This window comes from Cryptomeria japonica, chromosome 3, assembly GCF_030272615.1.
Source record: "Cryptomeria japonica chromosome 3, Sugi_1.0, whole genome shotgun sequence".
Lineage (NCBI taxonomy): Eukaryota > Viridiplantae > Streptophyta > Pinopsida > Cupressales > Cupressaceae > Cryptomeria > Cryptomeria japonica.
In genome coordinates, this window is record NC_081407.1 from 683,480,796 (window position 1) to 683,552,884 (window position 72,089).

The following is a 72,089-nucleotide window of genomic DNA, read 5'->3' on the forward strand; positions in this document are numbered from 1 at the left end:
TTTTGGTATAGAATCCCCTTGAGGAGTTATGAAGAGGATGCCAGCTCCTACCCCATGCTGTGTGTATGAGTTGTCAAAGTATAGTTGCCAAGGCTTTGCATGTGACACTGTTAAAATGGATTCATCTTGAAATTAGAGAAACATCATCTATCATGGGGGCATCTGCTAACTGATCTGTGATAGCTTGTCCTTTTATTGCTTTTCTATCCACATACTCGATGTTGAATTCACTCAGGATCATTACCCATTTGGCTAGTCACCCAGTAAGTATTTCTGTATTGAGAAGGTATTTCAATGGATCGATCCTTGCAACCAACTTAGTCTTATGAGTTAGCATGTAATGTCATAATTTCTATGAAGCAAAGACCACACCGAGACATGCACGTTCAATTGGTGTGTAGTTTAGCTCATATCCCACCAATGTGCGACTGATATAGTATACTGCCTTTTCTTTGCCCTCAGCAACTTGTTGTGCTAAGAGTGCCCCCAGTGTTGTTGAAGTAGCTAATATGTATAGTAATAAAGGCTGATCTGGAACTGGTGGCATCAAAACTGGCGGATTCAGAAGATAATCTTTGAGTATCTGGAAAGCCTGTTGACAATTATCATGTTTTTATGTAGCAAGTGCTGAAAGGGATTACATTTATCTACAAGTTGTGCTATGAATCTTCGTATGGATTGAAGTCTCCCTTGCAAACATCAAAGCTGACTGATGTTTCGTGGTGGTTGCATCTCTAGGATGGCCTTGACTTCTGCTGGATCGGCTTCAATTCCTCTTTTTGATACAATGAATCCCAGGAGCTTCCCACAGGTTACTCTAAAGACACATTTCTTAGGATTTAATCTTACTTTATATTTTTCCAACCGATCAAAGATGACTGAAAGTATGTCCAAATGTATATCTCTGTCTATTGATTTTCCCAAGAGGTCATCAACATAATCTTCCATAGTAACGTGCATGAGATCATGAAAGATAGTAGTCATGGCTCTTTGATATGTAGCGCCTGCATTTTTTAGCCCAAAGGGCATGACATTCTAGCAGAAGGTTCCCCAAGGACAAGTAAATGTTGTTTTGTGCTGGTCTTCGGATGCAATTTTTATTTGATTGTAACCAGAGAATCCATCCATCAAGGATAACATCGCATGACCTGCTATGAGATCGACAATCAAGTCAATATTTGGTAACGGAAAATCATCCTTAGGACAAGCTTTGTTGATGTCTCTGAAATCTATACATATAACGATGCTACGATCTAGTTTATTGACATGCACTAAGTTGAAGATCCATTTAGGATAATCAATTGGGCGTATGAATCCAACATCCAATAATTTCTCAAGTTCTGCTTTGACTAATAATGCCACTTGTGGATGCATCTTTCTTAATTTCTGTTTCACTGGTTTTGCCCCTGGGTTAACTGTCAAATGATGCATTACCAAATCCGGATCCAATCCAGGCATATTGGCGTATGACCATGCAAAGTTGATTTGTTGTTCTGTGAAGAAACTTATGAATTTTGACCTTTTTTACTCTGTTAAAGATTGAGCTAGGAATATGTTGTGTGGAACTTCTTTGGTGCCAATATTTGTTTTGATAGTCTCTTCTACCAACATGGATGATTTTTCTTCATATGATGCCAGGAGAATGTCGAGCCTTCCATCTTCGAGTGCCTCAGAGAGGTTTTCGCCTTCAGATGCGTTCCTTTTTGAGTGTCAATTCAAGTTGTAAAGGCTCAGTGATGCCTTCTTTTCTTAATCCAAGAGGACTTTTGCCATCATACCCAAATTTTTGTAGGATCTTGAACCCTTTGCCATAATTTTCACATGGTATGCTAATATGATCTTGTGTATCATTTTCAGGGTCTTTGTAAAGCATTTTGTATAAGTCTTCTTCTTCCACTTCACCCCATTTTTGGAAGATTGTAGGATCCCATTTAAGTGTAATGATAGATACCCGCTTAGTAGGATGTGGTCATCCATATTCTTTTGGTGAATTCATGACTTGTTGTAAGTACATGGTTTGATTCAAAGTGTATTCACCCATACCCTTGTCCTAGAATTTCCATTTAAGCTCACCTTGTTTTGATGTTGAAGGTTTTAATGACTCAGGATCAATGTATGCAGAAGAAGGAACAGCTTCCCTATTACTTGGGATGATCATTTCAGTTTTTGGTCTCAAGTTATTGCAGTATATGAATGGATTAGGATCTCCATTAACTATAATTTCAACTCCGTTGTGAGGAAAATTGATGCATTGATGATATGTAGATGGGACCACCCTCATTTCATGAATCCAAGGATGTCCTAGCAATATGTTGTATGTGAGATCAAGATCTAGTACTTGACAAACCACATCCTTTGTAGCTAGCCCAACTCGAAGAGGTAAGGTGACTGTGCCTTTGGATGAACGCTCTTCATCATCATATGCTTTGATGGTAATTTTTTTTGTAGAATTCATAGCTTTGTCAGAATATCCCATTTGTTTAATAGTGCTCAATGTACAAATGTTTAGACTTGCTCCTCCATCTATTAGGACTCATTTGATTCTATGTTTGTGTATGAAGGCTTCAATGTGTAATGGTGCATTATGTGGCTGACTTACAGAGGCGTCATCAGCTTCTGTGAATGTAAGAGAGTGTGGAATGGAAAGGTATCCCACCATGGCTTGAAACCAGTCCACGTTCAGATCAGTAGGAATAGTAGTGTCTCTCAAGAATTTGTCAAGAATAGCTTTATGTGCGGGGGATATGCGTAAGAGCTCAAGGATGGAGATAAGCGCAGGTGTCTTCCCTAACTGTTCTACAAGGTTGTATTCAGGCTTGGTTGATGAAGAAGCAGTGTTTTTAGCTGGAGCACCTTGCAAAGTGAATTTACCTCGACGTGTTGTGACATTACATTCAGAGGTAGGTTCGGAAGAAGATCCAATGCCTTTTAGGACAATCTTGGGTCTCTGGGTAGAATTCTCAGGGGTTTTGTCCTTGATGATAATAGTAGAGACATAATTATCCATTGAAATGTGATTGATAGTTGAATCATAGTTATAGGATGCTCTAGTATAGTTGGTCTAGTCATCTATGGCTGCAGCTTTTCCCTTGTCATGTTTTGGGAATGGTTCCTTAAACATCTCATGTTCTTGATTAGATGAGTGTCCTTCAATCTTAATGTCACCTCTATCAATGAGATCTTGTATGATGTTCTTGTGTCGATGAAAATTTCCTATTTTATGACCCTTGCTCTTGTGAAATTCGCAATACTCATCATCATTCCACCAATTTGGTTTGACCTTTGGCTCATATGGAGGAAAATCTGGAATTATGATTACTTTGTTTGCCACTAGCTTTTTGAAAACTGACTCTAGTGGTTCTCCCAATGGGGTGTACTTCCTTCGTGATCTGGAAGTTGTTTGAGTATTCACTTGATTGTTTGTAGAGCTTGATCTAGAAAAAATGATTTTGGGTCGTACTATATTGGCATCAACAACACCATCATTAACTATGTTCTTGTTTTTATTCCAAAATCTTGGCTTGTCTTTTCCTTTAAAGTCCTCTTTGTTTTCTTTGAATATCTTAATGACTCCTTGTTCAATTAGGACCTTCTCTATTGCTAAGCTTTTTTCAATGATGTCTTTGAAGGTGGATAAGCAAGCTTTTCTCAAGTCATAACCAATGTCCTTGTTAACATTCTGGGTGAACATCTCTACCATTTGTTTTTGTGGAATTTCACAAGAGCATCTGCTGGCTAAATTCCTCCATCTTTGTAAAAATGATGAAAAATATTCTCCATCCTTTTGCTTGGTGTTGCACAAAGTAGTCACCGATATGTCTATCTCTATGTTGTATGAGAAATGTTGAATAAATGCCTCTACTAAGTCACCCCATGACTTAATTCCAAGTGGGAGTTAACCATTCCATAGCTTGATCACCTAAGCTTTTTGGGAATAATCTCATCAAATATGTCTCTTCTGCTGCTACCTCAATGCAAGTTGTGAAAAACTGTCTTATGTGTGCCTTAGGATCCCCTTTTCCTCTATACTTATCAAACTTAGGCATCACAAAGTGTGTAGGAAATGGAGGCATTGGAATGCTTTTGTCAAATGGATAAGGACATATGTCTCTCATTGTGTATGTTGGCTTCGGTGTATTTATGTCCTCCATTTTCTTTTGTAAGTCCCTGATTTGTTGCTCCAAATTGTTCTTAGGTGGAGATCAACTTCTTGGACCATACCCCATGCTTGAGGTACCAATTGAAGGAGCATGTTGCATATATGGATGATATTGATCATACACATGTTCATATGGCGAAGGTATATAATGATGTTGCATATATGGACCACTTGGTATAGATTCATGGTGAGGAATGGAATATCTGCTTTGTCCTTGTATACCATACTCTATAGGCATGTCATGAGTTTGTTCTAGTGTGTTGCCCCCAAATTTGACATGGGGTTCCCTTGTGTCCAAAATTTGAGCATGCCTTTGGATATCCAATTGCTTTGGTGGTTGATCCTTAGCATTGGTATATGATTGAGTATATTTTTCTGCATAAGACTTACATAATCATCTGCGAAGGTGAGTATCATATGCTTGACCATGTGTGTATGGGACCTCTGGTTTTTGAAACAAAGATGATGGTGATTCAAGAACAAGATGTGGTCCTTTATTGCCTCCACTATTAGGCCTCCTTTGATCCATGTTGAGGTGAGTTTGTTGCAAAGGTCGATTTTCCATTATTTGAGACATGTCAAAATCATGAGGTATCTTGGCTCCACTTTGTGCCATCATTTGTAAAAAATATTGTCTATCTCTCCTCATTATTTCCTCAACCAATTTATTAAAACGGGGATCCATAATGGATTCTTCCACATCTGTTGAATGTACAGAAAATTTGTCCATATTGTCATTGTGTTTATCATTGTTGTTTGTAGTGTCCATGTGCTCAACATTTGGAATGTTTCTATAAGCATCCATGTCAGGTAATGTAGTATGATCAGAATTCAAAAAGATATCATTGTCATACTCATAGGAGCTCATGTTTGCAGACTCTTGAGCCTCTTTAGCTTCTCTCCTAGATTTTTGGGAACGGGTTTCGACCATGAACTAGGTATTGACCAAGATGTGTGAGACTAGATGAAAATAGAAAGAGTATGGAAGACCAAGAGTTGGATGGAATGTAAATGAATCTGAGGTGTACTTCCAATGTCCAATGTGTAAGACTAAGTATGTATGTAGTAGAGTAGGTGTGGCTTCTAAAGAGAGGATAGTTTCTCTTGATGAGGTAAGTTGACCTTGACTCTAAGTAAGACCAAATGAGACCCAAAGGTGATAGACCTTGATGAGGGACCACTTAGCAAAATGTTGTTGTATGTAGTGTGTTGACAAAGTATGATGAGGACAAGCAAGTGACCTTTTGACTCAAGTTTAGACAAATGTGAATGTAATGTAAGGTGTAAAGCAATGATGGACTTTGTGAGACCCAAAGACAAGTTGAATGCTTGATGAAAACCTAAAGAGATGACCTAGGAAGCTCAATAAGTTTGAAACTAATTGTTCTTGTTTGCTGAATTATGAAAGCTCTCAATCCTGAACACAGACGCGTCTGTATACTTCACAGATGCGCTTAAATGACACAGACACTGTTCTGACAGACACAGACGCATTTCTGAGATGTTGTAAATGTGAAGTTGCTCAAAACACAGACGCGTTTCTGCCCTTCATAGACGCAGTTATACAGCACAGACGCTATTCTGTCAGACACAAACGCGTTTCTGTAAAATTTGTGCAATTTTTTTCCAATCTGTGAAGTTGTTTTTTTGTGACCAAATTTGAATGTTTGACTATTTTTCGTGACAAGAGGACACAGTGTTAATGAGGACTCAATGTTTGCAAGTTTTAGACTCAAAAATGACTCAAAGAAAAGTGTGATGTCTGATGTAAAATTGTTTTGCATACACTTGAAGACACAAAAGACACAATGTTTTGATGTTTGGTCTTGAATGTTTGAATGTTTAAAATAAGTCAAGCACAATTCTTATGGCTGGCCAAGACAATAGTTGTTGATCCCACATGGAGTTTCCCCTGAGGCTACGCTATTCAGAGCAGATACTTAGATGCTTGACCCCACTGGCTCCACCCTCGGCACTCACTTCTCAGGGCAACCAAGCATCAGTCCCCATGAAAACTCCTCATGGTGAACTTTGTATCTCTACTGAGAACCGTATGTGTGTGGGCCGCTACCAGAGGTCCGACCTCTTGCCCCAACAACTAGAAGGATTTTGGCTTCTAAAATAAAAAGGTGCTAGTAAGGGCATCCACTCGTGTGGCCATACATGCGGCACTTTCAACTCTGTAAATACAGAAGGCTCCCAGCCAGTAGGAGTTACGCCCTACAAATGATCAAATAAATTTGATCAAACAGGTTTATGGGGAGACACAGTGTCGGTATAAACTAATCAGCACACATTATCCATAGTTTTCACCATGGATACAGTTGTTTATAGTGGTTTGGAAGAGGTGGGTTTTCCTCACTACCACTTGGGTCATTCTCTCCTCACTAGTAGTCCTAATGACCACATGGGGAGATAGGCCCTCTAAAGATGAAATAAAAAGAGCCTATTGCTCAAGACACAAAGGACACTGGTTCAATTTTAGTGCACCAATTGAAGTGTTTGATAATCTATGAAAACAAGGCACATAATAAAGATCAAAAGAAAATCCTTGTCAAGGTCCTGCAACAAATATTTGTTAGTAATTTGGATTGTTTCAAATGATCACCCCTTCCTGCAAGCACACAAGTTAGGTAAATTTTAGATCCAAAAGACTTTGTGAAATAGGGGCCTTCAACAATGCATTTTGATGATCAATTCAAAGATCTGATTCATCATAAAAAAGGATCACCTGTAAAATTTCAAGAGATTTCCAGAAATGTAAGAAAATCCAAAAAATTTGCTAATTTGCTCCAAAAATTAATTTTTTATGAAAAAACATAAAAAAATTCATATAAAATGCAAAATCAATCCAAAAAATCTGAAATTTTTACTGGACAGTCTTGATGGTCTTCCAAACCTGCATAAAAAAATTTCTACAACAAATCCAAGCAGTTTGTGAGATATGAGTAAAATAATGCAAAACCCTAATTTTCAAAGATCCAATTTTTGAGGAATGATTTTGCATCAAATTTAAATTCACAAAGAATAGATCCTATGTGTAATTCTAAGAGATTTCCAAAAATGTAAGAAAATCCGAAACATTCGCTAATTTGCTCTCAAAATTTATTTTTTATGAAAACTCATAAAAACTTCATATAAAATGAAAATGTGATCCAAAAATTCTGACATTTTTTACTGAATCCTTCTAATACTTTTCCTAGCGTGCACAAAAAAATTGATGCCAAAATTCAAAGCCTTTTGTGAGATCTGATCAAAATAAGGAAAAACCCTAATTTTTAAAGATCCAATTTTTTAGGAAATATTTTGCATCAAAATTAAAATCACAAAGAACAGATTTTGTGTATAATTATGAGATATTTCCAAAAATGTAAGAAAATCTAAAAAATTCTCTCATTTGCTCTCAAAATTAATTTTTTATGAAAATTCATAAAAAAATCATGGAAAATGCAAATGTGCTCCAACAATTCTGAATTTCTGACTGAAAGATCTTAATATTGTCTTCAACCTACAAAACAAATTTGGTGCAAAAATTCTAAGCCGTTTGTGAGATATGATCAAATCTCTCCATGATCTTGATTTTGTGTCCAAAACCCTAGCTGCACAAGGTTATTCTCCAAATTGTTTTACAAAACAGCAATATAGGGTTAGAAAAATTTGCAAAAAACACATATCTAACAAAAATCCATGTCCCACGAGGTGTGCCAATATGTTTACAGTGAAAATGGATACAACAATAATAATATTGAAAGACTAAATGAATTCAACCACAAAACCCTAGCCTAACAACAACAAAGATCCACCATAACATATGAAGATTACCTAAGACAATGCAAATCAAATGAAATCACAAAGATTATACCATCACATGTCCAATAGGGTTTGGATCTCCATTCTTCCTATCTCCATTGATCTTGCTTGATATATTTGCTCTCAGATTTTATGTGCACAAGAGCTCAACAAAGAACGGAAATGTGGTTGCAAGTAGGATCGCATATGAAAAGCGTAGTGTAGTCAAGTGCATAAATTGATTAGCCAGGGTCTGATAATGAAGGAATCATCTCCTTATATAGAAGACACCATAAGAAATGGAGGGATAAGATTGAGAGGTGTAAAAAGAGGTTGGCTATGATTAGAGGGTAGGTAAAAGAAATAAGAAAATAATGAAAGGGTAGGTAGTGTAGGAACTAAGAGATGAATGACACGTGTCATAAGTAGAAAAAGCTAATGAATTAATTAAATAAATAAAAATTTATTTAATTAATAGAAGAAGTGGGATCAATTAAATAAATAAGATATTTATTTAATTTATGAAAAGGGATAATTTAAATAAATAAAGGTATTTATTTAAATGAGAAATAAGGCTAGAAGAGGATAAATGAATTCATTAAATAAATAAAGATTTATTTAATTAATAGAAGAAATAGGCTCAAATAATTAAATAAATAAAGATATTTATTTAATTAGGCATGACAATTTTAGGTGTCTACACTAACCCTAACCCAAAATAGGGTTAAGGCTTCTTGTTCTAACATGTTTTATTTTTGTTGAATGTGTGTGTGTGTAGGTGTGGCGGCCATGGGGACCGAGCAAGAATGGAATGGCAATGATATTCCATGTTACATGTTATACGACCAAAAGTGTTACATGGACCGTGCAAGGTTTGGCATAGGCGAGTGTGTCAGCACCTCTGGTTGCTACCCCATAGGACAATCAAGGTCGTGCCTGTGGTTCACGGCCCATAGTGGCGGTTGAAGCCGCCCCTAGGGGTCGCGGCCCACAATGCGGCCGGAACCACTCTATGGGTTCACACCCACAGGGAACCAAAGGCTTCGAAGCCTCTCGGTCTTCCCTTGTAAGATTCCCCTTTTTTTTGTTATATATATATTTTTTTTTAAATATATAATTATATATATATATATATTAATATATATATAATATATATATAAGTATTTATATATATATATATTAATATATATATATACATATATATATTATTATATATGACTGCTAAATTACAACATGTGCAAATATTAAACAACTCAGAAACGAAATTCATTTCTTTTTCCAGCTTTTAATATTTCATTATATATATTTATTTTAATATAAAGGCAGCATATATATTATTATTTTTCTTAGAAGAATACATCAGCTTAGTTTAGAACTAGAACAATAGATATTAACTTATATTATTTATATATAGGGGAAAGGACCCAGTAGTTGAGCATGTACCAATTGTTGTGAGGGTTGTTGGTACCTTTTGTTCCAAAATTGAACAAATAAAACCTATTGTTTGAAACAAAAAAATATCATTTTTTGTTAGGAAATGTACCAACAGTTGTTAGGAAATGTTCCAATAGTTGTTAAGAAATGTACTAATATTGTAAAAAGTAACCAATCAGGTGATGCCATATCGGCTGCACAACTATTGGGGTCTCTTTTGCATGCCTATTGGTCTCACTTTTTGGGGGGGCTATTTTGGACACCTTGGCAAAAAGCATGCTAATGTGGCATCATATTTGATGATGTGGCCCTGAAACCTTATTTATAAGCAGGGGACTTACCAAGTAAGCTACTATAAAAAAATCAGAGTGATTTGAAATTTCCAAGTAGGATTTTGAGAAGCGCGAAGTTAGGGTGCACAACTATTGGGTCCTTTCCCCTATATATATACTTAAATATGCATTTTCCATTAACTTGTAGCAGGCTATTTTCAAATAAACATAATAGAATAAATTTTGTTTGATTTAAAATAACTATATCTTGATTTACAAAATATTTTCTACTTCTACATGCATTTTCAGATTAGGAAAATATAACAGTAATGAATTTATTTACAACTGCAACTATCTTTTTCTAATTTATTTTTTTATCAATAAGTAGCAAGATGTAATGCATATTAATATTAACTCTAAAATGTCTATTTATTTATTTTTTTGTGTTTGAACTATAGACATAAGCAAATATTTCATTTCTTTACTAATAACTGCACTACAACATTTAATTTATTTCATTTCTTTTTGCATAACTACACTACTAACTTTTAACTATTTTCATTTCTTTTCCAATAGCTAAATAAGACATAAATAAATTTTATTTCTAATCTATTTCAAAAAGTAAATATCAACAAAGAATAACTCAAATATCTATAGGGAAATAACTCAAATTTTATTCGTTTCTTTGCAAGACTATACTTAAATAAAATACATCTTTATTTCTTGAAATGAAACTATTCAAGCAAATATGCTTATTACATCATGGTTCCCTTTATACAAATAAGTAGATAACAAAATCAAGACTCTCATTTCTACTAAATGAGGGCTTGCCAAATACATATATTTTCTTTGCAACTAAATACAATAAGAAATAGGATCATTCCAAAGCTTCCCTTCCAATCTTTTTCCAAGCAATCCTGCAATAAAAGCTTGTAGGTTGTGACCATGGAGGCTCACCTCCCAACCTAGGCTTACAAGAAGCCACCTCTGAGCTAGGAGAACGAAGGCTAAACGGGTTACACTCAAGCATAAACACATAAGCAAGAGGAAAACACAACACAAACACTCCCAACCCAAGGATGAACAAAGTCACTTAGTGACTATAACTTGAGAGGTGAAGGTGGACCAAATACCTAGAGGAGAAATCTACAAGTAGGAGAACATAATGCCATTGCAAGGCTACCAAGTAGAATAACCACAAGTTCCAAACTTGTCCCAACAAATTCTTATGTCCCCCAAGGCATACAAGCCAACAAACTCCCCTTATGACCCCCATTGCATAAACTAAACACTATGCAGCAAGGATCCCATAATCCCTTGTGTATCACTCTCTTCCAAAGAGAGCCTCTACACTCTTAGGCTATCAAACAGCCCTTCACCCCAAGGCCACTCTACCCTCCCAAGGTCAGTATGGCCTTGAAACATCCAAAATAATGACATAAATACATGCAATAAAAATTCACAAGGAAGAACTCAACATCTTCCTAAGCTTACTAAGAAAACAATAATGGAAAACAACAAACAATCTTTTCAAATTTACAAAACAATGTATATGAGGAAGTATTCAACCAACCTTAAAACTACAAATGGGATGAATAAAAGTTGTAGGAGAGTTGCCCAAATCCACTATCTTTTCTCTCTCAAGACTTAGCCAAAACTTCCATATCAAAAATCAAACTTTTCAAGAATCTATGTCTCCAAAAATGGAGAGTGGGTGATCAAACTTCTCCCTCCCAAACCATTCCCTAAGAAGACACTCCTCACTCTTTCCAATCCTCTTAGGAAGGGTGAGGGATGTTCATAGGTTGGTCTTCCCAACACCTTACAAGCTCTCTAGCCAAGGCACCTCAAAAAGGTAAAAGGAATAGGGAAGAGTAATATCACTTATGAGGAAGGTTGTCTAGCCTAGGTAAGATACTCAAAAGTTGAAATTCGACCATCTTGAAAAACTCAACTTTTGGGGTGACTAAACAATCCTTAGGGAGTGGACACATGGCTAAAATTGGCCTTCATCCATAGTTACATCATATGGCCCATTAAAAATGCCCCTAACTTGACCTTGGAGTTAGTTTAACCCTCTAGAAACTCACCTAAATTTTACCTACGGGTCAACTCTGAGTTGACCTTTCTAATGGCTCCCTATCCAAGACTTTCTTGGGACCATACTAGGATATTTGAAAAATGCATTGGTAAAACAAATTCCTTCCAAGGTACATGTCACTGCCAACTCACTTTACAACACATGTGTAAAGTGACACCACAAAATCACACATCACTTAAATACACATGGTAATGTCCCTTTTTTTGGAATTAATAAATTAAACAATTTTCAAATTAAACACAAATCCAAGCATAAACATTTACAAATTAAAACACATTTACAAATGAGGTGGTGTCTCTCCAAATAGACAACCCTTGGCTTCACAAATGCACATAGGTTTAGGCTTGATTCTCCTAATAGTTTCCATGGTCACATGGATCAGTTTTCCTGCACATCTCACTTTACACATTAGTAATTCCAAAAATCACATATAATATCATCATATGAAAATAATACAATTCAGACATTTGCATACAATTACAATTATAATAATCAATTTTCCAATTATCTAATAAAATCCACATGAAATAATCTACTAAATGGCATCATCATAATCATCATGAAATTTAATCATTTAGAAAGCATGCATCCATAATTTCTAGTATCAAAATAAAGCTCTACAAATCAAAATAAATGGCATAATCATATCAATGTTTTCCAATCACTAGATCATATAGAATCTATGTCCATAATGCATCAAAATATAGTATCAATAATAGGTCCAACATGAAAATAACTGAAATGCTATGATGGCTTGGGGTAGGGCCTCACATATAGCCTATCTTTCTGAGCTTGATCAAGATTCATCTCCAAGGTTACAACTATTATCAATGTTTTGTATTCAAATTCTACAAAGAGGATTGCCCTAGTTCCATAGACAAGCTCATAGGGTGTGAATCCAATTGTTTTCTTCCATGTAGTTTTGTATTTCCATACTACTTCAGATAGTGGTATCCCAATCTCTTCTATGAAATTGTGTTATTTTGGTAAGGATAGCTTCCAATTTCCTATTTGTTTCTTCTACTTGCCCATTTAATTGAGGTTGATAAGGAGTTGATTTCATATGCCCGATTTTAAATTCTCTAACCAACTATGCTATCAACTCAAAGATAAACTATGGAACTTGATCATTTACTATCTCTCAAGGGACTCCATACCTACAAAATATTTCTTCATACAAAAATTGAGCCACTTTCATATATCTAGCATGTCTCAAGGCTTTGACTTCCACCCATTTTATTAAGTAACCAGTACACACTAGAATGTAAGACTTTCCATTTGATGTTAGTTCAATGGGTCTAATAAAATCCAATCCCAATTTATCAAATGGTGCCAATGAAATTTGAGGGTAGAGTGGAATTTCATCACTCCTTTTAGGTCTACCCATTCTTTGACAATGGTCACATCTCTGTGTATGTTGAGCTACATCCTTATGTCTAGTAGGCTAGTAATAACCAGAATTGAGGATTTTAATTATAGTTATTTTGGTTGCAAAATGACCCCCACAAGGGTCATCAAGACAAGATTTAATTACATCATATGTCTCATCTTCTCTCAAATATCTCCTCGTCACATTATGGGGACTTATGTAGAATGAATGCCCAGCTATTTGATAAAAGGATAAACTGTAATGTATAAACCGCTTTTTCTCCCTAGGAGAGAAATGTGGAGGTGTCTAACTAGTAACTAAGTAATTAGCTATATCTATATATCATGGAGAATAAACAATCAAAGAAAAAACATGTTCATTGGGAAATAAATCATCCACCACTACTTTCTTAGGGTACTAATCATTATAGAGAAGATCATAAAGTAAATAAAATGAGAAACATACATGCATAAATGTATGCATTACACAAGATATACATGGGAAAAACCCTTTCAAGTAAAAAACCCCATAAAGCATCATTTAATTAAAACACTTACAAATATAGTCTATCATAAAATAGACATGAACTTGGGGATACTCCTCCAATACTTCTACATAGCCAATAATACCTCTTGTGCATAGTGATACAACTCACCATAAAGCTCCAAATTCTCACACTCTCAAATGAGAGAGAACCTCCTTAAATATAGGAGGGGGGGTAGCTTCACTAGTCACACCTTTGTCAATAACCCCCATTCATAAATAATTAATAATCTAATACTTATTAGATTACAATTATTTCAAATGGGATATGCTTATATTAATCATTTCGATACGCAAATTGGAAATGTCTTCAATGATATTCTGATGATCATGTCCCGAGACAAATTTGCACATATTAATGATTAATTTTCAGACAGCAGACAAGAAAAATATCATGTTTCTTCCTTGTTCGTCTAGTCAATGACATCCCGGAGTCACTCAGAAATCATGATAGCGAAAAGCAGTATAGAAAAGTTGAACAATCATGTTACAATCAATCATTCAAAAAGATATTATCCACTGCAAAGTGTGTGATGTGCTTAGATTGATTTCGTGATAGCTTGATAGTTGGCAGTCTGATCTTGTGTTCAATGTTGGATCTGTCTCAATTTTCGCTCGGTAAGATTTGTCTAACTGTTTGGTCTACTTGTTCGATTAAGCTCAAAATTGATCAAAAGTTTGCCCCCAGCTAGGTGTAGAATTTTGCCCCAAGCCTAGAAACAAAGTCGTGATGATATATCCAATGATCCAAACCATGGTAAGAAGCCACCTGGGATGCTTGCGTATGTATAAAGGCTTCATGATGATCAGCGTTGATGGAAGAACGAATGCAAGCGGAAAAATGCATGAACTAATAGATGGAAGAGCCAGCCAACAGATAGCGCCTGTTTGCCAGGTTTTCACCATCTATGTTTATTGCACTTTTTCTGATATTTGATTTTTTTTTTGGATTTTCTGCTTTTTCACTTTTTAGGATTTTTCTGATTTTTCCCTGTTTTTGATTTTTTTATGATTTTTCACTGTTTTTTATTTTTCTGATTTTTCACTGTTTTTTATTTTTTTCTGATTTTTCACTGTTTTTTATTTTTTTTTCTGATTTTTCACTATTTTTGGATTTTTCTGATTTTTCAGACATAGAACTTTTTCAAGTGCATGCTATTGATAGATTCTTCGAGCTGATCTCCATCCTATGTTGACAGCTGATATGCTCCTGATCCAAATACTGCTGTGACCACAAATGGACCTAACCAGTTTGGTTCAAATTTCCCTTTCTTTTCTCGATCTGCCTAGTTGCATGGATTTTCTTTTAGCACTAGTTCTCCCACTTGAAATATTCTTGGTTTAACCTTATGATTATAGCTCCGACACATTCTTTGCTGATATACCTTTAGATGATCAAAGGCATTTTGTCTGCGTTCATGGATTAGTTCTAACTCTTGCAGTCTAGATACTCTTTGTTCTTCATCTGGGATTAGTCCTTTTAGTGATACACGTAGAGAGGGTATCTCTACTTCGATAGGCAATATGGCTTCTGATCCATATACAAGAGAGAAAGGTGTGGCACCTGTCGATGTGCGGATACTGGTGCGGTAGGCCCATAGAGTAGGATTCAGTTGAATATGTCAATCTTTCCCAGCATCATTCACTGTCTTTTTGAGAATTTTCAGGATAGTTTTGTTAGATGCTTCTGCCTGCCCATTTCCCTATGGATAATATGGTGTGGAGAATCTGTGCTGGATTTTGAACTTCTCACATAGCTCTTGTACATCTTTATTCTTGAATGGTCACCCATTATCAGTGATAATGGTCATTGGTATTCCATAGCGACAGATGATATAGTTCAAGATAAATGGAGCAATTTGTTTTCCTATGATGTTGATGAAAGGTACTGCCTCAATCCATTTTGTAAAATATTCAGTAGCTACTAGGATGAATTTATGTCCATTAGATGAGGAAGGATTTATCTTTCCTACTAGATCAAGTCCCCATTGACAAAAATGCCAAGATGTTGCTAAAGCATGTAGTTCTTGTGCCGGTGCATGGATCAAATTCCCATGGATTTGACATTGTTTGCATGTTCTTGCTATTTTAAGAGAATCTCGTTCCATAGTCGGCCAATAGTAGCCCAAGCATATGAGTTTTTTCGAAAGGGTAAGACCACTTGAATGAGTGCCACAAATGTCGTTATGGACTTCATGTAAGGCCTTCTCAAATTCTTCTTGTTCGAGACATCTTAAGAGAGTACCGTCTAGACCTCGTTTATATAGGGTATCTGCGACGAGAGTATAATGAGAGGATTGGCAAATAAAATTTCTCTTTTGATTTTTTGATAAGTTAGGAGGTAAGATGTTATCTTTTAGGTATGTGTAAGTTTGGCAATAGCGGGAGGAATTGTATCCAATAAGTTGATAGATGGTTTGGGAATCAGGACAATTATAGGCGGGATGAAACAACTCTTCAACCAGGAATTCATAACGCTCTTGATTTTCCTATGTCTACAATAGAGAAGCAAGTGTAGCCATGGCGTCTACTACTTTGTTGTCATTTCTGGGGATCTGTTCAAAAGTTATTTTTACAAAGTACTTCTTGAAATCATCCACCATCTTTTTGTAAGGCATGAGTTTGTCATCTTTTGTTTGATAGTCATCATTGATTTGATTAATGACAAGCTAGGAGTCTCCAAAGACTTGAAGTTGCCTAATATTCCATTCTATAGCCATTTTGATACCTGTTACCAATGCTTCATACTCTACTATATTGTTTGTGCACGAAAAGCTTAGTTTGTATGCTTTCGGGATTGTATGCCCTTATGGTGTGATGAAAATAATTCTTGCTCCTGATCTATGTTGTGTATATGAACCATCAAAGTATAGTTGCCATGCTTTTGTTGTAACTATTAGGATACTAGCATCAGGAAATTCAATCTATAGAGGATGATTATCTTGAAGTGGTGTCTCTGCTAGTTGATCTGCGATGACTTGTCCCTTGATAGACTTTCTGTCAACATATTTGATATCAAATTCACTTAGAATCATGATCCATTTTGCTAGTCATCCCATCAATGTGGCTTTGCTGAGAAAATACTTTAGAGGGTCGATTTTAGCTATCAACTTGATGGAGTGAGATAGTAGATAGTGTCGTAGTTTTTGGGAAGTAAAAACTACTGCCAAGCATGCTTTTTCTGTTGATGAATAGTTAACCTCATATCCTATTAGTGTTTTGTTGATGTAATAGATGGCTCGTTCTTTTCCTTCATTATCCTCTTGTGTGAGCAAAACTCCCAATGATGCTTTAGTAGTTGATACATAGAGTAATAATGGTTTTCTTGGAATTGGTGACATTAGAACAGGTGGTTGCATGAGATATGCCTTGATCTTGTTGAATGCTTCTTCATAGTGATGGTCCCACTTGAAATTAACATGTTTATGCAATAGGTGAGTGAATGGTTGACATTTATCTACTAATTGAGCCACAAATCTTTTGATTGACTAGAGTCTTCCTTGTAGTGATCTTAGTTGACTGATATTCTTGGGAGATGCCATTTCCATGATTGCTTTTACCTTAGCTGGATCTACTTCGATTCCTCTTGCTGAAACAATGTATCCCAATAGCTTTCCTGAAGTAACACCAAAGGTACATTTCTTAGGGTTTAGCCTTACCTTGTATTGTTCTAACCCATCAAAGATCTTTTCTAGTATCTCTATATGTTCTTCTTTGTTGTATGATTTAGCTAATATGTCATCCACATAGTCTTCCATGAATGTATGCATCATGTCATGAAATATAGTTGTCATAGCTCTTTGATATGTAGCACCTGCGTTCTTTAATCCGAAAGTTATGACATTCCAGCAGAAAGTACCCTATGGGCATGTAAAAGCTATCTTTTCTTGATCTTCAGGTGCTATTTTGATCTGATTGTATCCAGAGAAACCATCCATTAGAGAAAACATGGAGTGTCCAGCATATAAATCCACAATGATGTCAATGTTAGGCAAAGGAAAGTCATCCTTTGGGCATGCGTTATTAAGATCTCTGAAGTCCATGCATATTCTAATGCTTTTATCTATTTTTGAAATAGGAACAATGTTAGATACCCATTGAGGATATGCTATAGGTGTGATGAATCCGACATCCAGTAATTTCTTTAGTTCTGCTTTGACTAGAAGAGCAATATGCAGATGCATTTTCCTTAACTTCTGTTTGACTGGTTTATCTCTTGGATTAACATTCAAGTGATGCATAATAGGTTCTGGATCTAACCCTGGCATGTCTACATATGACCAAGAAAAATTGATTTGTCGTCATTTGAAAAATTCTATATACTGTTGCATTTCTTTTTCTGATAAAGAAGTTGTTGGATGAAGAATCTTTGGTTGCTCTTTTGTGCCAATATTAACTGCCTTTGTTGGTTCAATCAGAATGGATGACCTTTCTTGATAGTGCTCAGGTAAAGTGTCAAATCTCCCATCTTCCGGTGCCTCAAGGAGGTTTTCACCATTGGATGCATCCTTTGTTTTTACTTCTTCTTGATCTAATGTTGCCAATAAATGGTTTTCAGCATTAGGCCTGATGTGATTTTCTTTATTTTCATTTTTGCAACTAGGAGATTTGGCACCCACTTGACTAAAAGACGCGTTGCTGAAATTCCTGATGAGAGTTGTTACGGGTTTGATTGCATTAAGATATACAGATATGGCATGGTCATTTGGAAAGGTGTCAATGGTGGTATGTCCTTCATTTTCCCAATCAATAAGCTCGGGTTGGATTAGAGGTAAGGGATCTTCAGGTTGGTATGTTTCAAGGGTTTCAAGGGTCAAGATGGAGGTATCAAAGTTTTCAATATATGTGTCAATGTCTAGAATGATACTCTTGTTAGAATGATCTCGCGTAAGCAGTTCCCGATTGTCCTCAGTTAAGTCCAAGTTAGCCAAATGTGATTCTAATTCAAGTGAACTAGTTCCTGACATTTGTCCTGCATACGTGTGAACTATATTGACTTCTATATCTCCTTCAAAGCATTTTTCTTCAGTTGATTCTTCGGAGTGATAGGAATCCCATTCCCATTCATTAGAGTTTGTATCACTTGCAGCTTGCAATCTATAGATTTGTTCATATAGCATTTCTTTTGCTGTTCTGGCTATGATTTTCCTTCTTTCATATTCAATCTCCTCAGGACTGAGATTGAGTTTTGTCAAATTTTCTATGAGCTCTCCTAAAGTAATATTAGCTTCATGTTTGTTTTGATTGAGATTTAAGGCTGCTTGAGAGATGTTTTTAGTTTGTTTCTCTTGCTGATTTGAAACTTGCTTCTTTTTCCATTTCAGGTTTGTTTGTGCTTGTTGCTTAGCCGATTTTGCTTCCTTTTCAATTGCAAGTTGTTCTTGTCTGTTTTTATATTCCTCTTGTTGTGGACTAAAAGATGTGTTTTCTGGTAGATTGACTTGTCCATACCCTAATCTTGTTTTGTTAGTTTTATGCTGAGTATGAGGCTCAATAGGTTCTGAGATACCTTCTTTTCTTTTTCCTATAGGTCCCGTTCCAGTGTATCCCATCTTTCGAAGAATGTTGAATCCTTTTCCATGTTTTTCTGTAAGAAGTCTGACATTGTTGACCTTTTGTTGAACTTCTTCATCTTTGTCTTATGTCTCCTCTGATAAGGTTCTAGCACTAACAAATACTCCATCAAATATCGGACGATGTTTCACAGTTGATTGTTGTTTAGAGCTTGATGGTTTTCCCAAGGATTTAGGAGAAAGTGGTAATTGTGCTATTGAGTATTCCCCATTCCCTCGATCTCTTAACTGCATTTTTTTTTTCATACTTGATAGAATAGAGGCAAATGATTTTTCCTTGGATTGTATGTGTGAAGATGTTGCTTCCCTGTTATGAGGAACAATTACTTCCTGAGCCATTTTTAGATTACTACAATATTGGAATGGATTTACATCTGCAGAGATTGTGATTTCTTGTCCTTTGTAGGGAAATTTTACACATTGATGATAGGTTGATGGGACAGCTTGCAAGTCATGTATCCATGGTCTCCCTAGGAGCACATTATATGATAGGTCCAAGTCTAGAACTTGGCATGCTATGTCTTTTTGTAGAGGTCCCACTCTGATTGGTAGTATCACAATTCCCTTGGAGGAACATTCTTCTTCATTGTAGGCTTTTATAGTGATCCTTTTCCGGACATCAACTGCATCTTCTGAATATCCTAAGGCACGAACAAGACTCAATGAGCAAATATTTAGGCCAGCTCCACCATCTATTAGAACACGCTTGACTCATGTTTTGTGAATAAGGAATTCAATATGTAAGGGAGCATTGTGAGGGTGTTGTAAGGACATGTCATCTTTGTCAGTGAATGATAAGCAATGAGGGGTTGTGAGGTGTCCCACCATGGTTTGGAATTGATCAATATCAAGATCTTTGGATACGGTTGTATCTGCTAATGCTCGTTCAAGAATCTCCTTGTGTGCAGGTGAAAGTTTTAAAAGTTCCAAAATTGATATTTGGGCAGGTGTTTTCTGCAATTGTTCCACTAGATTATATTGTTTTGTTGTAGTGGATGATGTGTTTGGTGTAGGACCCAGCAAAACAACTTTGGCTTTGCTTCTTGTGATAGCCTGAGCATGTTCTTGATTTTGTTTTTCTGTAACTACAATCACATTCACCACATTGTCATATGTATGTGTGTAGTTTACCTTTGCTTTATCCTTACCATTGTTTGTTGTTGATGACTCACCTTTCTCATAGTTTGGAAGTGGATTTTTAAAGGCGGTATGAGATTCATTCATTGTATGTCCATCCACAGTTATTACACCATTATCAATTAAGTCTTGTATGACATGTTTTAACTTTTGACAATTATCTGTGAGATGTCCTTTGTTTCGATGGAAATTGCAATATTGATTATCGTTCCACCATGGTGGTTTGATTTGAGGTTCGTAATTCCTTTCTTCTGGTAAAGTGATCAATTTGTTTGCGAGAAGTGTCTTTAGTGCTGATCCCAAGGGTTCACCAATGTTTGTGAATTGTCTTCAAAAGAAAGTTTTGATAGTTGCTCTTTGGTGATTGTTGTTTTGTTGTGCTGCTGCTAAGTGAGTAGATAAATTGAAAACTAGTTGCTTTGGTTTCACATTGTTTTTATCTACTATTCCATCATTGACAACATTTTGATTTCTGTTCCAAAACTTTGGTTTGTCATTGTGATTGTTGTTATTGTTGTTGTTAGGAGGATGGACTCCTTCTTTGTATATTTTCAACTCACCTTTCTTTATCATAGCTTCCTCCATTCTGATTCCATTATCAACCATTTTTCCAAAGCTTTGATTTCCTTGCATTTTTAAGTAATAACTCATTTGATCATTTAAGTTGTCAATGAATATATCCATTTTTTCATACTCTGGCAATGTGCAAGGATACCTTGATGCTAGGTGTCTCCATCGTTGTAAGAATGTCATGAAGGGTTCTCCACTTTTTTGTTTAGTGTTACAGAGGTCTAGCATGGTCATTTCATGTTGTATATTGTAGGAATATTGTGAAATGAACTTATCCACCAACTCTGAAAATGATCTTATTCCGGGTGCAAGTTTGGAAAACCACTCCATAGCTAGTCCCGTTAAGCTTTTCAAAAATTGTCTCATTAAGTAGGTATCTTCATGTGCAAACTCCATACTCATGGTACAAAATTCTCTTATATGATCTTGAGGATCAGAGCTTCCATCATATTTTTCATATCTCGGAGTTTCAAAACCTATTGGAAATGGTATCATGTTTAGATTTCTGTCAAAAGGATAAGGACATATTTCTTGAAGTGAATATCGTCTAACATTTCCTCTTTGCATCTCTTGGATTTGTGTTTGCATTGCTTGCAGTTGTTATGTAAGAGTCATGATAGGATTATTGACATGATTTGTTCTTGCATGACCATGATTTTGCATCCTAGGAGGATTGGGATCTCTTCTTGTTTCATCTCTAGCTCTTCTTGTATCCTCATTGAATTGAACATTATTCAAGATTTCTACTTCATCTCTTCTAGGTATGTTAGTTTCTTCATTGGTTCTGGTGGTATTGGGAATTGATGTTTCATTCATGCGGAGACCAAATATGTCCTCGTATTGTTCGTTATTATGAGGAGGGTCACTTTTCTTTTGTGTCAATTTATTCACATCAAAATCTTGGGGAAGTGTAGCACCAGATTTGGCTAGCATTAGAAAGTATTTTTCTTTTTCTTCCTCCAATAATCTTTGCATAAATTTTTTGAATTGGGGATCTTTCTTGATGTCTCTGATGTTTTGTTATGTTATTTCTCCTTCGACTTGTACTTCATTTTCATGTTCCATGGTTATGTTTGTTTCCAATGTTTCGATTTCCATCTCTGCGATCTTTCATCTCTAAGCTCTAGTTAGAACGGGCATACACGTGTGTTATTTTGTTTAGGATTTGATTGTCCAAAAGGTTGTTTTGGGTAAGTGAGCAATTATCAATTTCAAGGCAATAGAGTGATATGACACTAAAAGAGGATTCAAATGTTTAAAAGTTTGCAAGTTTTCCGATCTTCTGTTTAAGAGTGCAATGATGATGATTGATAAGAATCAAGTCCAGTAGGAATGATATATCCTATGATGTGGGACGAGATTATCCTGACCAAACGTTTCAGTTTCGTGATAAAGGATGATTGATCTTGATGAGAAACTATGTTTGAGTGATCAGTTTACCAAAGAGGGTGATAATGCACTTTGAGATGTTTAGATCTTGAACTTGTTGGGGGTAAGCACTTGAAAATCTTGAGGTGTATATTTTCTAAAGTCTGATTTTGACGAGTGATAACTTGACCAAGCAAACCAAGTAGACAATTTAAGCACAAATTGACAGATAACAGGTGTTTATGCTTACTGTAAATTGATCAGGCAGAAATGAAAACGCTGAAACAGGCATGCATGACACAGCTTTGAACTGACAGATGCAGAATTTTGTACGATAGATTATGCAGCATAGAACGACAAGAGATACAAGAAAGAACGACAGACTAGTGACTTCATATGAATAGCAGTTTTTTGTATGACATAGAACCTTGACTCGTACAACAGAAGATCAAGCAATACGACAGAGACTCCTGACTCATAAGACAGGTAACCTGACAGAGATAACAAGTGTTTGTTTGTTTGAGTTTTTGATCATGGAATTTTGATATTTTGCTTTGGTTTTCCACTTTTAAGTGTCTGATTTTGCAATTTAGGGATGAATACACAACAAACACACGATGTGATAAATGACTCCAATCAAGCTAAACCCTAAGGAAGTTGGCTGAGAATGAAAACCTTTGCTTGCTAACTTAGGTACACACCCAATAGCTAATCAGAATACGGCCGCTGAGTCTCACGCAATGGATTCTCAACACCGTATTGTAAAGCGGAAAATCGTGATCGAACCCTAGTTGCTCTCCCCTCTTCCAACTCCGAGGAGAGAGAAGGGAGGTTTGCTAGGATTCGATGGTTTTCACTTAGGGGAGAGACTTTACATTCAAAAGAGGGGTTGAAACTCATAAGATCCAATCCCACACAATGTAAGGTTGGATGCTAAATGAATTTCAAGGGTTAGGAAAGCAAGGCTACCCTCTTTTGTAAAGAATGTTGTTAAGGAAATTAAGCTAAGAATACATAGAAAGTCATAAAGATTCACTTATAAACTGAGTTCAGGTTATAGGATGAAGCTGCGGACCTGGAATTAGCAGTAAAATGTTGATACGGCGCTGTCCTGCAAATTTGAGCAAAAGTTGTCGGGACGATGGCGCCCGGCGCCACGGTCCTCCGAAAAATCCGCAAAACGAAGGGGGATCTGTTCGTCTCTGCACAAGGATTCCAGATCTTCAATTTCAGCCGTGTACCTGCAACCTACACACAGAAAAGCGAAGATGATTGGGGGGTTAGGGATTAGGGGTTTGCCTTTAGGTCAAACCCCAGTTTTGGAATTAACCAAGAAATGAGCAAGAGCTGTAAATGTAAATGACTGTAAAACAAGTACTAATACCTTGTTCTAAGGATGTTTGTATCCTTATGTGCGAAGGTATAGATGTTGTATGTTGTATGTTGTAGCATGTAGTATGTGATCTCCTCTTCAATGGTTGAATCCTTGACTTGAATGCAACACTTAGCCTTGAATGGAGACTTGAAATGATCAATTGCTTGAAAGAATGCTTGAATGCTTGAGTATAATTTCCACGCTTTGTACACATATCCTCTTCATGCCAAATGAGAGAGAAAAATGTAGTTTATATACTTGTCATTTAGGGATGATAGATTGATTTTCCTGACCTTAGGCCGACCAGGAAATGTAATTTCCAAATTGCAAACAAAAAGACCCGAGCCCCTTAGGAGACCGGGCCCAAAATAGGACCCAGGGACCAGGGCGCTGGGCGCCATGGTCCTGGGGACCAGGGCGCTGGGTGCCCTGGTCCTGAAGGACCAGGGCGCTGGGCGCTCTAGTCCCACCTCCTGGGACAGCAGGGTGCAAGGAGGTTCAGGCCAGGGTGCTTGAAAAATGCAGTTTTCAATGTCGCGAGCAAGTTTTGGGGTCTCCATTCAGGTTGCGTGTTGCGTCGCCATAGTGAAGACCGAAATGCAGTCGAAATTGCAAGTGTCACAATTTTAGGACGCTACACGTATTATCCAACTCCAAACGCTAATGGGGGCACGATATGGCAAGTGTCTTGGGAGAGTTACTATCTCTCTTGCACAAAGATTATCACCCTTTCGGAGGTGAATCAGGTAGCTTCTATTTTAACCGGCACTAGTAAGGGATCCGTTCGGAGTGTCGAGGTATAAACTCAATTAAGAGGTCTCCCAGCTTTGAAAACCAAGGTTTGATATACCCGAAGGTACGGAGGAGAGCTATTCCCAAGCACTGTCATTGCTTTGATTTTCATCAAAAAAACATTTATTTTATAGTGGGTTGGATTACTTGGCATTAGCTGTTCCCACTTAGGTCATTCCCCTCTTACCGGCCTTAATGGCTAAGAGTTAATAACTCCTCGAGAGGGTAGGCCTACTAAAGAGCTGCACTAATGAAAGCAAAAGAGATGAGTATAGCTTTTTGATCACCTAAGAAAGGTGAGAGCATACTTGCCTATCATCAAAGACACATAAGACATGATAGTTCATTTCTTTAAGCCCAAATTGAAATGTGCCTAAAAATCTTAAAGAATACACAAAGTTTTTGTTTTGCTGAATCCTTAGGCAAATTGCAAAATAGATCCATTAGTAGTCATGATTGTGTTTTGAATTTGTCTTTGACAAGCGTATCTTTGACAAGCGTCCTGCATAAAAGAGTTAGGCTACAAACATCTCATAAACCAGTCAGGGTTAGTGTTATAAAATCTCATATTAGAATTAGAAAACCCTAACTTGCAGTTTATCAAAAATCACAGATGCAAAGACTCGTACGACATGATATGAAGCTTAGAATGACAAATGATTAGATTTCGCACAGGGACCAAAATTGACCCATACGACATAAGATTTAACAGCCAAAAATTCGTACGACACAAAATTAGCTACAGTACGAGTATGAAAATCAACTCATATGACACAGGATCAGCCTAGTACGAGTAAAGAATTTGTAGTCTAAAATATCGTACGAGTCAGAATTATACCTCGTATGAGTTAGGATGAGGTGTTGTCCGAGACTAAAAGGAAGTTTGTACGAGCCAGAAAGACAACTCGTATGATAATCTAATTCTGATCTGGTAGAGATGAAGTTTGAGGAAGCTTGGGAGGCTGAAAATGATGATTTCGGCCCCACGGTGGGTGCCAAAATGTCGTGCTCTATGAAGTGTACCTATACCTGCAACCACAATGCACTCAATAAATCATTACAAGCAATGGTTGGAAAATTGAAACAATGGAAGACAAAACCATAGCTAATCGACTTATTGCCTCCTAGTAAATGCGAGTATGAATTTTGCTCTCAGATCTCAGTATGCAAATTCCAGTGACTTGACTACACTTAGATGGAGGATTTGAATGCTGAAAATGCATGATCTAGCAAGAATAGCATGATTAAGCTATATGAATGATTGATTATCCTAGCATGATTAAGCTAAATTGAGCATGATAACATTGCTAAGAATGATAAACTATAAGCTAGATGCCTATAATAACAATGCAAATGATGAAATCAAATTGGGACCCTTATTGCTCCAAAATGAGGTCTACTTATAGGATTTCCCAAGGCTAGGGGTGAGTTGGCATGAATCAACGGTTGAGATTGATCTGAAGATATCAATGGTTAAATTGGAGGAAGTTGGCAAAGGGAGTTGGATTAGAGGGAACACTTAGTGACAAGTGTCATAAAGGTTCTAGAAGATGTAGGATGAAAGGGGACAAGGTGGTAGGTAAAATGGGTTAAGTTTAGGAATGGTTAGGTTTAGGAGTGGTAGAAGTTAGGAGAATTTGAATTTAGAAATTCAAATATTAGGAAAATGACTAATTAATCTCAACAACTCATAAATGATTTGTTTTAATTAATTAGGAGATTTAGAAGAAATGAATTTGCATGGAGGGAATTAATTAATTCGAATTAATTAATTAAAGGGGTGAAATGAAATGAACCTATTTAATAGATCCTTAGATTTATTAATAAGTAGATGAAAAGGGAAATTTAATCAAATTGCTTAGTGAATTCAATTAAATTGGGGAGGAGAGATTAATTGAGATAATTTCTTATTCAATTAATTATCTTCAGACCATTTTTAGGTGTATACAAATCATATAATATATAAGGTTTAATAACATTATATATAAATTTTTATTAGGATGTGAGCCCTAATGACATTATATGAACTAACACAAACTCTTGTAACAAGAGTAGCAATCTAACAAGTCTTCATGTCACCATTGGTTTATTCATTAAGTAACGAGTTGTTGCATGATCAATGTAGATGAAAACAAAGGTAACCAGTGACATAATGTCTAAATTTTTGATAGCATAAACAACAACAAGCATTTCCTTCTTTGTGACAATATAGTTGGCTTATGCACCTTTAATATTTTTACTAACATCGTAAATAGAATACTCAAGATTAGCTTCTTTTTTCCCAAAAACTACTCCAACTACAAAGTCAGAGGCATCAGTGTAAATATGGAAAGGTATGTTCCAATTAGGTCCTCTTAGTACTTGTGCTTGTATAAGGGCATACTTGAGGTCTTAAAATGCTTGTTGACAGCTTGGTGTCCAATCAAATTCCAAATCCTTTGTCAATAATGTGAACATTGGCAAAGCTATCTTACTGAAATTCTTGATCAAACGTCTATAATATGCTACATGTCCAATGAAAATTTTGACATCAATTCTCTTCCGAGGTACTAGAAGAACTGAAATGATTGCAGTTTTGGGTGGATCAACCAGGATTCCATTTGGAGAGATAAAATATCCCAATACAACTCCTTCCATCATCATAAAACATTTTTCAAGGTTGAGGGGGAGATTACTATCCTGACATCTTTGCAGTACTTTCTCTAGATTTTCCAAGACCTCTTCATAATTATTATCATAGGTTGTGAAGTCAACCATGTAAATTTTCATGGTATCATGAGAAAAATTAGAAAAAAACACTCAAAATAGCCCTCTATAAGGTGGCTAGTGCATTGCATAGCCCAAATGAAAGTACCAAATATGCATATGTCCCTCAAGGACATGTAAAGGTTGTTTTATCTTGATTCTCGAGAGCAATTTTAATCTAATTTAAACCACTAAATCCATCTAGGAAAGAAAAGTACCTCTTACCAATTAATGATTCCAAAACTTGATCGATGAAAGGAAGTGGGAAGTGGTACTTGTGTGTGGCAGCATTGAATTCCCTATAGTCTACACATATTCACCACTTTCCTCCCTTCTTTTGCACAATTGGTAAAGGTGAAACCCAATCACTATCTGATATAAGATAGATGAATCTTACATCAAACCATTTGTGTAGTTCAGCCTTGACTATCTCTTTGAGTGTTGGATTCATTCATCTTTGTGATTGCCTAACTAGCCAACATCCTTCATTGATATATATCTTGTGCATACAAAGGACTAGGTCAATGCCTCTCATGCCATGGTAATTCCATGCAAATGTTGAAGTGTGAGCTTGCGGCATCTACAATAATCTATCACATTGTGTTGATGGAAACTCATTGATATTAAGTGTTTTTCTTAGAAAAACTTCTATTGGACTAGATCTTGCAAAAACAGAGGCAATGTTAGACCTATTATGTATAAGCTACAATCATTAAGAAAAATAATAGATAGCATAGATGATGTTAAGGAGTATTCATTTACTATAAAACTATGAACTAGATAGGTGAGACATGATAATAATTCTTCTTGTTGCTGGTCCAAGCCATAGGAATTTTGTAATATTTTACTAAATACATCTTCATCTTGGGATTCCATCATAGGATCTATCTATCACCATGAGAATATGTAGTGCATATTTCTCGTCCTCTCCTAAGGTGGGCCAGATAGACTATTCCAAATCTGAATTTGGTTGAGTTGGAGGGTATAATATCGATTGCTTGGTTTTATCTCCAGTGGAGATTATCACATTTCCTAACCTACAACCAATGAATGCATCAGTAGTGGCCAACCAAGGCCTCCCTAATACCATTGGGTATCCTCCTAAATGAGCTTTAGGTTGTAAGGCAGCAAAGTTGGAAGGTAATCACATGAGTCTATAGATATCAGTAAATCTTCAATTATGCCCTTTTTCTTCATAGTAGATCTATCTAATTGCAACACTAGTGTTGGAGTTGGCCTTATGATGTCAAGTTGCAACTCATCCATTGTTTTATTTTTCATGACATTAATTGCTGCCCCATGATCTATTTATGCATTATTTATAAGGGTCCCATTGGTATTGACATCCACAATGAGGCTCCTTGGATTTGAATATTTAGGGACTCTTATGGTACCTAGCATGATCTCAGCCAATTGTCCAATGACATTTATTATCTTAGGGTCCTACTTCTTCCTACCTAGTCATTTGAGACACAAGTCTCCAATAGTCCTTAAATAAATAGAAACATCCTTAATAGCTTGAAAAAGGGTTATCTTTACACACATTTTTCAATTGTCCTAGGAAGTCAAATTCAAGTTTAAGTTGATGTTTCTACATAGCTAACCTCTGAGGAAATGGTGGGTCCTTATTAGGTGATTCATCATGTGGCTATGTGTTTTCCAATGGTTGGTTAATGACATCTATGTTGGCAATGTGTTGTCATTGATGTCAACTGGTATAGGATGGCAACTAGTATGGGAGATTGATGAGCGGTGTTATCATTGATGCATACTGGAAATGGTGTCATTGATGTCAACAAGAATAGCAGGTCACTGATACACAAGTTAGTGTTAGATTGTGTTGAAGACATAAGGACTAGAGACTGGTATTGGATAACAACCGGTAAGTGATATGTTGGCAGTGCATTGCTTCCAACCAGCAAGTGAGCAAGCAAGGTGAGCTAATGAAGAAGTGGCAACCAGTATGTTGTTGGATATTTGGATGTGAAACAACAAGACTCCCACCAGATAAAGATGTAGTCATTAGATTATGAGAAGACTCATAGAGAGTGTTCCCAACTAGATTATATGTACCCCTTTGAAGATATGCCTACTCAAACAGGGAAGGCATATTGGTGCATTGCTAGATGTAGATGTCAAGGATCCACTCCCACTGGTAAGTGGAGCTTATCTCCCATTATGCATGCAATGCATCTTAGTCCTCTGAGATAAGATAGAAGAGTAGATGGAAGCTAGGTTGAAGGCTCTCACCAGATGAACCGGTGAAACACTAAGTTGCCTTAGGTGCATGAAATCAGACATGTGCACCAGATCAGCAAGGGTAGACATGATGAGTTGTCGGTATAGAGAATGAAGGATAGGTTTGTCACTTTGACAAACCAGTTGATAGGAGAACTAGTCTATTGATGAAGAAGGTAAATTTGAAGCATTAGAAGATAGAGAATGCAATCAGATTGAAGATGGAGAAAGGTGTTACCACAGATGCAAACAGATGGAGATTTTTGAAGGTTGATGACATGGTATCATCAAGGTGGTTACTGGTAAGTATGTCCACTGGTAAAGATGACAAGGTGAAGAATTGAAAGGCTCCCATTTGTTGAAGATGTGCATGAGGTGGCTTGGAAAGTGTGATGATCGATAAGGGTGTTCCATCAGCAGAGAAGCAAAGTGCAATTTTGAAGGCAGACCGGTTAGGGTAGAATCGATCGGGTAAGAACCCGGTTGTGTGGTTGGTTGCTGATCTTTTCTAGACCGACACAGAAGACTTAGCAAGGGTGGATGTCGACAAAGATGACACATAGGAGATAGCTATCATGCATGTTGAGGTTAGTGATGTGTTTTTGGTGAGGTAGGTGGTGACTAGTCGACATTAATGTCGATACTGTGAATCATGGGTCGAGAGAAGAAGGGTGCAGATCAAGACAAATCTGAGCTCAAAGATTGGATTCATTGGCATCATGATCGACGTAGTTTGTCTAGATGTTGATCGGAGTAGGTGAAGCTATCTGCATGATTTATTCATCGTGTTTGACAAGTGTAGGTTATCATGTTTGCCAAATATGGAAAATGTGTTCTGGACAGAGTGGGATTGGTAGAGTTTGTTTGATCCGTTGTAGGTGGTCGATCTCTAGAAAGATATCTAATTGGATTTAGTTTGCCTTGAGGTCAATGAAGGAACCCTAGCATGCCAAAAGTTTGAATGTCATTTTGGTGGGAAGGCTTGGTATAAATTTGTAAATCAAAGTCCAAATCTATTGCTGCTACACAAGAGACAGTGAAGCCAATGAAGGGAGTGAAACCAGAAAGTTAATCAGTCAAGTGCCCATCGACAAGCACAAAGGAGATTGACTGCATGAGAGAGAACCAGCTAGTAGATCTCAATCGACAAGGGTAAGGTAACCGGTAGATTATCATTGAGTCTGACAATGGTGTGAACTGGTGGTGGTTGAACCGACAGAGAAAAGACAAAGAAGAGCAAAGTACAATGGGAATCTGTGAAGAACTGGTAAGCTGAGAACCAATTGTGATTAGAGAGCAGGGAATCAGCAGAGTGAAGAATACCTATGGTGGCTAGTAGTAGTGTGTTAGAGAAAGAATAGAATAGGTAGAGAGCAGAGTATTGACAAAGGAAAGGTAGAGGCTGAATTGGTAGGGTTACAACAGAGAGAAGGTGAGTAGAGAACCAGTAGAGACTTGGATAGAGGTGAACTGGTGGAGAGACATGTGTGAGAGTTACAAAGTTCATTTGTAACAAGGATATTGTAGACACATAAAATTGACTAAATTAATATTTAATTAATTATGTCTTTATTGCATGGTTAATTTAATTAATCATATTATCCTACCATTACCTTTACATTAATTAAATTATATTTAATTAATATCCTCTTTCCACTTCTTCTAAATATTGATTTATTTCAATAAATCAAACTCATCTTTATGGAATATTCCATTCTTGTCCCTAATCATAATTAGCTAAATTAATCCATGATTAATTAAGCTGATTTAGTGATTCCTACAAACCTATCATCTAATCCCTTCATTATCCTAATTAATCAATTTTGTTTCTTCCTAGGTTGCTCACACATGTGTGAGAACATATCCCCATTCTCCCAAGGTGGGACCACACTTATGGGACCATATTGAATTTTCATCCCACTCCCCCTTGTGACACTTGTCACAAGGCTAAGCTTACAAATTTGGGACCACATTGATCCTCACCCTCTCCCCTTTGTGACATTTGTCACAAGGCTAAGCCTTTCAACGTAAGACCAAATTACCTTTCAATATAAGCCCTTGATCCCCCTTTTAATCTTGACCATCCATTTCTAGGCTCCCAACTCTATAATTTGAAGCCTCTATCCATCAATCAAGGTTCTACTTTTTATGCATCCTCATGTTTCCCTTTTAATTGAGATCTACTTTTTATGCATCCTCATGCTGCCCTTTTATCCATAAATCATTGCAAACTTGTGTTTTCCTCTTGACACCATAAGCATCTCCAAATCATTACCCATATATCCTTACTTTGTTATTCAAGTGTGAGCAATCCACACTTAATGCCACTCAATCTCCCAATATTCATTTGACAACCTCAAAGCAATGTGGTTCGTGGAGATGAGGAGGACAAGGAAGAGCTAATGGCATCAGGAGCGTCCTGAGGGAAGTCTTAATGTTTATTCATTTTTATCTCTCATATGCTTCTATCTTTAATATTTCTTGATATCATTTTAAAGATGGTTTTGATTTATGTTGACTACTAATATTGATTGACCATTTTGACACGATACAGATATTACTTTTGTGCAGGGGTTGGTTCTCCTTGGGTTGGTGTCCTATATCAGGGGTTGGTGCTCCTTGGGTTGGTTCCCTAAAGAAGGGGTGGTTCTCCTTGGGTTGGTACCCTAAATATTGTAACCAATATTTCATTGTGAGGCTGGATTGCAGCAGGAGACTCCAGCAGCATTTCTCATTGAGGTTTTTCCCATGTTGGTTTTTCCTCATACATCCAATGTTATGTGATGTTCCTTTTGTGTGTGGTTGCATTTGTTTCATCCTCCTGTCTAAATAGTATGTTTTATTTATGTTAGTTCTGCTAACCGGTATACACACATAGGATAGAAAATGGTAAAGTTTGGAAACCACTTATTCACCCCCCTCTTAGTGGCATCTTGTGTTCAACAATCTACCACTAGTTCCTAATCAAAAAAAATTTATGACATATGGAGATGTAGAACCCAAAAGAGTCTTTCCTAAATGCAAATGGACGTCACTTATGTCAATTGTATAAGTTGGATACTGAGTTGTCTCATTCATGTAGGCCTATTGGGTAGGCTTATTGTTAGGAGTGGGTGCAATTTGAGCAAGAAAATAAGGTGCTCTTGGTGGACAAGAGGTAGGTGTGGTTTGATAAAGCATAAGATCCAACAGTTGAGGATATGCATTGGACATAGAGGTAGGTGGTTGAGGTAAATTTTGTTGTTGTTGCAGGTAACTAGCATTAGCCTAATGTCATTGTTGATATCTACGCCATGGTTGAGACCATGGGTTTAGGGGACCTTGCCATTGGTTATAGGTTAGATATCGGTATTGAGATGGCCAAGAGCCCTATTGTGGCATCTAGTTTGATGCATTACCTTTCCATTGGCAATTTTGAATTGCATTTCAAGGCTGAAAATTCAAATTGGTAGCATTTTGATGTATTCTAGGAAATCAAGGATTATACATGAAAATGAGTGTGCTAGCACACCTTGCTTTTTTTTCCATGGCCTTTGCTATGCTATGTAGAAGATTTTTCCATCCATGTCTTCTACTACATGTAATTCTAGATGAACCAGCTTTTCTTTAGTGATGCAAGCAATCTTTTTATATCTACAATTGGACCTCTTTTGTCTGTGGTGAGGGAAATACTCTACAAGAGAAGCCTTTGCTTCTTCTTGCTTCTTCTTGAGATGTCAAGTGTCCAGCTAGGTTTCTAGATGACTTGTTATATATTCCTTTATATTTTTAATGCTCACCAAAATACCCTAGATAAAATGAATAAAGCTAACATACTAATGTAGATAAAAAAAAAATTAAAACATCTAACGCAACACATATCGTCAACTATGCAATATAGATTAATCATCCATTAACACACAATCTTAATGAACATGAAACATATCTCATACACTCATAAACCAATTATGTAAGCAGAATTAAACATAACAAATCATTAATACCATCTCCCTAAGGTATCTCAATGTCACTAATTACTACCATCATAAGCAATAATAATCCAACCATCTCCATTACGACACTTAACATCCTTAATCATTATTCATACACATATGCAAAACACTTAGTTCATATCTTTCATGGTATGCAATCTACTTATCTTTAACCCAATATGATATCATTTTCTTTTAAATGCATCATTAGCCCTTTCTTTCTTAAGATTCATTTTAATCACCAAAATCTAAATGTACCTAATCCTTATCCATTTTTACTACCAACATGATCGCAATTCACCTACAATGATTCATTTTAATCACCAAAATCTAAATGTACCTAATCCTTATCCATTACATAATGCATAGACATAATTTGCTTACTCAACTAATACTCCCATATCTACCCATTATTCCATAATTCTAGCATGATCATTTTCCTTTACATGATCCCTAAGTGCATAATGCAATAACCATAATGTCCTTCATTAAACAACTTCTTAAATGCTATACCTGGTCCCTTGTTTCTTTCTAACACAACCATAAATATAATTACCATTAACACATACATAATATCATTTATCAACTACAATTCCTATACTACAGCTATTTTACTTACATAGGTTCTTTTCCACTTTTAATCTACAAGCTCATCTAACAATCACAACAAACACGTAATGATAAATGCTTAACAATAGATCCAATTACATTATTTTCAATAACTAAGAAATGTTCAAACACTTTGAGATGCACCCATGTCTTATTCTACTACTAGAGTCATAACCTCATTCCACATTAACTAAAACAATCTAAATCATTTCCTTAAGTTTAACTATTCAGCTTATTAACTATCCATTCATTCTTCAATCTAGAAGTATCCATTTTTTCAAGAATATGAACCTTTCAATAAGAACATTCATTCAATATTTTCATATATATCCATACTCAAAGATCATCCTATTACAACATAATTATTACAATCCATTACCATATATAAAGATTTCATCTTACCATGATTCCTAATACTTATATCCACTAAATGCAAGCTACATAGCTACATTTACCTCATCATCTTAATTACCATATCTGATTTCCTACTCTTTTCTATCTTAAAAAAGAACATAAATTCCTATTACATGACCTTGATATCAAAACTCATGAATCCCTTTATGAACCATTACAAGATAGTCTATAACATATCTATTAACGTGAATTGCATTCCATTTCAAAGATAATTACATTTCAATACATCTCAATGTCCATCTTACAAATTATAGGCCCATTTCCTAAATATCATCTACTTTATAATTACATGATCATTTCAACAAGAGCATAGGTCTCCTAATACATAGTCTCATCTACAACCTCTATAATATGATTACATTACATAACCCATGATATTAATCATATTCATCCACTCAATAATCATCCATACGCTGCAATGAAGAAGAATCCACATCTATGCATAAGAATCCAATGAGAGTATCCCAATGGTAGAAAGACACCAACCACCCAACCATGTGGAACCAAGGAACCACCCCCCGTGCTAGGAAATGACACAAGGTTCCAACACACACTCTAGACCTAAGCTAACACCAACTACCAAAGAGATCACAACTCAAGGATCATAATAACACATACACAACAACCAATCACGTGGAAACCACAAATAGAAACTCCTAGAGGTGTAACAATAGACAAGGCATAAATACAACAAGCAAGGACACATGTAGGAGTGGAGTGTCATCACATGCTATCCTCCAAAATATAGAAACACAACCCTTAAAGGCATAACCCTGATTGACATATGGAGCCATCTCAACCTATGAGAGAATCAAGGGAGGTTGACTTGCCACCGCAATGGCCTTCCCAATCTTATCCTAAACCATCCTCCCTAGGATCAAGTCTTGGAGCTCAACTATTAATTATCTTGACTAGGTGAATCCTAACTACCCAACCCATCTAATTCATTATTAATGTTATCACTTGTTTATAATAAGGAAACTTCCAATGTGCCCTCACAATCTAGACGAGAGGCTTATCAACTCACTACCTATCACTCACGACCTCGGTCATCACATGGAAGCCCACTCCCCCTATCATATTCCAAACAATAATAACAACAAGGCAGCTCTAATTCAACATATAAGAATGATCCATAAACAACATCACATAATCATGAAGTATCCATAAACAATCCAATGCCAACAATATCAATAAACCAACAATGGGCCTCATATCAAAATAGTGCATCAAAAGCCTTATTGAAGTCAATGAAAATCCGCCATAATCATGAAATGAACATCAACAGTAAGGCACATCAACTTACTGGACCAAGAGCAACAAATCAATCCTCACAACATGGCTTATCAACAAGTTGGAGACGCATGTGCAATACCTCTACGGTATGGCTTATCAACATATGAAAGCTTAAAAATTATTGATAACATCAAATTAGATAGAATACAGTACTGGAAAACATCATAAAACCTTAACATAAGCCTCTAGCACAAGAACAAATCTAGAAAACTAGAATAGACTAACAAAAACCGGACAAAGCACATACTCTGAGCAGTTTAGCACATATGTGATGCAGAACAACACATACATTATGTTCTATAGCACCTTTACTAATTCATAGAGTGCCTATGATAAATTAAAAACTGCATTCATTAAGGGCTATAGCGCATATGACAATTATTGGCGCATTTATAAAAACATTTAGTGCATACGCAAAAAAACTAACAGTGCATATGATATACAAAAACTTGTAAATATAATGGAAAATCTCACATATATAGAAATTTATGGTGCATTCACTAATTTAGTGCTTTTTCTCAAATAAGTTACAGAATCAGAAAATTTTGCGACGAGGAATTAAAATCGAAGGCACAATAATAAGGTTCGAATAAGGGCTCAAAAGAGATGCCCAGACAAAACAAAGACATTGGTATAAACAGAATATAAAACTGTAATCAATAATGAAAGTAAATACAAATCATAGCTTCACCACTCTCGGCCTTAGCTCTCTTTGGAAAAGATACAGAGAGCACTGACCGACTTGAAAACACTTCCAAGACAATGAAAGCATGATAAGGTTCTCAGTACCAATGCAAATCCAAACTCAAACACAAGTTAAGAACAAAATCCATACAGATAAATTCTCAGAGTCGTGCATTCACGACAAAACAATAATCACAGAGTATAAATAAATTTGACCCATGAAATATTTAACCTTCAATTATATAAAACCATAGAAATATATTCCCCATGCTCTTGTAAAACAATCTTTTCTGCAGACATGGAGAAAACAAGATTCAAAAATAAAATGCAAAGGAAAGATCATCCAACCTAGAATTTGAAGTGATGGAAAGGAAATCCGATGAAGTGCAAATTAAATCCAAGCAAGCTCAATACAAAATTCTTCAAGCTCCAAAATGCAAAATGCAAACAAATCTCTAGAAAGGTTACCCGACACAATGCACAGGCTACCAAATATAAAGGAAAAAAAATTCAAACACTAACCTCAAAACCGGCCAATCAAGATAAACCAAGATAATATAAAACCTACCTACCCAACATTACAATATATTTTATTTCCCCAATACATATATAGACAATAATAATTAACGGTAGGTAGGAATAATAATAAAACTCATTTACCCTTGTACCAAGAGGATATTGATAAAATAATATAAAGTATTATAATGCACAAATAATAATAACCATGACCTATTAAATAATATGGGCTAATAATTAAAATAAAGCCAAATAAAACAATTGAACAATTAAATACAAATAGCCAAGGCTAATACAATAAAAGCCAAATAAATAAATATAAAATAAACAAAGGCTTAATAATAAATTAAAAGCCACCAATAAATATTAATCGATAATTAACATATAAAAGCACTATTCAACAATAAATAATAAATGAATACTGTTTAAACAATAAATCCATAATAAATAAATAAATAAATAGAAGCCATCAATAAAATATAAATCAACATTAAAATATAAAAGCACTATTAAACAATAAATAAATAAATATTAATTAAACAATAAATATAAAATAAACAACAAACCAATAAATACCAAATAAACAATAAATTGATCAAATAAAAATTAATCAAATTAAACTATAATAATAATCCACCAATTAATTTAATCATTAATAAACTATATAAATCAAGCATTAATTAATTAAATAAATAATCACATACTCACAAACCACCAAAAGACCATTACTCAGCTTACTAAGATGATGAATCACGCCAAGACAACTGACAACCAAGGTAGACAACTTAAGCTTAGAGTATATGAAGGGAACTCATGCAAACTACGACAACTTCCCATTGGGATTAAAGAGATGCTCTAACCTGTGGATCTAGGTGGAGTCGATGTCTGGTACCTACAAATCTTTCACCCACCAACCACAATATAGCATATACAATAATATATTATAAATAAACAAGCAAGTTATAGAGAATCGCAATGCCACATCCTACTTGCAATGAGTGATGTGACATCATCCCTATCACGAAGACAATCATAGAACAACCAAACACATCATAATCCCAACTCATCTCATATAATCAAGGAGTAGGGTTAGTGTAATCATAATGCCATCAAAATTATAATCCATATAATCCATCTAGCATAACAAGTGCATATAGAGACCATCAAATATAAATCCATCATATATCATGATCATCAATAACAAGTATCACCATCCATAAGTCATGAAATATCATATGTCCACATGAATATCTAGCATCATAATAAGCATCTAAAATATAAATGGAATCAACACATAGTGTGATACCATCAATCATTATCATAAAGTAAACTAGGCTATGCCAACAGGGTCTATTAATGTACAAAGAGAAGGATGAGTCAGGGTGGGGTACTACATCCTCCCCCCCTTGGATTCGACTTACTCCTGGAAGTCGCAAGGGTTAAGCTGACAACAAGAACATATTAATCAAAACTTCCTTTAAACATAGACAATTTATAATATTTCTTTCAGGACAATTACCAATAGTACACCTAATCTTCCTTATTTAAAGTTCATCAATCCATAAATCATTTTAGTTCAAACATTTCCTAGCTTCAAGGTAAGATTATGACAGCAAAATTTTCTTCCTTATGATTCAATCATTCAAAACAAATGCATTATACAAGTGATAACAAGTTACAAAACTCCTACTAATTACAATAAGTATGCTAAATCATTAAAATATTTTCAAGGAGACTTCATTTAACCACACCTTCCAAAACAAACTTATAATTTATGTCATTGAGTTAGCGTCAATAAGTCAAAGTCTCAATAATTCAAACCAATCAAGCATAGAAACTATTAGGGGTCCCATAGATACTGAGAGGGGGGCGGCGGCGGGGGGGGTGAATCAGTATCTAACCAGTAATAAGAATTTCTTAAGTTAAAACATGCAGAACATAATATAACAGTGTACCGGTATGCAAGAAATAATGCAATAAACAAAATCAAGAACATCCACATCAAAAGTACACCATAACATAAGATGTTTAACGAGGAAACCTAGTGTGGGAAAAATGTCAGTGGGATTTGTGACCCACAATATTCACTCACTGGCCAATAAGAGAATATTACTTACAATAGGGGCCTGCACATGTAGGAAGGCCAACTGCCTAGAGCTCACTGCTCAATGGGAAGTCACACTGACTTACAATAAGGATTATACTAATCCAATGACTTGTACTACTTTACAATAGCATCTCCAATGCCAGATTCAGTACCAGTTCTTGCTCTATTCTTTACATATACCTTGACCTATATTTCGCACATTAGGTCTGCCTAATATTTTCCTTTATACTTCTACCATCACTTGTATAAATGTCTACAATGATCTCCTTTATATACAAGAGTCATTTTACAATTTGCCAAGTCGGCTTACAATAATAAACAAAATATTACATAACAAAAATCTTGTCAGCCTCTATGCTAGTATACATCTTTTCTTCTGTGTCGGTGTCAGTGTCGGTGTCCTTGTTGATGCCGATGTAATGCTTTTCTGGTATAATGTCTTGCTGGTGCCATAGGATTGCAAGGTTGCCATCAATGACAAAACCTTCAATCACATACAATGTCTCATTAGAGTGTCCATATGCCAACAATCTCCCCCTTTGGCATTGATGGCAACACTCATGAGAAATTTCAAAAAGTATCCAAAATGTGTAGTCCAAAAAAGTTACCAAAAATGTTTGCCAAAAATATGAGAGCTCCCCCTGAGCATATGATTCCTGTATTTTGAACTTTCTCATCCCACTACTCCCCCTTTGGCATCAATGACAAAGGTTGTCAAGATGCCAGTAGAGTTTGTAGTTTCATCTATCCATATCCTCAACCCTGTAGTTGGGTAGTTATTATCTGAAAAAGATCTCCCAAAATTAAGTTTATACTATCCATAAAGTTTTTACTATCTTTTATTGTTGTTTCAGTCCTCTTTACTGTACCAGTGAGATGCTGCAAATGCTCTGCCAGTGTTTTGCTGCCTTGTGTTAGTGCCTCTAAAATTTCCTTCCGCAAAGATGCTAAATGGTCCAATCTTGGACTCAGTTTAGATCTCAAATGCTTTGCCTTGTTTATTATTTTCTCTTTCCAGTTTGAGCAATTCTTCCTCAAAATTTGCTATCTTCTCTTCAAAAACTGATAATGAATCCGGTGAGTTGACAAAATTGTCTGTAAGCTTATTTATCTCATCCTATGTCTTGCTTATTTTCTTGTCAATATCTACAGTCAAAAAGTTTGTTTTACATGTATCTTTATATAGATTTTTGTATTCTTTCAACAAACTACATAGTTCCGGTAGAAGTGTGTCAAAATTTATGTTACACTTCTTTATTTCCTCATCAAAGAATTTTTGTTTCTCTTTTTCTACCTTGTCCTTTACTGATTCTTCCTTTATTTTCTCAATGTTTTCAAAAATATATTTACACAATGTGTCCAATTGTCCTAAAGAATCTTTATTATCTATATTACAGTTTGGAGCTATTGCCTTCAAAATTGGTATTGAATCATCAATTGCTTTATAAGCCTGTGAACTGCAGTCAGTTATTTTCTTAATGGAGTCTAATAATACCTCAGTCACATTTGTTGACTTGAATGTTGATGATGTCCCAACACTCTGAGTACTGGTGGAAGTAACCATGCTTGTATTGACGTCTAGTAGGTCAGTTTGTGTCTGCATTTCTTTTAGCACTGGTTTTCCCACTTCACTACTTATCAGTGGTGTTGTTTCCTTATGAACCTGTTCTGGAGCCTTTAGCTCTGTTGGTTTCTCTGTATGTTGTGTTGTCTTTGTCTGTGCCTCAGACTCTACCTTTTTCTCTATATCCTCTGTTGGTTTCTCTATTTCCCCTACTACCGAAGGCTCTTTAGCCACATTTGACTTGTCAGTTGTATCTTTATCAACTGTTATGTTGATCTTTTCGGTATCAACATTTACAGTATACAAAACTTCAGTATTAGGATTGCTATCTTCTACATCCATACTTTCTGTTGCCGGTTGATCTTCAGTAGTTGTAATTTTCACAGGTTGGGGTAGGTTGTCTTTAACTTTTATGCTTGGTGGTCCACCAACTTTGCCTTTCCCCTTGTCCCTATCCTTCTGATATACTTTTATAGGCTTAGGTTTCCTGTATTCTTCTTGTTTTTCCTTGTCAACCAGGAATATGTCCCAACCATCTTCAGTTTCCTCTGTTACTTCAGTAACTCTTCCTACCATTAGTGAATTGTGTCGATGTGCAGTAGAGAATACTAACCGGTTTGCCTGAGCAATCAAATCATCAATTTCCTTGGGAGAGTTTACTAGATATACAGCAAGTAGTTTCTCTATTTTTATTTTCTTATCTAATTCTATCACTACTTGTCTTCTGGCCTCAAGTCTTTTGTACAAATCATCAGGAATTTCATTTGCTACTTCCATCAAAAATTTATTGTACATGTCCATATGCAGTATCACACCTTCCTCAACTTTCTCTTTCTCATCAGTAGATAGAGTGTCATAAATTTTCTCTATGTTTTTTAGTTTTCCTTCCTCTATGATTTCATTTAACAATATATCAAGAGGTGTCAAGTCACTATTTGTCCTTTTCTTTTTCTTGGGTGTGGCCTTTCTAACTGGATATCTCACTGGTTGTTGCTTTTGCCTTGTCCTTCTAGGTGAAGGAGTGGTTGCCTCTTTTTCTAACAACTCTTTTAAAAGTTGCTGGCATGTCACCTTCCAAAGAAGTACCTACTGGTGATAGATGAGCTTCAGGTTGTGGAGCTGCCAACTCATCTTCTGTTATGCCGGTTTTCTTTAGTACATCTTCCTTAATGGCCTTTACTTGCCTGGATCCTTTCCTAACAAATGCCTCAACCTTCTTTACTCTTTTCTTTGATTGTATTTGGCTTTCTATGGTCTAAGCACTACCAAATACTTCTTCCTTAGGTTCATTTGGGGCTTCTAGAAGTGCTTTAGCATAAGTTTCAACTATGTGATCATCTGTCTCATAGCCCATCTCGGTTACCCAAATTGTCCTTGGGATGACCGCTTCCATCTTTCTTAATAGCAAAGCATATATCATCTTTGTATTTGTCTACTATTTTCTGGGATAACCTTATTCTTTGCTTCATTTTGGTCTTCAATGCTTGGAAAAAGTCATGAATATTGTTCTCCTTGTTTTCACCCATGGTATTGAACAATTATGTCAATTGTTTTCCTACCGGTATGTCATATCCAAGTTCTTTATAACCTATACTGGGAACCTATTTTGTTATGTGTAGCATTAGACATACTAACAAATTTCCAAATCTAAAAGTTCCTTTCTTGTCCTTTTTTATTTTTCCAAGGTTGTCTAATAGTTCTACCTTTAACCATTCACAGATGTCAATTTTTGCATTGTCTGTTACCATATCATAAGCACTCTTAATGCATAGACTTGAAACTAAGTTAAGTTTGTTAGCATGAGTGGCTTTGTAACCTAATATCATACTTATGAATCTCACATTGATATCTTTTACATCATTAACCCTTAGAGATCTCTTATCGAATGTTGCACCTGTTAGTTTTGTAACTAGGTCATTTGGAACCTTCTTGGTTTTGTCTGGTCTCTTACCGGTGATCGGCAACCCTATGATAGCTTTCACAGCTTCCTTGGTGATCTTATGGATTGCATCTAGCCAGAAAAATTCTCCAAGAACTCTGCTTAACACTATCCTAATCACATCCTTTGGAAATTCAGGAATGCTAAGGATTTCTGTGAATCCTAGGGTTTCAATAACCTTGTGTTTAGTTTTAACATTGTCGGTATTATCACATATTATGGTTTTATACATGGTTTTGATTTCCTCATCTCCTAACTCTTCAATATTGCAGTGGATGTACATTCTAGGGTCTTCAGCATATACAACACCTTTAGGGATTTGAGAAAAAGCACCTAAGGTATCCTCCTTCTTTGCTATCTCGGGGACTAACTGAAATATGGGCCTAGGTCTTTTGATTACTTCAACAATAGTAGGGTTTGCTATGTATTCAATTGTAGAGGTGGATGCCATGATTAAATACCTTTTACTGCCTTGGATGAATGATTGCTTGGAGTGTGCTTGCTTCTTGCTCGAAATGCCTTAGCTCAGAATCTTTGCGCTCTCTGAAATTTTGAAATCACAGTGAAATGAAATGGAGCCAAAACCTTGTTTTTATAATGTCTTTTCACCATCTACCACATTAATTGCATGCCAGTTAAGTATTCACTTAACATTGTCTGCTGGTAATAAGTAATTTTCAACTTCTTATCTCTAACCGAGGGAATAATTAGCACATGTGTCATTTGATTGCCAAACCCTCAAGGAAATTTTCTTCAATTAGATGAAAAACTTCCTGCCGGTGGAGCACTGCTCTATCCTGCCAATGAAGCATCACTTTGTCCTACCGGTGGAGCATTGATTGGTTCTACCGATGGAGAAGTATTCCCAATATTTAGATCTGCTTTTCTAATCCATTGCTTTGAGAATTCTTGCTTAACCTCTTCAACTTTTTCCTTACCTTTCAAGCTAGCACTTTTGTTGTCTACCGGTGTACATTTACTTCTACAAAATTTAGCAATATACCCAATCTTGTTACATGCATAACAAGTTACATTATTCTTCTAAATAGCTTTCCCATAACCTATGCTGGTTTGTGTTCTGCATTGATTTGATAAATGTCCAAATCTTCCACAAACATAACATCTCACATTCATTCTGCAGTTTTCAAAGTTGTGACCAACTTTGTTGCATTTTGAACATTGACCAGTGGGTGTATTGATATTCTGATAATTCCTAGATCTACATTCATTTTCTCTATGACCATACTTATTATAGTTAAAGAATCTTCCATTGAATTTATAAGTATTAGGTTGTCTTACTGGTTTGTTGTGATCCTGAGTATTTGTAGTACCAGAGCTTTCACCAACTTCAAAGCCAATTCTAGAAGTGTCACCTTTAGGTTTTTGATTCTTCAGCAAGGTACCAAGTTCCTCTGAGCTTTTCTTGAATTTTTCTTTATGTTGATTTGCAGTTTCCAATTCCCTTTCCAAGATTTCTTTTTGTCTCATTAGTTCATTTGAGTCATTTTGAGTATGCATCAGATATGTCTTCAACATGTCATTTTCATAGCTAAGTCTTGTCTTCTCATTTGCTACATCACTTAGTCTTCTGGTCAATTCTTCTTCATTCTTCTTTCTATCCTCAATCTCTTTGCAAAATCTCATAGTCATATCCTGCATTTCATTTTTTGTTTTCATGATCTCTTGTTTTAACTTGCTTATCATGTCATTGAGTGATTCCTTTTCATCATTCTCATTTTACAATTTTTCATAGAGTTCTCTTCTCTTATTTCTTGTAACAGTAAAATTTTCTCGAAGTGCCTGAATGATATCCTGAGCAGCTTTCAAGTCATCTTCTAATTTGATATTTTTCAATTTCTCTGCATCATAGTCTGTAAGAGCTCCTTCAAGTTGCTTCATCAGATTTTCCATCTTTACCGGTGTCAAGATCTTCCTCAAGTTGTTAGACTTTTGAAAGTAGAGGACTAGGCTCTGATATCAATTGTTAGGGGTCCCACAGATACTAAGAGGGGGGGGTGAATCAGTATCTAACCGGTAATAAGAATTTCTTAAGTTAAAACATGCAGAACATAATATAACAGTGTACCAGTATGCAAGAAATAATGCAATAAACATAATCAAGAACATCCACATGAAAAGTACACCATAACACAAGATGTTTAACGAGGAAAACCGGTGTGGGAAAAACCTCCATGGGATTTGTGACCCACAATATTCACTCACTGGCCAATAAGAGAATATTACTTACAATAGGGGCCTGCACATGTAGGAAGGCCAACTGCCTAGAGCTCACTGCTCAATGGGAAGTCACACTAACTTACAATAAGGATTATACTAATCCAATGACTTTTACTGCTTTACAATAGCATCTCCAATGCTAGATTCAGTACCAGTTCTTGCTTTGTTCTTTACATATACCTTGACCTATATTTCGCACATTAGGTCTACCTAATATTTTCCTTTATGCTTCTACCATCACTTGTATAAATGTCTACAATGATCTCCTTTATATACAAGAGTCATTTTACAATTTGCCAAGTTGGCTTACAATAATAAACAAAATATTACATAACAAAAATCATGTCAGCCTCTGTGCCTGTATACATCTTTTCTTCTGTGCCGGTGTCAGTGTCCTTGTTGATGCCGATGTAATTCTTTGCTAGTATAATGTCTTGTCGGTGCCATAGGATTGCAAGGTTGCCATCAATGACAAAACCTTCAATCACATACAATGTCTCATTGGAGTGTCCATATGCCAACGAAAACACTCCTTAAATATCTAGTTGCACGCAAATAAGAAGATAGATATACATTTTACACACTATTTTGTACATAAGCGCATTCTTAAATTACTGAAGAAGGCATGCTATAAGCCTAAATGAGGGAAAATTCTTAGATATAAACCTCTCCAATGATCAAATATAATCAAGACATCACACGATAACCAAAATATATAATCCATTTACTTAGAAGAACCAGTCTACAACATTCAGATATCCTAATCTCCACCATGCTTCCAATGCACTACTCTAATACATACATTAGGTGCAACCTTCATCCAAATAAATCATTCAAGGAATCCTTTTTCCATTATTTATACATGATATATTCATAAGAGCTTGAAGGCATAAAATCAACAGCTAGTTTCTATTTAACTATTTCACAAATTATGAACCTCTCAATTCCATATGCACTTCTATCTACTATGAAATCCAGAAAGTTACCAATACATTTCATCTTATTAACATATTTCATTTTCTCAACTAATATCAACACTATCTAATTATCTTCCTAGTCTAGTACACTTCTTTGCGGTGTCCTCCCTTGTACACACTATCAGAGGTTCAAAATGAACATGATAGAAACAACACTTGACTCATGATAAGGGCCCGCAATACTTCTGTTATTTGTGAGGAACCAGTTATTACTGAGAGGGGGGGTGAATCAATAATAACAAAAAACTTTAAAACTTTAACAACCACCAAAAACTTCTTTCAAAAAAACTCATAAACAGTACCAATAATAACTGAAATCATACTGTTAATCTGATTCATCAAACTGTTGATTTAAGTGTTCTTCAACATGCATGCAATAGAAAGATATCAACTAAACACAAAAGAAATCAATCAACACATGAACACTAGGATTGTCACATGGAAACCCAAATGGGAAAAACCACGGTGGGAATTGGTACCCACAAGATTTTTGCATTCTTTCGGAATGCACCCTGATAGGAGCCTTTCCCAATTAGGAGCTTACAAATATTCTCGGTTAGGAGCAGACCCTGTTAGGATTCCCCCAGTTAAGGGATTTACCTTGGCCCTATTAGAAGCTTTACTCTGTTAGGAGTAACCTTGTGAAAGGATTTAGAACCCAAGCTAATGAGTCACCTGGTGAAGGGATTTATACAATCAGGCCTGCCAGGACCTACCCAATTAAGGGATTTAAAGCCTCCTACAATTGTTAGGGAACAACAAATGTATGATCTAAAAAATAGCACTCTTACTTGTACAGATACTTTTCTGCTTCTCTCTTATAGACACACACATTGGTTCGGCCACAAACTCTTCTTTTGATCACTGACACAGTAAATCATCACAGACTTACCCTAAATAGACTTTACAACTTAGTCATTTACAAAACCCTAAGGATTACATCATAGATCACCATAGACCTTTACAAGTCATTATAGATCATCATATGGATCATTACAATCAATTACAAATCAATTATAATCATTGAATGATCACCGCACATCAATGTGATACACTTTCAAACCCTCAGCACGTTCTACTAAGCACTTTGCTCATTCCCAAGAAATTCACTCTTTGATTGTGACAAAACATCATTTAAACACTTCACACAGATTCAGCCATGTCATCACCATCTTATAAACATAATGTAATACACCCTCGAACTCAAAATCATTATCGGTTATAAGACTTGAATATCGGTTCTTAAACCCTACTAAAACCCTATAGAAAATACATCAGTCAATCACAAACATGACTTTCAGCAGCCAAAACATGATGCGGTCCCGATCATAACCTCATTACAATGTTAAAAACACATATTCCAAACCGCAACACCAAATTATTCATCAATCTCTATATCCAATTACCTAAGCATAACACAATTTTGCATTTATCGGTTAAAGTCCTATTTTCCAATTAACTATCAAATCCATTCCATATCTTTCCGATCAATCATAGACGACTTAGATAACATGATAGAACAATGTAACCATAGTTTCCATCAATGACAACACAAAGTGATCATCAATTCATCAAACAACATCTCAACTATATCATCACCAACAGTCCTTATATCGGTTCATCAATATCATCAACAATTATGCCAATATGCCAACAACTTCAACATTCAGAATGACCACCACAAACAACAAAAGAGAAAGTGAAAAGGAAATATCCTCAAATCCAACCATTAAATTACGAAATGAAGAGAATTGTCCAGCCAAATCAATCAAGAATAAAGTGTGACAAGTGCCACCACAAGGAGAAGAATAAAAGAAAGAAGAAATCCCAAATCAAATTAAATCCAACAATACTTCACACAAATCTCAAAACAACTCAAGGCAAAATAGACAACTCATCTAATCCACTTCACGAGGTGACCGATATCAGTCACACCAAAGGGAGTAACCGCTACACAACACCCAAGGGTACCAAGCCCTGAATGTGTTAGAGAGAGAACACCATACATTTAAGACCTTTTTATTTTATTCATATATCCATATTCCCTTAATCATATTTTAATGCAATGCAATCTTTTATGAAGGTCTAGATAAGTATCCTTTATGAAAAATGACAAATGTTAGGAAGATAAAATGACTAATACACTCATACCTTAACTATTGTTCAAGATATCCTATCTATAAAATGATCACATTTACCAAGTTACCATAGAAATAGATGTGAGAATCCTCAATTAATCACTTGACGAAATACTATTTCATACACCATTTCTCTCAATGCACAACTAATAGCACATAGATGACTAGAATTTCCTTCATCAAATCATCAAGCAACCTAGAGAAACATACGTTTAGAAAAGCAAATAAGTCTAGTTACTTAAGCGGTATTTTAATATCAGTTTCCAATCACATCCACACATCTTATCATGAGTAATCTCCTAATATATTGTTAGCCATTTATAAAGGATATCACAGCCCTACTTTCAGAAACTTAATTTCCTTTTCCACCTAATGTCACACAATGCAAATAGATACAGACACCATTCTATTCAGACTCATTTCCTATCATTGCTTAGTTATAAACATTCATGGACTACGTATTTTCAGCATTTCAAGGGAAATTATCATTTAGAATCACAATACAACTTCATACATTTTATTATCATCTCATCTCACTAGAATGAAAATAAGGTAAGGAAATAGCATCCTTTCTTAATCTATCCATTTGATCAAGAAAAAAATGTCTTCAACCACACCAATCCTAATCAAGGCTAAGAATTTTTTCTCACCAAACCCAATGAAGACATAATGGTATCATTTCAATTTCCTACATATGCAATGCACCAATCTTACTTCATTTAATACGTATATTATAACATGGCCTTTTAACCTGTTAGTTGTAAAACACTTCCCACGTCTTTATAAAAAGATATTCTATCTAACCATTCCTTCTTTTTAAAATAGAGGTCATGGATGCAATACCTAAATCTTAATCTTCAATGCAAATTTATTTCATCCAAGCTTATCTTTTAATGTATGCAAAGTCACATTCATCAGAGGTTATTCATTCCTTCTATTTAATATCAATAAACTCCTAAGCACTTGAATCTTATACCCAATAAAGGGAAGAGGATGGAAGGGCATTTTTGAACAATCAATATACACACACAAAAATTATGCATGATCAATTTGAATTTCCTAGACATGTCGAATGCAGCTTCTTACATCCTTTTCTAAGATATGCAAATTTAACTTCCCATGAGGTCCCCTAACATTACAAATATAGCTACAAATCCCAAATCCTTATTGACATATATGATTTACTCAAACAATCTTTTCTTACCTGCAGAATCACACACATATATAAACACCCAACAGTTCTATTTGGTGCCCATACTTCACTAGTTGACTTCCTTACATCTTACATAGGAGATTAAAATAAAGAGAACAAAATTATTAAACTATTATTTTCTTATATATGGATGCATCTCGTGCAAGTTCTTCAATTCTACACCAAGATCTATAATAAATTATTCTTATATGCACAATACAAACACTTCATCTTACTATTCATAAGAAAATCAACATAACTAGCTAATCTTATAAGCATAGCATTACTTAAGAGAATAAACATAATCTTTTATCATTCTACATCATAATCATTATATATAGGGAGAGAAACCTTAAATATTTAGGTAAGCACTATAAATTACAAGGCAAGCAAGACCACATAGAATCATATAGACATCTCTCTCATTCAGGAGACATGCATCAGAAATGAATACACATATTGCATAAAAATATGATTTATAGAAGAGATTAGGGAGAAACACAAAGAATAGACTTCCAAGGTTTCCAAGGTTCCAATGCCCTTTTCTAGCTCAAATCTCAAAGAATAACTTAAGTCAACAGAACATTTTAGCACACTATACAATACTAGGAGCAACAACCTTAACCAGAGATCCTAGTGTTTGCAACATGGGCTCTGATACCAGATGTAATGCCCGCCAAAATACCCTAGAGAAAATAAAGAAAACTAACATACAAATGGAGATTAAAAAAAAATTAAAATTAACATCTAATGCAACACCTATCTTCAACTACGTAATATAGATTAATCATCCATTAACACATAATCTTTATGAACATGAAACACATCTCATACGGTCATAAACCAATTACATAAGCATAATTAAACATAAAAGATCATTAATACCATCTCCCTAGGGTATCTCAACATTACTACTTACTACCATCATAAGCAATAATAATCTAACCATCTCCATTATGACACTTAACATCCTTAATCATTATTCATGCACATATGCAGAACACTTAGTTCCTAGCTTTCATGGTATGCAATCTACTTATCTTTAACCCAATATGATATCCTTTTCTTTTAAATGCATCATTAGCCCCTTCCTTCTTAAGATTCATTTTAATCACCAAAATCCAAATGTACCTAATCCTTATCCATTTCTCCTACCGACTGTTAGGATTCCTAAGGATACTGAGAGGGGGGGGGGGGGGGGTGAATTAGTATCTGACCGGTGATAGAATTTTCTTAACTTATAATATGAAAAGCAATTCAAAACTATGTACTGGTAAACTAGAATTAATGTAGTAAATAAGAATAACAAACACAACATGAAAGACACACCATAACACAATAATTTTTAATGAGGAAACCTGGTGTGGGAAAAACCTCGATGGGATTTGTGACCCACAATATTCACTTACTGGCCAATAAGAGAATATTACTGTTACAATAGGGGCCTGCACATGCAAGAAGGCCAAGTGCCTAGAGCTCACTGCTCAGTTACAAAAGAAGTCTCACTGACTTACAAAAATGGATTATACAAATCTAATGTCATGCACTGCTTCAGATCAGCATCTACTATGCCAGATTCAGTACCGGTTTAAGCTCTGCAATAATCATAAACCCTTATCCAAAATCTGCCTTACAATTCGCACATTTGGTCTGCAACAATCCTTCCATCTATATCTCTCTAAATGATCTACAATGATCTCATACTTATATGAGTCATATTACAATCCGCCAAGTCATCTTACAAAAGGTTTTTACAATTAAAAACAAAATACATTTAAGCAAAATTCCTATTGGCTAGGGTGTCGGTAATCTTTCTTTTTAGTGCTGATGAACTGTATGTCGGTGTTGAGTCTGCCAATGTCGGTGCCTACCGATATCATATGATTGTAAGGTTTCCATCAATGACAATACCTTCAATCACCTACAATTTCTCATTGGAGTGTGCATTTGCCAACAATCTCCCCCTTTGGCATTGATGGCAACACTCATGAGAAAAAATCCAAAAAGTATCCAAAAATGTTATCTAGAAAGATTTTGCCAACCAAAACCGTGTTATCAAAAAGTGTGCTCCCCCTGAGCTGATGTTGTCTTTCTTCTGATCATTTTTCTCATCTCCATTACTCCCCCTTTGACATCAATGACAAAGGTTGTCATTCACTATCAGTGGAGTGTGGTTCCTGCCTAGATCCTTGTAACCAGTGGGTTATAATCTGATAGATGTCCGCCAATGCAAAATTTTGACTATCACTGAATCTCTCGCTGTCCTTTAATGCCGCTTCAGTTCTTTAAATTGTACCAGTGAGTATGTGCATTTTCTCTTCCAGTGTCTTAAGTCCGGGAACCAGAGCCTCAAAAATTTCTTTTCTCAAAGAAATGAGGTAATCTAGTTTAGGACCTAGTTTGCATTTTAAATCCTTTGCCTTAACCTTTATCTTTTCTTTATCTTTTTCTAACTTCTCAATTTTCTCCTCAAGAACTACAATATTCTTTTCAATTGCCAAAAATGAATCTGATGTTCCTATTAAATTGTCAGCAATATTGTTGATTTCTTTTTGAGATTTGTTGATCTCCGAATCTATGTCCTCTATCAAAATATCAGTTTTGCAGGTATCTCTGTATAGTTTCTTGAAATCCAAAATTGTTTCTCCTAGTGCCGGTAATAAGGTTTCCATTTGTTCCTTATTCTTCTTCACTATTTCCTCAAAGAATTTTTCTTTCTCCTTATTCATTTTCTCTTTAAATGTGTCTTCATTTATCTGGTCCAGTGTAATTAGATTGTCGGTTATATATTTAGACAATGTGTCTAATTGGCTCAAAGAATCTTTATTATCTATGTTACACTTTGGAGCTATTATTTTCAAAATTGGTAATGTGTCGTCTATAGCCTTGTAAGCTTGTGCATTACACTCTGTTATTTTCTTTATTGAGTCCAAGAGTACCTCTGTCATATTTGTTGGCTGGAATTCAATCATTGATGTGCCAAATGACTGTCCAACTGTCCTCACAATCTATAGGCCGTCGGTGTGAGTAACCTCTTTGCTTTTATTGACCTCTGGTAGGTCAATTTGTGTTTGCATTTCTATTAGCAAAGGCTTGGGTTTCTCAGCTATTATCGGTGGCACTGTCTATACATGAACCTATGACTCTAACGTTTCTCTGCTTTTGTCTCTGTCTGTTTCACTATGCTCTCGTTTGTTGGTTTTTCTGATTATTTCTCAATCTTATCTACCATTGTTTATGATGCTTTACCAGTGGTATCCACTGTCAGTTTCTCTTTGTTCACTTCTGTGTTGTCTACTGCCAGTGACTCAGTTGGTTTTTTAGTTTATGTAGTTGTCAGTGGCTCAGTAGATGCAACAGTATGCACATCTGTGGTTTCTGCCTTTCAAGTGTATGGGGGATCATTTGATTCTTCAGTTTGTTGTTGTTCCCCAATTCCAATGTTATCAATTCAAACATTTTCAATCGGTGGCTCTGTTGCCACATCTATCTTCTCAGTTGATTCCTTATCTACCACAATATTTATCTCTTGGGTGTCTATGTTCATAGTGTACAAAATTTCAAACTTAGGATTTGTATCCTCATGAGGAGTCTCCATACTCTCTGTTTCTGGTTGTATGTCAATGGTTTCTACCAGTGGAGTATCAGAAAGAGGTGGGGGTAAGTTATCAGTTATTTTTAGGCTTGGAGGTCCCCCTACCTTACCTTTCCTCTTATCCCTATCCTTTTGGTAGACTCTAATAGTCTTAGGTCTTTTAAGTTCTTCGTATTTCTCTTTTTCAACAAAGAATATATCCCATTGATCTGCAGTTTCTTCAGAAATTTCATTCACCTTGCCTGCCATTAGTGCTACATGTTGGTGACCGGTTGAAAATACTGTCTCGTTGGCCTCACTGATTAATTGATCTATTTCTTTAGTGGAGTTCACTGGGTGAACTACAAGTAATTTTTCTATTTTTATCTTCTTGTCTAACTCAACAATAGCTACCCTTCTAGCTTCTAGTCTTCTGTATAAATCAATGGGTATATCATCAACAATCTCCATCAAAAATTTCTTGTAAATGTCTAAGTGTAAAATTACACTATTCTCTATGCTTTCTTTATCATCAATGGAAAGTGTGTTATACAACTTGCTAATATTTTTCAGTTCTCCATCCTCTGTTATTTCACTTAGAAGTTTTTCCAGTGGAGCAATATCCTATTTTACCTTCTTTTTCTTTGGAGTCAACTTCCTAACTGGAGGCCTAACTACCTATTGCTTTTGTCTTGTCTTTCTGGGTGTAGGTGAGGGTGTCAGTGAGGGTTTTCTTTTCCTTTCTACCCTTTTGAATTCAGCAGGTATATCACTTTTAGAAGAAGTTGCAACCGGTGAAAGATGAGCTTCCGGTTGAAGTCCTTCCAGTTCACTTTCCTTAATACCAGTTTTGTTTAATACATCTTCCTTAATTGCTTTAGCTTGTCTTGTACCTTTCCTCACTATTTGTTCAGTTTTCTTTACTCTTTTCTGAGATTGGATGCCACTTTCAATAGTTTCTGCATTGCCAAAAACTTTCTCAGATGGTTCCTTTGGTGCTTCGAGGAGGGCTTTTGCAGAAGTCTCAATTATGTTATCATCTATTTCATATCCCATTTTGGTTACCCAAATAGTTATAGGGACAACTGCCTCCATCCATATTTCATCTTTCTTAATTACAAAACATATTTCCTTTTGATATTTATCCACAATTGCCTAAGACAACCTTACTCTTGTCTTCATTCTAGCCTTCAATGCTTGAAAATGTTCATTTATATGTTTCTCTCTGTTTTATCCTATGTTGTTTAATATGTCCAATAGTTGCTTTCCTACTGGTATATCAAAGGCAAAGTCTTTCTTACCAATATTGGGTACTTCCTAGGTAATGTACAGCATCAAACATACAAGCAAATTTCCAAATCTGAAATTTCCCTTCTTATCACCTTTGATTTTCTTCAATTTGTCTATCAATTCATCTTTAATCCATTCACACACATCAATTCTTGCATTATCATTTACTATGTCATATGCACTTTTAATACATAGGATGGATACTGAGTTTAACCTATTTGCATGTGTGGCCTTATAACCAAGAATCATACTGACAAATATAACATTTATGTCCTTCACATCATTGATACTTAGGGATCTCTTGTCAAATGTTGCGTCGGTTAAGTTCTTTACAGTATCATTAGAAACTTTCTTAGTTCTATCAAGCCTGCTACCGGTGGAAGGTAAGCCTGTTACTACCCTAACTGTCTCTTTAGTGATCTTATGGATGGAGTCCAACCAAAAGAATTTTCCATGGACTCTTCTTAGGACTATTCTTATCACATCTTCAAGAAAATTAGGAATGCTAAGAATATCCACAAAACCTAGGGTTTCTACAACCTTGTGTTCCGGTTTAATGTTACCATTTGCATCACAAATCACAATCCTATACATGTTCTTGATTTTATCATCTCCTAATTCCTCTATATGACAGTGTATGTATATCCTAGGATCCTCTGCATGAACTACTCCCTTAGGTATTTTTGAAAATGCACCTATGGTATCATCCTTCTTCGCAATTTTGGGAACAAGTTTGAATACGGGTCTAGGTCTCTTGATAACCTCAATCATAGTAGGGTTTGCAATAAATTCAGGTGCAGATGAAGAAGCCATAGTTATAAATACCTCAATCTTCCTTTAGGATGAGTGCTTGAATGAATTACTTCACTTTTCGCTAAGGATGCCTTCTCTCGAGAATTTTTGCGCTCTCAAAGATTTGAATGCTTGATGAATAAAAAAGGAGCCAAAACACTTACTTTATAATGTTATTTTCTTCAACTACCACATTTAATGCTTGTCGGTTAAGTCAAACTTAACTCATCTACAAGTAAAGAAGTAATTCAACTTCTCACCATCAACCGAGGGTATATTAGCATGTTTTTCAATTTGTTGCCAAACCCCCAAAGGATTTTTCTTCAATTAGATGAAGAGTCTCCTATCGGTGGAGTGATACTCTGTTCTGTCGGTGGAGGAGTATTCCTATCAACATTCTAATCTGACTTTTTGATCCATTACTTTGAGAATTCTTTCTTTACCTCTTCAACTTTTTCTTTACCTTTCAAGCTGGGTCCTTTGTTGTTTGTCGGTGAAGTCTTACTTCTACAAAATTTTGCAATATGTCCAATCTTGTTACAAGCATAACAAGTCACATTGTTTTTTCTGAATAGCTTTCCCATATCCTATGTTGGTGTGTGTTCTGCATTGATTAGATAGATGTCCAAATCTTCCACAAACATAACGTCTTACATTCATTCTGCAATTTTCTGAATTATGACAAACTTTGTTGCATTTAGAACATTGACCGGTGGGTATATTAGTGTTCTGATAATTTCTAGATCTACACTGATTTTCTCTATGACCATACTTGTTATAGTTAAAGCATTTCCCATTAAATTTGTAAGCATTAGGTTGTCTTACTGGTTTGTTGTGATCATGATTGTTTGCAGTACCAGAGCTTTCACCAACTTCAAAGCCAAGGCCATTTGTATCACCATTAGATTTTTGATTCTTCAGCATGTCATCAAGTTCTTCTGAACTTTTCTTGAATTTCTCTTTGTGTTGATTTGCAGTAGCCAATTCATTTTCCAAGATTCCTTTCTATCTCATGAGTTCAATTCTGTCATTTTGTGTATGCATCAAATTTGTCTTTAACATATCATTTTCATGACTAAGTCTTGTGTTTTCATTTCCAGCATCATTTAGTCTTCTAACTAGGTCATCTTCATTCTTCTTCCAATTTTTAGTCTCTTTACAAAATCTCATAGTCATATCTTGCATCTCATTCTTTATTGTATTGTTTTCTTGTCTCATTTTGTTCACTAGATCATTAAGAGTTTCCTTTTCATCATCATTCTGCATCTTTTCACAAAGTTCTCTTCACTTATTCCTTTCAATAGTGAGATTTTCTTGAAGTCCTTGACTGATATCCTATGCAGCCTTCAAATCATCTTCAAGTTTGATATTCTTCACCTTTTCTGCATCATAGTCTGAAAGAGTTGTTTCCAATTGCTTTCTCAAGTTTTCCATCTCCACCGGAGTCAAGATCTTCCTCAAGTTGTTAGGCTTTTGAAAATAGAGGACCAGGCTCTGATACCAATTGTTAGGATTCCCAAGGATACTGAGAGGGGGGGTGAATCAGTATCCAACCAGTGATAGAATTTTCTTAACTTATAATATGAAAAGAAATTCAAAACTATGTACCGGTAAACTAGAATTAATGCAGTAAATAAGAATAACAACCACAACATGAAAGACACACCATAACACAATAATTTTTAATGAGGAAACTCGGTGTGGGAAAAACCTCAGTGGGATTTGTGACCCACAATATTCACTTACTGACCAATAAGAGAATATTACTGTTACCATAGGGGCATGCACATGCAGGAAGACCAAGTGCCTAGAGCTCACTGCTCAGTTACAAAAGAAGTCTCAGTGACTTACAAAAATGGATTATAAAAATCCAATGTCATTTACTACTTCGGATCAACATCTACTATGCGAGATTCAGTGTCGGTTTAAGCTCTGCAATAATCATAAACCCTTATCCAAAATCTGCCTTACAATTCGCACATTTGTTCTGCAATAATCCTTCCATCTATATCTCTCTAAATGATCTACAATGATCTCATACTTATATGAGTCATATTACAATCCGCCAAGTTGGTTTACAAAAGGTTTTTACAATTAAATAAAAAATACATTTAAACAAAATTCCTGTCGGCCAGGGTACCGGTAATCTTTCTTTTCAATGCTGATGAACTGTATGTCGATGTTGAGTCTGCCAGTGTTGATGTCTGCCGGTATCATATGATTGTAAGGTTGTCATCAATGACAATACCTTCAATCATGTACAATTTCTCATTGGAGTGTGCATTTTCCAACACCAACATGATCACAATTCACCTACAATGATTATCCATTACATAATGCATAGACATAATTTCCTTACTTAACTAATACTCCCATATCTATCCATTATTCCATAACTCTAGCATGATCATTTTCCTTTACATGATTCCTAAGTGCATAATGTAATAACCATAATATCCTTCATTAAACAACTTCTTAAATGCTATACATGGTCCCTTGTTTATTTCTAACACAACCATAAATATAAATGTCATTAACACATACACAATATCATTTATTAACTACAATTCCTATACTACAACTATTTTACTTACATAGGTTCTTTTCCACTTTTAATCTACAAGCTCATCTAACAATCATAACAAACACGTAATGATAAATGCTTAACAACAGATCCAATTACATTATTTCCAATAACCAAGCAATATTCAAACACTTTGAGATGCACCCATGTCTTATTCTCCTACTACAGTCATAATCTCATTCCACATTAACTAAAACAATCTAAATCATTTCCTTAAGGTTAACTATTTATCTTACCAACTACCCATTCATTCTTCAATCTAAAAGTGTCCATTTTTTCAATAATATCAACCTTTCAATAAGAACATTCATTCAAACAAAACCGAAACCTATCTATGTAGTCTTCAAGGGGTTAATCTTCTCTTTAATAAATTCTAAAGATGTATTTCTTCCTTGTTTCTCCACCATTGCAATATTCTTGATACTTCTACCAAAACTTTTCTTTCATTACTACCCAACTAGTAATTGCATTACTTCCAAGCCCCATGAACCACCTTAATGTTGAATCTTTCAAAGTGGTTGGAAATAGCTTCAAATAGTGAACATTAGTTACATAATAATAACTTCTATAAAGTAAATCAAACTCAAATAAAAAAAGTATCAAGATCTTCAATGACCAGACCATAAAAGTTAGGGAGGGTGTTTGGACGTACATTCTTCAATGTTGCAGCCCTCTCCTGGTCAGTGATTCAGGATGCAAAAGTGACAGGTCTACCTGGATTTTCTAATTCAACATCACCCATTATTGGCATTTCCTCTTGTGAATACTTAAAAGTAGGCTCTTCTTGAATATTACTAGAAGATGTTAAATCTATATATCTACTGAATGGATATTTTGATATCTATGTGAAATCTGATGAGTCCTATGGTTCCTTTGAGGAATCCAGGGCGTCTCCTATTTTTGTATAGAAAGAACCTTACTCTAGTGTCCCTCTATCAATGTATGCAATGGGAGTGTTGAGATTATTGGTTGTCTTCCTACACTTGTTAGTAAAATAGTCGATGCCAACTTAAATTTTGACACTCTTAATGCTAAATACACACACTTATTATACTAAAGTATAACAAAAAAGAAGTTACTAGAAATAAATGACTACAAGTAGTCCTAAACTTAAAAGTCCTATACCTTAGCACCATCCCTAGAAATGGCACCAAAAATTACCAGTCTCCACTATATCCATAAAGTTGGTGCAATATGTCATGCACACAACCCGGTTGAGGTGTTCAATGGGACAACCTTATGTCCTAAGTGAAGGCTCATTTAATTATCAACCAAGGATCTTTCTTACAAGATTGCAATGACCCTATATGTGCAACACAAGATTCCTAAGCTTCCTATCATTGCATGAAAGAAGTACATTCAACTACTAAAAACATAAACAATGCTTGAACAAGAAACTAGCTAATGCAATAGTTGTTGTAGGTGACTCTAAGAGTGACACAATTAGTGACCTTATAGGTACAACTATTAATATATTCAACAACTAGAAGTTGGTTTCAATTGGACTCCTAACTACAATAGTGTTAATAAACATGAGATAACAACCAAAAATTAATAACTCAGTTATTACATTCAAGAAACTAATAAAAAAAAGAAAGGGAGGCTCACATTACCTCAAGTGGCCCTTGCTTGAGGAATGTAGTCTCTATGAGGAACTACAATATGCTTATCTTACATAAAAAATAATCATCCTATCATTCTTAACTCATGCTTAGAACAATCGGACAATAATTACGCTCAAGATCTCACAAAGAACACAATCTCTATTATATACATCATATATTCAACTAAAATTGCAAAAGTGCATTGATTTTAACAATAAGAAAAAAGGATCCCAACTAAAATGACACTTTCACTCTTCAAAGAATCCATAGCAACTATATCCAGATGTCGCTTCTTACAACTAACTCTAACCAGATGTCGCTTCTTTGTAAGACTAAGGCTACTTATTCTAAAAGGAAAAATAGAAACAAAGGATTAACACTATAGGAGTTTGTTTCAGAACAAACATTTTTATTAAGAAGTGACGTAGAACTAGGAACATGGTTGGTACATTAACCTCAAGAGTAATGATGCACAACCCATAATGTTTTATCATCTTAACATTCAATGGAGAAACAAAATTAGCATGGACTCTTCTTCAACCACAACTCCTTTTTTACCATGGTTCTTCTTTCCACGTTTATTGCTTCCTTCCTTTGGCTATCGATGATGCAAAGATACATTGACCATAGCTAGCTCATGCTTTTTGTTACATGTTAGTTCCAGCAATAGAAGTAATCCATGTAAATTTTCATTTATAACATATAACAACATTGCATTCATCAAAACATATTACACATCCATATTAGTGTACCACATATATATTATATTAGTAGTAGTATGGCTTATAAGGATGATAAAAACATATAACAAGTCTAATAATAACAAGATAAAAGTATGTCAAAGTAGAAAGTAGTAGAAAACGAAAAAATAAACATGGGACATTAACAAAGCTCATCAAAAATCATTGATTAAATCGAGTGTAAAGTATTGTCAAGCATAAAAGATGAAAAAGGAAAGGCAAAGACACTAGAACATTGTAGAAGTCAGAATTCAATAGTGCAGGCTCAAATGTAATATATTTGGTGTGTCCTGATGGAAATTTGGATATGGATCAGCTAAACTTAGTTATTGATGAGATGTATACCTTTGAAGCCATGTGTGAAAATTATCAAAGAGATTTGAGAGCATTCTTGAATTCCAAATACACATAGCATAATGAAAATGCTATCAAAATTCAAGAGTTTCAATGGCATGCTGTGAAAAAATTTCAAGCTTAGGAAGATAGATATGATGAGGAATAGGGGCACATGTGCCAGTTTAATCAATCATCAGATTTTAGTCAAACCAAGTCAGCTTTGTAGATGAACCGATTCTAATATCTTCCCCTGCAACAACATCATCTCCTAATTTTTTGCCAAGCAACATATTTTTCTATATGCACAAATAGAAGCAAGTCTGTCTTGCTTAATTCTCTTCTTCTTCTTTCTCCAAATTTCTATTCTTGTTTCTGCAAATTTCAGATATGTTATCTTTTTGGGCATAATTTGTGAGAAGCTATCAAATAAAAAATGTAACAAGTGTACAATTGGATTTAAACTTGTTTGATCTCTTGTTCTTATAAAAGGGAATTTTGAGCCATTGTACCTTCTTCTTTAGCCTCTAAATTTCTAGGAGAGATCATTTTTTTGTATAGTGTCATAGATAGGTGTCCATAGCATGGGATATAGCTTGAATATTTTGCAATTTGTAAAGAAAGTAAAAAATTTAAAATACAAAGTGTCAAATAATTTTGTAATGTTGTACCCAACTTTTTGAAATATAATGGAAAAGTTTCTTATATTTCATCTTCGTGATTCATTTATTGTGTATGTTCAATTTGATGCTTCTTTATAAGGAAAATATTAAATTTCTAAGTGTTTTAGGTGTGGTGTTAACAACTTAAATGAAGAATCATAACAGATTTTACAATGGAGAAATTAGTGCAAGGCATTGATTTCATAAGCCCATTCATTTTGAATCAATCTTGTTGAACAAGTGTCAATATTAAGTTATAGTCTAACTTTGTAGCCCTAATAAGGCACTAGTCTAAAGTTTGAGTCTTTCAAGATCAAATATCATATTCTAAAAACATTAAAATATCAAATTTACTTTAATATTTAGTTGGTAGGTTGAGATTTTATATTCTTTGAGAAAGAAATAAATTAATCCAGATAATAGCCAAAGTTATAGGTGATGAATACTAAGAGGGGGGGATGAATTAGTATACCAAAAAATACTATAATCAATCTTTTAAATAGTTTAGCAGATAACCAGTGCAACAAATTCACTAATAAACCGGTTAAGATAAGTGCAAACCAAATAGCAAACAAAGCATTCACCCACAAAAGCACAATCACCATAACACAAGATATTTGACGTGGAAACCCAAATGCAAAAAACCACGATGAGAAGAAACTCACAAGTAACTATCTGCAAAATAGTAACCAAACCGGTTAAGGTCATACAATGTTCTTCACCAGAACAGATCCTGTTAGGAATCTAGATCTCTGTTAGGAGATAAGTCTTGTTAAAGACTACCTTGTTAAAGGATTTCAAATCCACAGTTGTGAACCACCTTGTTAGAGGATTTACAAAGGCTTTGCTAGGCCTACCCAATTAAGGGTTTCAGACTTGTTTAAGATATTACTAATCAACAAGTGAATGATCTAGATGCTAGCACAGTATGCTTAATTAGATCCTTGAAAGCTCCTTGTTAATGCATTTCAGCATTACTTTAGTCTTCAATATCTCCACACTCTATCTCTTCACACAGACCTAATCTTCTCTTCAATGATCACACATACCCTTTTCTATTTTATCTCTCATACATGCAAACCCTAGACATGATGTCCTTATAAAGGAATCTGATTTCATGTCGGTCTAATAGAATTAGACTACAAGTTCCTAGGTACAATGCATCTAGATACATTTGGTAACATGGCACAAACACACCACCAAAGTGTCGGTGGATGATAACTCATCACACATTACAGTAATATCGGTTGGTAACTCATCACAGATATATACCGGTTAATACAATATACCAATTACCGATTGTCAAAAGTGAAGACTAGAAAATCGTAGTGTTCCGATCAAAAGTTAACTACCGCTTGGGTCCTTCGTACCGCTTGAGATCCTCGAACTGCTTGGGGTCTTCATACCGCTTGAGATCTTCAGTCAATCTATGACCGGTAAACCATCTTCTGCAAAATACTGATAGTCTAAAGACTATACATTCAATAATACACAATACTGGTTGGAACAATTACCGGTTGAGAATAACTCATACATCGAGAAAGTGTGTGTCCATCAATGACAATCAAAACATCATCAAAATGCCAACAATCTCCCCCTTTGGCATTGATGGAAACACTTAAGAAAATTTTGACATCTAAGTGCTTTACAAAAAAAATGCCATAATCAAAATTACTCACCCTAAGCATATACACTACCCCTTTTGCAAAAATTACAAGTAAGTGCATAAACATTCACCAAAATTTTAATGTATGTACACTACTCCCCCTTTGCCAACAATGACAAAGTAATGCATAACTATCCTTTATAAAAGAACATAGAGTAGATGTTCATGACAATAAGGAATGAAATTTCTCAAAAACAGATTTAAAGTTATGCACAAAAGTTTTCATGTCCAATGTCCATGACTCAAGTAGTGAGGTAGCAACCTCACTTTTAGTCTTCATCTAGAATGCCAGTTCTTCCATTGCATCGATGGTACTTAGCTCTTGAGTTACCATGATGGCTTCCAAGTTGAGAAAACATCTTTGAAGAACCTATAGTTTTGGCAATAGGAGCAGTTGAAGCTCCTGCAAATCTTGAGTCTGGTTGCTGATCTCTAAGTCCATCTTGGCAATCTGATGCTGAAAATGATGAACAATTTGTCCATAGACAGTGAATAAATCATAGGGCAACTTGAAGGTGTTGATGTATTCTTGTAACTCCGATTGGAGTTGAGCTTTCTATTTGAGCACATCTTCACAAAATAGATGGGGTTGGTAGATTTTACTCAGAAGTAATTTACCCTCACCCATAGCAACATTGATATCATTTTGTTGTTTCAGTAGTTGTGTCCTGAGTTCATTCATTTGCTTGATTAAGGCAATATTAAGTGCCTTTTTATGATTCTTACTTGCAGTTGCTTGAGCAACATCTTCAAAGCATTGTACCTGTTCCTCTACTACGGTACAAAGAAGTTTGAGCTTGGGTAGAGAGGAGTTAGTACTAGGGAGCTTAGTAACAGGAATTAGACTGGTAAGGGTGTCAACTGCAATTTGTATGACATCCTTTTCTTTCTTCCTCTGTAATTCTTCCAATCTCTCTTATGCAAGTTTGATGCCTCGAAGTAGCTCAGACTCATCTGCTGATTGAGTCAGACATGCAAGACTTAGATCAATAGGACTGGTGGAATCAACCTGCTTGGTTTGATCACCGATTGCCTTAGGAGTTTGCCCTCCTTCTTTGGTCTTGATCTCCACTTTTTTTTTGTTCTCTCCTTCCTTCTCCTCTTCCACTCTTTTCTTTTCTTCTTCTTTCTTCTTCTCTGACTCTTTCTTTTTCACCTCTTCTTGTTTCTTCTCCATTTCTTCCTTCTTCTTATCCTCTTCTTGCTTTTTCTTCTCTTCCTCCTTCTTCATTTCTTCTTCCTTCCTCTTGTCTTCTTCTTTCTTCTTGTCTTCTTCTTTCCTCTTCTCTTATTCTTTTCTCTTGTTTTCTTCTTGCCTTTCTTTTTCCTCATGTTATTTCTCTACTTTCTCTTTGTCCTTTTTCTCTTTCTCAACTTTTTCTTTGTTAGGATTGACATCCTCATTATCTAATGCATCAACATCAATAGGGTCAATTTGTTTTGTCACTCTTTCACCTTGACTATCAAATACCTCATCCAGTTTGTCTGAGGATAGGTCAGGTGCTTGGTCAGCCTACCTATCAGCTTCAAATACTCGGTGCATATTGACAGCAGCTTTTAGATGTATGTGTGTATCCTTTTCTACTTCAGAAGTTTCACCTTCTAGTAACCTGAGTTGCCTCCTTCTCATAAAGAAGATGCCTTTGTTCTTATCCATAATTTCAAATAACTCAGAATTTGAAGTATCGAGAAAGTACTGTGCAAACATTTTCTCCCCGATCTCTTGTTCTGTCTCAATGGCAATGCACCATTTATTATCCAAAGAATTATACAAAGAATTTGGAGTAACAGATTTAATCTCAGAAGGTGACCGATCGTTAACACATAAATATTTAATGACCTCCTGTTCTACCTCCTCTTTCTCACTATCATTAAAGTCATAAAAATATTCCTTTAAATCATCAAGCACTTTCCTCTAATATTTTTTATTGTCCTCTAACAATGTGTGATTGGTTTATAAGAGGTAATATCAATATTTACCAGTGCAGAAGTTGTTGGTACATTACTGGTAGACTTCAACTTTTTGCTTGATTGCCTTGTCTTCTTTGTTTGAATCTCCAGTTCAATGTCTTCTGACTCCGGTGAGTGAGTCTTGGATTTCCACTTCCTCTCGAATACTTTTGCCAGAATAATCTCAGGTTTCTTTTTGGCCGCTTCGTCACTTTCAGAATAGCAGATGTAACCGGTGCAGATACTGATGGCACTACTTTGCCCTTTTTCTGCTTTGGTTTTTCAATCAGTGTGACCCTCTCCAAGTAGGTACTGGTTCTTTTCTTCTTTGCATCCAGTGGTGAGGCAAGTAGGGTAGAGGCATACCTGATCAACATGTCATTCACCACTTCATACCCCATAGGGCCAACTACTTCCTTTCTCAATTCCACCACTTCCATTATGCAGTCATCTATCCTTATTGTGAAGCAGATATCATCTTCATACTTCTTCACAATATCATCAGATATCCTCATTCTTTGGCTCATCTTTCATTTGAATTCTTCAAAATACTTACTTAGAACCTCAAGATATGTAGTTCCCACTACTTGTAGACTCTCCTTAATCTATCTAGAGACCGATAGGTCAATAGACCATTGAACATCACCTACTCTAGGGAAATAACCTTGAAAACAGGAGAATACACCAACCAGAAGTTGTCCAAACTTGAACCTCAGAGATTTATCCTGTTTGATGGATTTTAGATTCACCAACAATTGCTTCTGTAAAAAGGTACATAGGTCATATTTAGTGTCTTCCTTGATCATCCTATAAGCATCATTCACCGCAGCAGCAGGGACAGAATTCATTCTACTGGAATAAAATATCCTATAACCAATCACCATGCAAGCATATTTTATCAGATCATCAAAAATGGTGCTGTTAGTCATTGCCCGTTGGTCACTCACAGAACCAGTGAGCTATGTCATTTGAGTTTTGGTGACCTTCCATAGAACTAGTACCTCTCCAACATTGCAAAATCCACTGACAACATGAATCACTTTCGGTGTGATGTTATGGGTCCGCTCGAGATACATCTTGTCATCATGCACTCTGCTGAGGATAATGCGAATATGTTCTTCTATAAATTCTTCCAGAAAGTATACCACATTGTGCAAATTCATCTTCTCAAGGATGCTATACTCTGGTTTGATGTTCTTATCATCTCCGCAGAACAGACTTAGCTAGGAGTGAATTACTAGGGATCCTAGGTCTTCCAACTTACAGTCTATATACCCTGAAATATCTCCCTCGACAATAACTCTGGTAGGAATTTGAGATAGGGCATTGTATCTCATTTTCTTTTGAAGAAACTCAGGTGTATCTTTAGGTGCACTAGAACTAGAATGCGATGCAGAAGCCATAACCCAATACTAAGAAAGAATTTCTAAAAATACCTTCACAATCTGAAATTTAGGTTTTCCAATATCGTGCACAGTACACCACTTCATTTGCTAGTTCACCACTTAGTGTTCTTCACTGATTGCTTGAAGATGATTGCAAGATTTTGCAAAAGATTTCTCCAAATGCCAAACAAATCGCTCTGGTTGTTTTGCTCTTGAAGATTCTTCTTTTGAAAACAGATAAGTGAAAATGACAACGAAAACCCTTTTAAACAAACTCTTACCTACCATAATAAATGCATCACTGCTAGGGCACAAACCCTAACTTTACCTTTTACCACTTCAGATCTTCTACCAACTGACAGGTAACACATACCGGTAAAGGTCTTTACCAATATAAATCGGGGGTTCAAAATATTTCACCAATATGTTCCCCCTAAGCTTTTCTGAAGCTCAATTTGTCGGTTCAGAGACTTCCACACTAGGTGCAGAAGCAGATTCATCTTGTAACTCTTCTTCTGATTTCTTTTTTTTCAAGTTTTATTTATTTCCATTTGAATGGTTTCAACATCAATCTTCCCTTCTGGAGTGATCGGTATATCACCCAACAGGTTCTTTCTCAGTCTGCAAGTTCTGGCAATGTGTCTCGGTTTGTTGCAATGATAGCATACCATTCCAGGTGTTCTCCATGGTTTGTTATTCATATTTCCATTCTTCCTTTTGCATGTTGCAGCAGTGTGACCACTACCACAAAAGATCAAACAAGTTTCTCTCCAACTAGTCGTCGCTTGATAACCACCTAACCGATGGTCATAGGTATTGTACTGGTTGGGATTCCAGTTCACAGAAAGTTTCGAGATAGTTCTTTGAGTCCTTGGAGGGTATCTCCCAGTGTTGTACAAAACCGATGTTCATTCAAATTCTCTATGCCCAAACTTGTTGCATGCATAACAGTTTCCATTGAATCTATTGGATCTAGGCATATTATTTTGAAAATAAGGAAAATTTTTGTAGGCCTTGCTTCTACACACAATGGTAGTATGTCCTTCTTTGAGACAATTAAAGTAAACAGGTTTAAATTTTTTCTTACCTTTTCCTTTGGATGTTGGTTTCTTCTTTGATGCTTCAGCTTTTGTTCCAGAGGTCTCACCTTCCTCATATCTAGAGAAACCGAGTCCAGTGGTATTTTTACTGGCTTTGTAGATTCTCTAGCTTTTGCTCTAGCTTAGCAGTACTCTGATTGAATTTGGCAAGTATCTCCTTTACTCAAGTTCCTTGGAAATAGAAGCATTGGATTCCATCAAATGTTGAATTCTTAGAAATGGCCATGTTTAGTTCACCTTGCATTTCTTCTTTTTCCACTTTACTCTCCTGGAGATGAGCAGTAAGGGTACTGATTTCTTGCTTCAGCTTGGAGATCTCATGATCTTTGTCTTTTACCAAATCTTCATCTTTCCTTATGTTCTTAAGCTCCTGGCATATTCTGATAGTCAGTCCTTCCAACTCCCTTCTCCGGTTGGCTTTAGATTCATTCAATTTTTCAACTTCTTCAACTAGGGCATCCATGTCAGCTTCATCAGAAGAGCTATTTTCAATAAGTTCCATCGGTTTCTCAGCATGCTCTCTTCTTTTGGCCAAAGAGGCTTTATACTTGACTTTGAGTTCATCATAGGCTCTCTCAGTCTGGGTGAGATGATGAGTAAGTTCCCTCACACTGTATTCCCCCATATCTCCTTCCAAGTTGTTAGACTTATAGAAAGGTTGGCTTTGATACCAATTGATAAATACTAAGAGGGGGGGTGAATTAGTATACCAAAAAATATTGTAATCAATCTTTTAAATAGTTTAGCAAATAACTGGTGCAACAAATTCACTAATAAACCAATTAAGATAAGTGCAAACCAAATAGAAAAAATAGCATTCACCCACAAAAGCACAATCACCATAACACAAGATATTTGACGTGGAAAACCAAATGGGAAAAATCATGGTGAGCATAAACTCACAAGTAACTATCTGCAGAATAGTAACCAGGGTAATTAAGGTCATACAATGTTCTTCACCAGAACAGATCCTGTTAGGAATCTAGATCTCTGTTAGGAGATAAGTCCTGTTAAAGACTACCTTGTTAAAGGATTTCAGATCCACAGTTTTGAACCACCTTGTTAGAGGATTTACAAAGGCTTTGTTGGGCCTATCTAGTTAAGGGTTTCAGACTTGTTGAAGATATTAGTAATCAACAAGTGAATGATCTAGATGCTAGCACAGTATGCTTAATTAGATCCTTGAAAGCTCATTGTTAATGCATTTCAGCATTACTTCAGTCGTCAATATCGCCACACTCTATCTCTTCATACAGACCTAATCTTCTCTTCAATGATCGCACATACCCTTTTCTATTCTATCTCTCATACATGCAAACCCTAGACATGATGTCCTTATAAAGGAATCTGATTTCCTATTGGTCCAATAGAATTAGACTACAAGTTCCTAGGTACAATGCATCTAGACACATTTGGTAACACGACACAAACACACTACCAAAGCGTCGGTGGATGATAACTCATCACACATTATAGTAATACCAGTTGGTAACTCATCATAGATATATAGTGGTTAATACAATATACCGATTAGTGGTTGTCAAAAGTGAAGACTGGAAAATCGTAGTGTTTCGATCAAAAGTTAACTACCCCTTTGGTCCTTCGTACCACTTGAGATCCTGAACCGCTTGGGGTCTTCATACCACTTGAGATCTTCAGTCAATCTGTGACTCCTAAACCATCTTCTGCAAAATATTGATAGTCTAAAGACTATACATTCAATAATACACAATACTGGTTGGAACAATTACCGGTTGAGCATAACTAATACATCAAGAAAGTGTGTGTCCATCAATGACAATAAAAACATCATCAAAATACCAACAATGGGTTATCATACATTTTCTTGGTTAAATGATTGAGAATATTTCTACTAAACAATACTAAATGATTTTTTTAATAGGGTCATAAGGTATTTTTATAGGGTTATCCCCCTTGGTCTTGCAAAACCAAAAGTTCATAAGGTTTTAGTCTTAGGGTTGAACATTGTTTGTTGGCACCTGATCTAAATTCCCTTGAAAGTAAGAATTGGTTAACCTTTAGAGGGTTTTAAGATTCATCCATTGGAAAATACCAACACAACTAGCCCAATTAGTCTGAGGGTTTTTATTTGTTCAAAATATAGAGCTATGTTCCTCAGTATGCTCTACATAATTCTACCACTTTCAATGGTTAGATCTATAGCCTACACACAAAGATAAGGGAAATTTTGGGTTGTATAGGGTTTATCTATGTTAAATCTTGGGTAAGTGCTTCCGCTTCCATAATAGAAATTATGGATGAAAGAGAGTTTAACCCTACTAGGGAAGAGGTTGAAAACCTTAAGGAAATGAATGAATTGACAAATGATAACTTGATATGAAACTCCTTCCTTGAAGTCTCACACAAAGCTTGGAATTGCTTGATAGGACTTAATGCATACCTTCATTCATGAATAAACACATAACTTGATCATGATTGTTGAATTTGAATGCTTGACTTCAAATTTCTACTCAATTGCCTTGAAGATGCTTGATTGAATTCTAAATTGGGGTGATATAAATGTGAACTTGAAATGTGTAGATGTTAAAATCAAGTAGGGCATTGTACTTATACACTGTACTTACACATTTTTGGGATTAATTTTTGAAGAAGACTGGCATCAAAGAGTACTTTATTGCTCCTTAAATTTCTAAATGTTATGATTTAAAATCTAGGCCCAAATTGACAAGACCACAGAACTAGGTTCCATAGCACTAGCCATTTGAGCTAAAATCAAGGTAAGTGAGCAAAGGATTGTGTTGAGCTTCCAAAAGTAGTCATGGGTTGAGCACAATTGTACATGAATTAGGGGCATGAGGTGTAACCACCAAAGTGAGCCCAAAATGAGTTTTTGAAATTGTAAAGGGGATACAATGTATGACACTACAAAATGCTTAGATAATCTACATACAAATGTGAGAAAAAAAAAATGGACTAGGTTTTCAAGAAGGCTACCTCACTTAGTCCCTAACTGAGTTCTTGAAATCAAATTTCCATAAAAGAACTATTATAAATTGGATAGTGTGTGTAAACTTAAGTGGTAGTGTGTATCAATGATAGAAATAAAATAAAATCCCTAAGGGAAAATATCCATGACAAGTGGTGTTTTTCTATTGTGATCATGGGCAATCAAAGACATGATAAGGCAAATCTATATAACATAAGATATCACTAAGAGGGGGGAGCTGAATCAGTGATTATAAACAATTTCAAACAATGTGTGCAACCGATAGGATAATGAAAGTGTTAACAAGCAATCACACACAAGAGCACATCACATAACACCAGATATACGAGGAAAACCCAATGTGGGAAAAACCTCGGTGAGAAATGTTGTTGGAGATCTATTGCTCCAATCCAGCCTCACAATGAAATAACAGTTTTACAATGTTTGGGGCACCAACCCAAGGAGCACCAACCCCTAGTAATTTATGGGCACCTACCCAAAGGAGCACCAACCCCTATTCTATTATGAGCACCAACTCAAAGGAGCACCAACCCCTACACCGAGCACCAATACAATGAGATATAAACTCAATACAATGATAAACACTTGGTTATAAATGAGTTTTGTAACACCTGGAAACTATTCACTCTATCGGTTAAACTTATTTTCTATATTATTGCTTCTTTTTTCTACTAGTCTTTTGTTCTTACTTTCTGAATCCTCTATTAACTCAGTTTCAGCCTTGTCGGATCTTCTCTAAAACACACCTTGCTATCCTTCACTCTCTGTTGATATCTTACCAGTTTATACATTGTCGGTTTAACAGCTTGTTATACTCTGTAATAGTTTATTGGTCACCTTAACCCTTGTCAGATAAACCTTCCCTATCGGTTCTTCTCCAACACTCAATAGCTTCAATATTTTCTATCACACTTAGACTGGTCAACTCTTTCCTCATAGAGATTCATTGTATCATAGATCTCTCATCAAACATACTCTCTCTTAGCATGCACTTCAGTTTTTGATCTGCACATTTATATATATGCTTTCCCACCAAAACACAAACTCAAACTTCACGCGCTTAGGGTTTTCTTTACCAACCTCGATCCAAATCAAATTGGATCTCATCTTTCCTGAATCGACAACCTAAAATAGTATAGAAAAAAGTTCTATCATCTTTTTTATTCTTCCTATGAATGTTTACTACATTTAGAAAACTCGACTCTGTTCATCAATCTTGATTTTGTCGATCAATAAATGATTTAGCACTTTCTTTCTCCAGATCAACTAGACGATCAAATATCTTTCTTCGATCATGATGTCAAAGAATCAAATCTCTTCCCTTTGATCTTCTTTGAGTCACAATCCTTTGCAACTAATCTATGTTTTTCACAGTCGACATTAATATGGACTTAGTCAACAACTACCTTATCGACGCACCATTCACCTACCCAATGCATGTTTGCCATTTGGAGTCCACCTAACATTTCTGTCAACATCCAGCTCACTTGATTGTGTCAGTTCAAATTTGGTCACCGACTGAACATGCTACCAGTATACACTAACCGATTAACCTTCATATCATGCACTTCACTATTCTATTGGTTAGTTCATGTTATATCGGACTGCACTTATTGGGTTTGCTTGCTTACTGGTTGACATATCATACTAGTTGACATCAACATGCCAACAATCTCCAATATCAGTAACAATATCTTGCATATCGGTTGACATACTTACCAGTTGACATCAATGACAATACAATGCCAACAATCTCCCCCTTTGGCATTGATGGCAACACCCATATTATCGGGTTATTCTCCACAACCCGGGCTTACAATATGCACTATCTCCAACTGCAGTTCTTTTTCTAGTTGTTAACTTTCTCCCCCTTTGACAATATTGACAAAGGGCTAGGACAGCTTTCTGAGGTCTCCCCCTTTGCAGGTAATTCTTGAACTATTATATTGTATCTCCCAGTAGGCCAGACTACTTATCCCTTTCACCCGGCGAGTCAATTTGGGATTTTTATTAAGTACAAATTAAATAGACACTGAAAAACAACCACAAACATGGACTGAGGAGCACATTCTCCCCGGTGAAGTTACTTTCTCAGTCAAACTAATTGTGACTTTTGTAGATAGACAAATTGAATAGACAACTTTCCAAAGTCCCAAACCTCATTTCCTTTTTGATACTAAAAATTTTGCTAGTCTTGTGAATTGAAGAGTCAACTAACACAACTAAGAAAATCACAAACAAGGTGGAGATGCATATTGTCCCCCTAACTATAGCATATGGTCCAAGAGTCAAAATTGTATGGCTATGAAC